The sequence below is a fragment of the Amblyomma mixtum genome, chromosome 2, assembly GCF_055824585.1.
Source record: "Amblyomma mixtum isolate Tamu chromosome 2, ASM5582458v1, whole genome shotgun sequence".
In the NCBI taxonomy this organism is placed as follows: domain Eukaryota; kingdom Metazoa; phylum Arthropoda; class Arachnida; order Ixodida; family Ixodidae; genus Amblyomma; species Amblyomma mixtum.
This window is the reverse complement of record NC_143013.1, coordinates 295,849,291-295,918,287: the sequence shown is the minus strand read 5'-3', so window position 1 is coordinate 295,918,287 and position 68,997 is coordinate 295,849,291. Positions and strand designations below refer to the sequence as shown.

Below are 68,997 nucleotides of genomic sequence, written 5' to 3'. Positions count from 1 at the left end.
TTGTTATGTGATCGAGGAATATAGATGGCAGCAAGTTGTCGGGGAAGGTCGTTACAGTCACTAGGAGGGCGGTGGTGGTGCGCAAACGTTAGGTTCCTGTCGGAGCTCAGCATAAACTTACGAAAGAAATATAAACTAGAAATTCGGCGATGGTGTGCAAGAACTGGCCGGTTGAAGTGCGATTTTGAAGAGGATAACCAGGTATCAAAAAAGCACGAGGACTGAATGAAAAATGCCTGTGGTTTACCTTAGTTATACCTAATGAGACGAACGAAAGACCGGCCTCCATCACTCCGCTGAGTCGAACTCCCAACGGCTCGTACTGATGCGATCGTGCAAGGCACACACTATGTACGGCTAATCACCATGGAGGAAAAAAAAAAACAGGAGCGTGATGTCATGCGGCCAGCGTTCGCAAGCCGACTGTTTATGAAGCCGTTTTCTCCCTCAGTTTTTCGCTCTTCCGTTAACTCCTTTATGTTGGTTGGTTTATTGGTGTGTACAGTACCAAAGGAACTCAGGCTATGAGGGACGCCGTAGTGAATGGCTCCGGAAATTTCAACCACATGGGGTTCATTAACGTGCACTGACATCGCACAGCACAGGGGATCTAGAATTTCGCCTTCATCGAAATTCAGCCGCCGCGGCCGGGTTCGAACCCGCGTCTTTCGTTCTGGTATGTTTTATTGCGCGCGTATGCGTGGCTTGTGGCGCGGAGTGTCTACAGCAAGGAGGCTGATCTACAGTCAGTCTGCCGCGCTAATTCGCGCATGCGCGCGTACAGCGGGACTAGATTTTACCGCACGCTATCACGTGGCGTGATCACGGGGGGACAAACTCTTTTTTTTACTATATCTTTACTTGCTAAGACTAGGCTCCAAGGTTGTCGCCGGACGCTCCCTCCTCAGTTTTTTTTCCCTCCTTGCTAATCACCTGGTCATGTCACATGGTACGTCACGTGGTCATGTCACGTGGCAGCGGCGAGGTGAGCGGCGCGCCGGTGGCGGAGCTCGGCTCTGACCAGTCACGGGGTACGACGTCAGGCGTGTAAAGCCTATGGTGGAAAAAAAACAGCGCAAACTAAGACAGAAAACATAGAACAAGAGGGGAGACACTACATGCGCTGTGTTTTCTGTCTTAGTTTGCGCTGTTTTTTTCCACCATGAATTCACACCAACTAGCACAAATGTCTGCTTTGCTACTGTAAAGCCTAGCTCAAGGTCAAACCTTGTTGACCTTTAAAGTTGCAGCTCCGAGAGTGGAGCTTTCGCTACGATATAGTCATACTATTTTGAACTGCTGCAAATGTGTATGCTTGTTTCGAAAACGAGATGAGAGATGAGTGGCTAAGCAATGAAATATTTGACAGTGAATTTGTACCTAAAGATTATAAGGTTTTTCGTAGTGACCGTGACAGAAGAGGTGGAGGAGTGGCAATTTTAATGAAATCATCATTGCAACTTTTCAGGATGCCTGATGCTCAAGGCATTGAAGCCATATTTTGCAAAACATACATCAACAGGGTTCGCTTTGTTCTTGGTGTTTTTTACAGGCCTCCCAACTCTTCTGTTGCGGTCTTGGAAAACTTAAGAGCATATTTACAATGCCATGTAAAAAGAGATGATAGACTAATACTGGCTGGTGATTTCAACTTGCCTAATATTGACTGGCACACCTTTTCATCATTCTCTGCCCATAATGCTGATACTGTAATGCTCGACATTGTGTTCACATTTGACCTGCTGCAAGTAGTAAATAATTTTACGAGAATGCAAGGAGCCGCGGGATCAATTCTAGATCTATTTTTTGTCAGTGGTGCCATCCGCAATTTGGTAGCCTGTGAAGTCACAAACGGAATATCCGATCACAAAGCTGTGCTGCTGAGCTTGTCAAATGTGTACCCAGATCGTCAAACTAGCGTGCAATTTTTTCCCAATTTTTCGCGTGCGGAAGACGAATCTATTCTGGACATGCTTGATTCATGTTATGAGAATTTTAGGAATAGCACTGATAGTGTGAATGACCTATGGCTTACTTTTAAAATGATCGTCTCCCATTGTATTGCCCGTTTCGTTCCCAAAATTGCAAAAAAGTCTGTGTACCGCAATCCTTGGATTTCTCGGGAGACGTTACGCTTGCAGCGAAGGCTTAAAAGGTTAAAAAAGAAATCAAGCAGGAATTCATCATTAAAACCAATTGTGGAAGCAATTTCAGAAGAACTTAAGCAGAAAATAATTTGCGACAAAGAAAAGTATTACGGAACGCTCCTGCCCTCGTTCATTAAAACGTCTCCCGAGAGATTCTGGCGCCAAATCACGCCCAAATCTTCTTCCACGAACGAATTCATAGTAGACGGCAAATGTGTGCGTGATGAGGCTGTTGTTTGTTCTGCTTTCAACAAATTTTTTCAGTCAGTATTCACAGAGGATAATGGATGCCTGCCCAACTTTTCTGCAGCACTCCCTGCCATATCTGATGTTGTAATTTCAGAGACTGGTGTTTGTAACTTGCTTTTGAACCTTGATGTCAAAAAATCAGCAGGTCCCGATAACATACCAAACACTTTTTTGAAGCGCTATGCGGAGTGGTGCGCAAAGTACTTGACAGTAATATTCAACAGATCTTTACATGACGGATCTTTACCGGATGACTGGAGGACAGCCGCGATTAAACCTCTGCACAAAACCGGAAAAAAAGCACACATCGAGAATTACCGACCCATATCTCTAACTTCCACATCATGTAAAATTTTAGAACATATAATTCATAAACATATATTAGGTTTCTTGGAACAGCACAAAGTACTTACCGATTTTCAGCATGGTTTCAGGCGTGGGTTTTCCACAAGTACACAGTTAGTTGAAACTGTGCATGACTTTGCTCAGTCGATTAACCAGGGAAAACAAACAGACGCAATATTCATGGATTTCCGTAAAGCATTCGATAAGGTGTCACATAACAAACTAATTCATAAATTAAGTTATTACATTAAAAATGACAGGATACTTGCATGGATTAAAGCTTATCTCTCGAACAGATGTCAGTTCGTCACTCTGAACAATATTTCTTCTAGCAGTGTCCGGGTTATGTCTGGCGTCCCCCAGGGATCTGTTTTGGGACCACTCTTATTTCTTTTGTTTATTAATGACATTGTGGCAGATCTTTCAGTTCGCGTGAGGCTGTACGCGGATGACTGTATCCTTTATCAAGTGGTGTCTTCAGTTGACGACCAGGTGCGTCTAAATAATGACCTAGCGAAAGTGGTTGCGTGGTGCAACAAATGGCAGATGTGCATTAATTTTGAGAAAACCGTGTTCATGAAAATTACAAACAAGAAAATGCCTCTTCATTATGTGTACGGTACTAACAGCATATCATTATTAGAAGTGACAGAGTATAAATATTTGGGCCTATGGATTACTAACAACCTTTCGTGGTCAAAACACATAGACGCTGTAGTAGCAAACTCAATGCGGAAGCTATTTTTCTTGAGGCGCTCCCTAAAGTCATCCCCATCTAGTGTTCGTCTATTGGCCTACAATTCTCTCATCCGTCCATTACTAGAATATGCCGTAATCATTTGGGACCCTTTCACGTTAACAAACATTCAGAAATTAGAGCGAATACAGCATAAAGTGGTTAGATTTGTTTTTAACTCATATGGCCGTGCATCTGTAAGTGAGCTCGTGAGGCGAAGTGGGTTACCCCCCGTCACTGAGCGCAATCGTGTTTGTCGACTAAAGTTTTTTTTCCAGCTTATAAAAGGACATTATAAAGTTGATACCTCTAATTATTTTTCTTACTCCTCAGGTTATAACACGAGACAAAGGCATGCACTAACAATCACCCCTTTGAACGCGCGAAATAACTGCTTTAAATATTCTTTTTTTCCGAGGACAATTACTGATTGGAACAAACTTAATAGCGAGACTGTTAGTCAAAATTCTTTACTTCTGTTTGAAAAGTGCCTGTAAATGTTGTGAATTTGTGTGTGTTTATATGCTTGTATTTTGTTTTGTCCCACCCTGCTATGATCTGTACAAGATCGCAGTATCTATAAATAAATAAAAAAAGTATTCTAATTTTGACATGTCTTGTCATTTGTGCGGGACAAACTTGATATGCTGAGGGCCAGAACAGGCATGGCGCTTTAAAAAGACGAGTGTTTAATTGGTGCATTATACCACGTTGTAAATATGCGCAATACAAGTATCATTACAGAGATGAACATCAAGATATTTATATGATTGGGGCAACTTGATACGAACGTCAGAGATTGCGTAGTGGAACAGGAGCGAATCACGGCGACGGTGGAAACACATACATTTGATTTTATTTATAATAGGTGTCATTAGCCAGTCGCTGGTCCAATTTTCGATGGGATATAGTTCACCTTGTACATATGGTTTGGTAAAAGGTGTTAGCGGCTATTAGCGACAAATCCGTCAGCAAACATCCCAATACGGTAATATAAATTCTGCGGTTGGTTGTTAATGTAAATTAAAAGTAAATCTAGAACAAGGAGGCTATTGGGCATGAGGCCATTGGTCATGACAGATGTGCGAATGTCTGCACATAATGAAAAACTGCCTTCGATGTAACAGGGATTTGAACAGGAATGCAATTGGTGCAAATATCGGCGCTCTTCCTGTGAACGTCCCGTTGACATTCTGCAGTCAGACAGGTTAACCCACAGGACGTCGTGGGGACGTCCGCGTAAAAGATCTGGCTCTCCGCGTCCAGCGCACGTTCCTCGTCTCAGTAGTTTGCTCCGCGAGATGTTTCGTGGCCGCCTAAAAAAAAAAGTACGTCCGAATGTCCGATATCGACGTCTGTGGAAGTTTTTCTGGACCGCCACTTTTTTTACGCCGGACGTTCCTCAAACTGCCGATGAACATCCGTTGGACTTTGAGAACCTCTAAAGATGTTTTAAGGACGTGCGAATTCAGACCCGTCGCCAGGCATCCGCTGGATCTTCGACGGATTTTTTTAGTCCAACGAAATGGAGTACTTTTAAACTTTCACAAACAATTCCTCAATTCATAGGGTTAAAAACATGGGTGGCAAAGACGCGTCCTTATGATGGACTGCATCTGAATAGCCAGGCCTGGTTGCCTGTGCGAAAATGCTGTCATTGGAAGCATTGCACTAGCATAGTCCTTCGCACTGCAGCAATTGCGGGTATGCTTCGCAGCTGCGTTTGGCGTCGCCCCTTTTGCGGTTGACCGGCCTAGGGTCACTAACTTCATGGAGTAGTCGCGCGCGTCCTGTGGGCGATCAACGCGTCTTGTGCCAATTGCAATGGAGCGCATATTGCAACCGCGCAAAACGACGAGGGACGAATTAAGAGAGGAAACCACAGGACAAGACAATTTCTGGCTTTTTTCCCTCAGTCCCCGCCATGTGTACATGGGAAATCAATTGAAATTGAGAGACGGCTCTTCGTGCCTCGTCGTTTAGCGCGGTTGCAATATGCACTCTAATTTCAACCACCAACTAGCCCGCCTTCACGTGTTACCTGTGTCAAATTGCAATTCAGCACAAGACCAAGTTTTCCTTGCTGCCGAGCTGGAAGAGGATCGGCGGCGTAGCCGAACCGAGGAACGGCGGCGACGTAACCTTTGCAGCAGGGAGAGCGGCGCCAGAGACAGTGCGGAGAGGGCGAACCTACAACTTCCTGAAAGGCCGTCTCGGACGAGGTTCGTGCTACAGGAAGGGTCGCACTGCGGCGAGAGCTTAGGAAGCATCAGCACAACTCAGCAACCGCAGGCTCACACCGACTGTTTAATGAGGCCGCTGCCTAGTTCGCCACTTTTGTTAATGTTTGATTGTATCATACAAGCCATAGGCATCGAAACTCTGGCGCTGATAATTTTGTATTCTGGTTAGCCTCTTGTTTACGTAACTAAGAAAGCTTTAACAACGGACTATATTCTCGCCAAGGAGGAATTCTACGTGTTTTCCTTGAATGTGGGCGGAGCTTCGCTGCATAATTGGTTTGTATCAGACTGTAGTTCGCGACCAGGACGATCGCTGGACGGCCCCGGGTTGTGTCACGGACTAGAAAGACGAAGAAGTGGGCAGTGGCATGAGCGCAGCGCTCACGCTAGACGTGCGGCCATTAAATTGTGCCATTTATATGTTCTTGCCGTCACGTAACTATATTAATGCCGAGCGTGACTGCCACTTTCTTCGCATCTCCTCCGCGCCTGGACGCATAAAGAATTATGGCTCCTGTGGCGCTCGGAGACTTTGCCTTTTCTGTTTACTGGTTCCACTGTAGGCTTGAACGGCGGCTCCTAATTTCGGTGTCCGATTAGAACGTCAGAGCATGGTGCAATTGGGGGAAACATACCCTGTCCATATTAAGGAGCGCCCTAGATGACGTGTTGCTCTTTTTATTCTCTTAAAGGGTAATTTGAGTTTAGAATGTATAGTTTTAAAAACAGCATCAGTCACGTAATAGGCAAACGCCGCAAATAGCAGAAAAATCTCCGCATTATAACCAACTCTGTAGACATCGCGTGTTAGATTATAAGCAGTGTAGAACCAATCTAGCAGATTTCTGATTTTCTGATTCTAAAAAAAAAAGCCCCAAAAGAACCTTTAACGGTGGTCTGTTGTATACATCCGATAATAAAAGAAAAATGTGAACAAGTACAATTGTTAATAGTCTACACCACTGCACTACCATCTACTAAGCGATAGCAATAACATGGTGCTACTATCAAGAACTGAAATTATTTTTTCTGCCAACTGTAGCAGAAAAATTTACTGCTACGCAGGCTGTGCACACAGTTTAACATAGCCGTTGTTAAATTCCCTTCGTGTAGTGCTATCTTTGCAACGCTACCAGTGTGTTTTGGAAAAATAATAATGACGAGTGACCGTCTCTCCAGAGTTCGAAGACGTTGTCGGCCTATTAAGCTTCTTATCTCGAATGTCCGCTCCCGTGTTCAAATTGAGAGCCAACGAGAGCGCCGACCATTCCATACTGTTCTCAACAAACACCGCGTAAAAATGGTCATTGCCGCCGCCAAGCTGTTCTATATTTGCGGGCGCAAGTCCGGCCAATGAAAAGTTTCCTTTGAAATCTGCTTGTTGTCTACCGGTATATCCAGATTTCGTCACCGCCTATAACAATATTTACAGGCAAATTGCGATAGGTACTTACAGAATATTTTAGGGCGTAAGCATTAATTTGGTAGGAACTAACCTCTAACAAAATCGTCCGTTATATGTTCGCCTATCGCGGGCACTCCTTTCCGCGACTTTATATTCATCGACGCGCGATGTCGCGTTCTGCGCATGCGCAACGGTGCAGGGCAGAAATTTCTGGTTTCGTCTTCCGGCTGGTGTGAAAGCTTTCCAAACGGCAAATTTTTATTCAGAACATTTCGAAATGCAACCTAAAAGGTAACGAAATTCCGTAGAGGATTTATTGGTTCACGCAAATAATTCTAGGGGCAGAAAAAAAAAAGGGGCGAAAAATTTATTTTGAGGGATTGGTTTAAAAAACGATTTCGGTTCAAAAGCGCCTCAGAATGCTACCTAAAAAGGAACTTATTGACAGGCGTAAATGGCAAATAATTTCCGTTCTGTCAACGCTTGGTCAAAAAAATCAATTAGAAGAAAAAAGGTATGACCACAAAACAACATTAGAACCACAGTCCTACTCACTCGTAAACGAAGTACTAATCCCTTGCGCCTCATGAGCAACGGGAACAGGGGTTCTTAATTATTATCTTGTGCGTTCTCAAAAGTATTGCCGTATATTCGCGCATGTGCAGAGCACCAGATCGCGTGTTGGCAAATGTTTGGTCGTCTGTTTGGCGAGTGTTTGGCGAATGTTTGGTCGTCATGCTTTCGCACTGATTTGAATGCAGTAAACATTCTCTGTAGGTTTCTTTTTTTGAAGCAAGGCAACATATTGCCACCACAGCACGCTTGGACAATGCGATCACGGTGTTACACAAGTAATACTATAGCACTCGTAGTACTACCAGCATGTAACATGGCGTAGTACTACCTGCCCCAGCAGTGTGGCACCAAGCGCGATTTTCAAGCAACATCAAAAGCTGGCACAGCCATCAAAACAGAACGCAAAAAAGCCTTCAAGAATATACACAGCAGGACAATGACACCTCCGGAAGTTAGGAGCAACAATGCACCAAATAATGTGGCGACAGAAACATGGTCTGGGTGAATAGACATTAATAGAGCCACAAAAACTTATTAGAGCTGATATTAAGCACTCTTTATTACAACAACCATTTCTTGTTGCCAATTCGCCAGAATTCAGTCTTCAGCTTACAGTTTTGACAAACATTGAAAAAGGCCCAGATAGATATTAAAGTGGACATATTGTTTGAAGTTTCAACATGAAATACTAACTCAAACTATAATTTGCGAACAATAATGTGAACTAAAAAACAAGTAAAGGGCAAACACACCGCTTAGTTTTCAACAAGTAGTATGCGTTGCCGGAAAATGTTTGAGTGTACTTTTTCGCTTGATAAATCGGCAACTACGAGATCCAGCAGCATAATTATTGTCCTTTAGCCCTCAGTGGCTGTACATCTAATACGCCTGTGCAGTTCGGTAGAAGGTTAATGTTGAAAGCAACGCTTACAATAATACCGTCAAAAATGTGCATGAATTGTGTCTCGGGCTGAAAAGCAACGTAAAATGTACGCCCAGAAGACAACCTGGGCGATGAAATACCTTCGCCGAGATTTCTACAGGCACAGGTTCACACCAAAGTCCTCCGTCGCCCCTTATGCTATTTGGCTAAGACCGAGTTCACAAGATATGTACCGTGATTTCAAACCTCGATCACAGAAAATAGGCTTGGTGAGACGCTTCACAACCAGCATTTCACGCAGGTACCAAAACGTGACTATACTATTACCCCAACTACAAGTGACCCATTATATTGAGTTCAGTGGTTAGAAGAGAACCAGTTAGCAGGTGGAGCGAGTTCACGCAAGCGCAACAACATAAGCGTGAAGAAAAAACAAACACAGCCATTTGCTAAAACAGTGTGCGACGGCTTGGAAGTAGTTGGGAAAAAGAGAGAAATGCAAGTTGAAGCGGGAGGTCAATTGCGACTTTGATTAGTCGAAAAATCTGCACCTGCGTACAGGGTTCATATTGGAGCCACTGGGACAGGAAAACGCCTTCGCAAACTCGGGAAAATTTTGCACAGCCTTATTGCAGTCCACAGTGTAGGGGCTCGGCACGTACCTGCGGCGGCATGTCATGAAGCAAAGTGTGATGAAAAACACCTTCTCTTCTGTCATGTGCCGCGCAATCCTGAAGCGGCGTCGGGCTTTCTTCAGCGCCTCTTGAAAAGCGGCGTAGGCGACCTCGACGGCCGGAATCTCGGGGAACACGCTGCTGTGTGTTCGCAGCTCGGGACAGGCGTCGCGGACCGCATATTGAAAAGTCGACTGCGCGGAGAGAATCGAATTCACGAAGCTGCCATTCGGGTGCCATCGTAAGCCGCTTCTGTCCAGCGATTTGATTATTTCCAGCGCCATCATGAAGCCGATGCCTCCGTACAGCATGCCGTTTGTGCCGTTCCTACTGTACAACGGACTGACGAGTGAACCTATGGCGATCAACACGTTGTTCAGAAAGGCATCGTAGGTCATATATGGTTCCAGGGCACCGAGCGGCTGAGCGTAGATCCTCTGGTACATCGTTTTTCGTTTAGCGCCGCCAATGGCCTTGTGGGATAGAATCCAGTAGGCTGCAAAGGACGTCTCGTTTTCCGGAAAGTCTTCGTAGATGTTTTCTAATGATTGTGTGCTTGGAATCACCTCGTCTGGCCACAGTAGCTTCCGGATGGCAAGGATCTTCGAAGCGGCCGAGAGCTTGCTTCCAGGGTCCAGCCACTCAGATGAAGTGACCATTGCAACAGCTGTTGCAACCAGGCTGTCGAAGCACGCGTCCACCAAAGCTCTGTCATAGGCGGAAACCGTTGACGTGTAGTGCAACGCCGAGACTAGCGACTTGTACGGCACTTCCACGTTCAAGCCACAGAAGAGAGGGCGTGCCACTTTGGCTGATTCAGCGTCACCGAAGAGGACAAGCAGCAGCTTGGGGCTCGCCGCTGGGCTGTACATAAGCACGAAGAGCCAGTAGAGGTGCCGCAGTAGCTGTTGGTTGTCGAGCTTCCGAAAAAGGCTTCCCACTACCCTCATGTAGTCTACATCCGTTACGAACACCTCGGTAGCCATTGTTGGACGGAACGGTAGGTGCTGCTTTAGGGCTTTGAGCCAAGCTGCGGGTGAAATGTACGGTACGTAGTTGCTGATCTCAGTGAGGGTAAATAAAGCTGACTCCTTTGAAGATTCTTCGAGGGCGCCATAAAGTCGCCGCACAATGTCGACGCCTTGTGTTACTGTCTCGTTAATGGCCCTCTCGAGCATGTCAAGCGAGGCCTCACCCGTGACTGAGTGCAAGAGTTTAGCCCAGTAGGAGCCATAGGCCGCAGTCTTGAATTTCCGATGGAACACCACAAGAAGTTGCAGGTAACGAGGAGGAGAAATGATCACTCTCCATGCGTGCTGCCCTAGCGAAGGTGCCATCGCGAGCGAGAACCAGATGGAGGCTTCGTAGTTGAAAGACAGCGATACGGAGACGTCAAGAGCGTCCACTTCTCGAGTACCCGTGAAGGGCGAGGCAAGGCCTATTTCATTCATAAACCGCAGGAAGTCGACCGTACCCCTTCCGTATTTAGAGTCGTCTCCCATGCACAACGTGTGCATATTGAGTGGTTTTCGGCCAATGGGCAGGGTGGAGGTGCCTTTGTGAAGCGTTTCTGCCAGGGTCTGGAACCAGGTGTAGATCGCAGCGTCCATAGCCGACGCGTACTGACCCTTCTCAATCCTAGGCGGTGAATATGCAGAGCAGACATGCTTTGCGAAATCTTCGCAGGCGTCCACGTCGTTGGCAGTGAGGTAAGCGAGGAGCGCGGCGTGGCGAACGCAGTCCGTGGTCTGGCAGATGGGGTCTTCTTCGGGCTGCTGCGTGGAACGGTGGAACAGAAGCGGCACCAGAACGATGCACACGACGCAGAAGACGCAGAACACGGCGATGATGACCACTGCATGGCCCCGCGGGGCTCCACGTCGGGAGGCTGTGACGGCGGAGTCGGGAACAGGCACCTGGAACGTTAGAGTACGAGCACAAGAGGTTGTAAACTGGCTTTTGGGGGAGATGGCGACTGCTTGTTTGTGTTGTTTACTTTATAGCGTTCTCTGTAATAAGAAAGTTTTGCCGCAGTCTTCGCTGCGCAGAATCTGCGGCATGAATCTATTTCTTATTACGTCATCATCATCATCATCGTCAGCCTGACTACGCCCACTGCAGGGCAAAGGTCTCTTCCATGTCTCTACAATTAACCCTGTCCTATGCAGCTGTGGCCAACGTATCCCCGCAAACGTCTGAATCTCATCCGCCCACATAACTTTCTGTCGTCTCCTGCTACGCTCGCCTTCTCTTCGAATCTAGTTCGTTACTCTTAAAGACCAGCGGTCATTTTGCCTTCGCATTACATGCTCGGCCCAAGAGCATTTTTCCCTCTTGATTTCGACTAGAATGCCATTTACTCGCGTTTGTTCCCTCACCCATTATGCCCTCTTGCGGTTCCTTAACGTCACGCCTATCATTTTTATTTCCATAGGTCGCTGCGTTGTCTTTAACTTAAGCTGAACCCTCTTCGTTAGCCTCCACGTTTCTGCCGAGTAGTCGAGTACCGGTAATACACAGAGCAGGGAGGTTCCGTAGGTGCTTTAGTGACGGCCGAAAACTTCCGTGCTCTAAGCGACCGGAAACCTACCGTCCCCACAGCAGCGTTGTCCCCCGCCGTAGCACAGCTTCCAGAGCAGCAGGTACCAATGGGGATATCATAAAGAGGACGTAAAAGGCAAGAAGTTAGCCGCAGCCATAGCCGACGCAGCACTAACCACCCACACGGACCCGCTGTACCCGACTAGAATAGAAAATAGCGTCACTCGAGACTCGTGTCCAGTCCTCTCGCTAGTCCGGAACGCTAAAAATTGCGAATGGAAATTAGAATTGCCCAGCTAACCAAACAAGCGGAAGAGTACGCATGGTCTCTAGCCAACACCAACTGGATATATAAATGCGATTCCATACAAGGAACCCTCAGCACGAAATGTACATGGAGCTTCCTCAGGTGTCTCATTGGGCCCAATAAAACCAAAGGCGAACAGAGTAGAAATTTAAGGAGGGCACTCCACGACTTTCAAGGAACAGACGAACAACTCGCCGACAAACTGAGAGCAAGGTACTTATGCACGACTGTAGACTATGATGTGGAGATAAGGACATACACCGGAGAGGAAAATTCAATGTTGGACGCAAAATTTACCGTCGAGGAAATCAAAACCTGCGCCGAAATCAAAACCTGCGAGGAAATCACGTCCTGCGCCGGTAAGCTGATGGAGGCGGCAGTGAGGCGAACGCTCTCCAATTATTTGGAACAGCACGAGCTGCTGCCGCCCTCAATGTTCGGCTTCCGGCCACATTTACCAGCGCAGGACGTGCTGCTCCAAATCAATAGGGAAGTCATCGACCCCCACCCCCCTTCGGGAATCCGGCGGACAGGGCTATTTTGGCCCTGGACCTGAAGGGGGCTTTTGACAACATTAAACACAGCAAAATTCTCGAGAATTTGAACGCCACCAGCTATGGCGAGAAAACATTCAGATATGTACAAAACTTTTTAAACAATAGGAAAGCTTATATACGACTTGGCAATTAAAAATTCGGGCTCATCGAGGTGGGAACCCGAGGGACGCCTCAAGGAGCAGTTATCTCTCCGCTGCTTTTTAACGTTGCCCTCATGGGCCTCCCCATGAGGCTCAATGCCGTGGATGACGTACGCCACGCCATCTACGGAGACGACATTACTATCTGGTCGACCCGGGCCAGCGTGGGGCAGATGGAGGGGGCCCTCCAAGAGGCCGCCTTGGTGGTGCAAGATTACGCTCGGGAGTGTGGTCTGCAATGCACTCCGAACAAATCAGAACTTCCACATATCAAAACGGATAAAAACTCAGGTGAGAACATGCAAATTTACGTTAACGACACCCATATACCAGTGATGGAGACGCTTCGGGTATTGGGATTACAAATTAATAACCGGGGTAACAATGCGACGGCCTTGCAAAAAATAAAAATAACCTGGCTTAGCTTATGGTTAAGCCTAGGATGCGAAGCATAGTTTTGCGGTCTGGCGAGCCGCCCTCTCCCTGGCCGACATCTCGCTGCTCAACTGACTCAACGAGTGCGTCGCCTTTTGCGTGACGTCGGTATCTCCTAGCGGTAGGAGCGGGTGTTAGGCCGCCGGCGGAGGCTGCGTCCGCAAGCGAGCGCACGAGGCCCCAGCTTTCACAGCTGTTGTGACGTCATATCACGTGGTGCGCCGATGAAGGTCAAGTGGTAGCTACGCGGCCGTGCGCGGCGCAGCAAGGAAGAGCTCGGTTGTGCGAGTAATATGCTTCGCGTAAAAGTCCACCTGCGAACAGATTAGTAGGATGATTGTCAGGATATCCGGCAAGCATGGTGGACTTCTCGAAAAAGAAACCATTCGCCTGGTTCAGGCGTTCATCATCAGTCGCGTGGTTTATGCGGCGCCCTATACCTCAAGCTGAGGCAGAGCAACGGCGAGAACCTCAACGCGATGATTCGGGTGGCGGTTAAAAAAGCTCTAGAACTCCCTGCCAAAGCGTCCACTGAGCGCCTGCTCTAACTTGGTGTCCACAACTCGGTGGAAGAGCTGACTGAGGCCCACAGAACAAGCCAAATTGCCAGGCTGTCGGCGTCCAGCGCCGACAGACAAGTCCTTCAAGAAAAAGCAGAGAAGTAAATTTCAGGGGGGCACTTTGTTGACCTAAAGCGCAGTGAGGCGAAAGCCTTAAGCGAGGTGTTGCTGCTTGTGTCACCGATGTGTGGTGTGGGCTTCTAAGTGGACACAGGCCACCAACCACCGCGGGTTCGAGCTTCGCGCGAGCCAAGGGCCCCGATCAGCCGTCACCGCACACACACTGGGACACCGATGCGGCGCACTCAACCTCCGCTGGGAGGAGAGCGGTTCGCCGCAAAGAAATAGGCCTCCAAGTTCACAAAGGAGACGTTTATTCACGTCGTCCTCCAGCTGATACACACACACTCAATAGTCACCCCGTCCCGGGGGCGCGCGAGGAGCAAGGCTCCGCTGCGCGCACGAAGCGACTCGAGCAATGCGCGCCGCTAGCACGCCGCTGCAGGAGAATGTCCCCGCGGCAGTGCTGTGATCTCTCTCTCGTGTCGACCGTTGGGCCGGTTGCGAGAGAGAGTGGGCAATCAACGCAAGGTACGCCTGTCGGAGGTCGCTGGACCCCGCTGGACAGGCTCGAGCCGCTGCAGGTCAGAGGACACGTGCGGGCGAGCTCGAGTAAGCACTGGTCCGAACGGCAAAGGCCGGCACGGACAAACAGTAGCGTACGCACCTTACGCTGTCTCGGAGGGATCTCTCTCTCGGCCCCTAGTATTGTTAGGGGAAAGGGCCAATAGGGCCTACCCCAATCACCTCTCTGTAAATATTTATTGCATTATAAATGTTTTTCACCGGCCCCGCTCGGACGGTCGCGCGGTGCGCGGCCGCCCCAAGCGGGTCCCGAATTCCCGCCAAAAGGCACCAATGGCAAAGGCCGTTGGGGAGCCGGGGCGGAGCTGTGGCCAAATGACAGGGATTAGTCACCTAGCCGCCTCTCCACCGCCTGAGGCTGGAGCAAGGGAAAGAGGAGAAACAACGCGGGAAGCCGGCAGAGCCGCGCAAAGGCAGCGGCTTTGGCAAAGGCAACGGCGGAAAGCCAGGATTCCCACAGTGGTTACTGTTAAGCTTCGCCTCTAAGAGTGGAACGCCACAGCGCCTTGCAACGCTGTCAGGGAGTCCCCAGAACGCCATCGCCCGTTCGGTTCTAGGCCTTGCTCGTCGGTAAATTGGTTTTTGAGGAAAGGAAATGTGTCTGTCTCGCATGCCTCGATGGATACCTGAACCTCGCTGTAACGGGAAGGGATGAAGCTGGGAGTGAACGAGAACACCGTATTCACTAGACACGCCTTTGTTCATTCCAAACCATCGAGCTGGCATGGCGGAGTTTTCTCACGCGAGTGAAACACATGTCCGTTCTTGTTGTTTGAGTGTGCAGCGCAGAACATCTGTTTATGATCTGTTGTAATCTGTCAAAACAGGCAATAAAGACAAAAAAAAAAAGCTGGCATGGCGGAGTGCTTAGCATGCTCGTCTCGCACTCCGGAGGCCGGGGTTCGATTCGCGAACTCAACCAATTTCCTATTCGGTTTTATTTATTTATCTGGCATGATTAGAAAGGTTAATTAGGTTAATATGGTTAATTGACTAAGTAAACTTAGTCCGACTTAGTAAAACACGTTGCGGGGCTAGTTGGTTATGCATTTTTTTCGTTCAAATTTAAGCAGCGCTAACTTTTAGGACGAATACACAGAGGACATGACAGGACGGGCGCTGACTTCAACTATGTTTATTTCTATAGAATCCCTTTCTCTACCCTTTCTCTAGAATCCCCAGAAACCCTTTCTCTAGAATCCGCACTTGCTAAGTCGTGCCCTCACAAGATGCAAGAGAGCTATCGGGGCGAGGCAGAAAGACTGCGAAAAGCAGGGTTCCCTGATCACGCGTTGACAGCTGTGACCGAGGCACTCCTACAGAAATTCAAGGGAAGGCAGAAAAAGACACGTAGAAAAGAAAGACCCGGGAACGCCAAACCAGTGGTTATGCCATACATCCACAAGGTGTCCCATAACCTAAAAAGGGTGGGCAACAAGTACGGCGTCCCGATGGTGTTCTCTGCGCCTTGTAAACTGGCTAAGATGTGCCCTAAAGTCAGCAGTAGTGGCCCTGCAACATCCGGCTGTGGAACAAAGCACGCTAAGCACTTTGTCCGGTGTGCCACGGGTGTGGTCTATGAGATCCCCCTTTCTTGTGGCAAAGTGTACGTTGGCCAGACGGCGTTGTGTTAACGAACGTGCCAGGGAACATGAACGAAGTTTGGGAAACGCATCAGACTCATGCCTGAATCTGCCCGCCCATTGCCGTTCTCTCAAGGACCAAAACGATGAGAACTGTGAGCCACGGCTTGACAGAATCAAAATTCTAACCAGGAGCAAAGACAGATTAGCTCGGGAATTTTTCATCAAGGCAAAAGGCGACATGTGTGTCGGCACCACTTCTGTCTCCCTGCATGCCAGCGAATTTAGATTGCTTAAAAATAAGGGACGAAATGCGTGCCGCCCTCATTAATCGACCTTTGCTGTCATCTTTGTCATCTTGGCCTTTCCTTTTGTGGTCTGTCGCAGATGCGCATGCGCTCACGGTCGTCTTTTCTTAGTCCCACTTACTTGAAGCATCACTATACCATTCTTTTAATTGGTTGCATGGTTACTAGCCAAAGTACAATTGGCCCCGTTTGAAATTCGCGCACTGTGACGTCACGACAGTTTCGACCAATCGAAAAGCGTGACATTTCTTTCGACAGCTCCTGCTTACAACGATGAGGCATTAAAGGCTTCCGCCTTAAAAAGCAGATAGTATGGGTGCCCGGTCACCAGGGGGTTGAGGGAAACGAGGCCGCTCACGCGGTTGCCCGAGCGTTCCTTCCCCCGGGTTCCACTCAAATCCCCGGTCCTGCCGCGGCAATCATACCGATTCCGCTAATCTCTTACGCGGATATCACAAACCATTTACGCCTCTGCAGGAGGGCTCTCCCGGGAACCGCCAAGGGTCTCAACAGAACCGAGGAGTGCCACCTCAGACAGCTCCAAACCGGGTCTTTCTTAAATCCCGCCGTACTAAAACACGTGGACCCGACTTCCACGGGCAAGTGCAAATTCTGCGGGCAGTATGCTGACCTATACCACATGGTGTGGGCCTGCCAGTTAATTATAAATATAGCAGTTATGAATCAGCCAACTAGGGAGGGCTGGGAGGCGGCCCTGTCCAGCTCGGACCTGGAGGCCCAGCGGGCCCTGGTCCAGAGAGCACGGGCATGCGGCGGCATCCAATGGCGTCCCGGAATAGGGACTGCCACCCAGGTCAACGTCCATCCACAGCTTCCCTTCCCAATTCAATACAGTGGTACCATAAATGTTTTCTCCTCCTCCTCCTACAGTTCTGCCGGTTCGTCGTGCTCTTCGCTTTTGTATTGTTCTGACAGTTACGATGACGACGACACGCAAGCCTGGAACGGGCGTATAAAATATTCTTCGCCCTTACCCGCCATGCCTTGACCGCCCTGTTGGCGGCCGCTGAATCCTCTAACTGCGAGGGGTGATTGACATGGTAGTTCGATTGTACTGTTAAACACAAGATCAGGGTCCATCCTTTCGTGTTAACTTGTTGACCTTGTCTCCACCGTTTTCAGGACTATATTCTCCCCCGGAATGACTCTTGCACTTCGATGCTCTAGCCTTCGGGTGCCAAAGGCCCGTCCTTCCCTTTAATGCCTATCTGACTGTAGAGCGAAAGAAAGTTAACTGCGAGCGTGGACATTTATGAAAAAAAAAAAGAGGTCGAAAGGCGCCGGGGTACACCACGTAGTGCCCGTAGAACAGGAAATAGTTCAGGATTCAACTGCCCTACGCTCTCCCCACAGCCCAGAAAATCCGATTCCTCTTTCACTCCCACCTTCCTCTCTTCCCTTACCGCTGGGTTCAGGTGTCCACCGAGATATGTGAGACAGATACTTTGCGATTCCCTTTCCTCAAAAAGAATTTACCAATTTACTGAGGGTTGCGAAACGGTCTATACGTGTTGAAAGAAAGGAGGAGCTAATATGCGCTTCCAATTCTTTAGATAATGCTCGGAATGTGACTCGCCAGTCTGTCACTAATATATGATGCTACGTTAGCAACATTGTTTCTATACATATTCAACTTCTTTGCGGCTTCACGTGAAAGTATTTCTGATATCTCTGCTTAGCGTACACCGTCATATTACGTGAATGAGGAGGGGGAGAGGTAAACTCCTATGGTCCACTTTCTTGGGGACACTCTCTCTCTGGAACACGGCTGCGCTGCCCGGCTAAAAAGAGGATCAATGGCGACGTAGTAAACTAGGCTTCAAGAATCCCACTATAGGATCACACATCCATTTATAATACTGCTATTTCAATGCTTCGGTTACCACGTTATTGAAGCCTACCGCTGCATCGTATATTCTTCCAGAACCGTTCGCACTGATGATATATGCCTCCGTGGCTCCAATTGCGTCATCTAATTTTGCGGCTAACACTCGTCTGTTTGGAATCTTCCAAGAGTGTTTCGAAGATCTCACTGCTCGGAAAGCACCATCACTGCTCTCAAGATAGGAATTAAGACTATGGCCTCATTTTGCCACAAGATGACAACGGTTTTCAGCATCCACCAAAGATTCCATTACTCACGATGTTTTTCAGGTCTTCTGAGAGGGGCAAGGCAGTCAAAAGCGTTCCCAATCGTGTGCTATCGCTGACACCGTAGTGCGGGATCGGCGCGGGACTCTTCGTCGGCACAGCAGGTGTGGAGTCCTGTTGCACATGCTGCGGGGCTGGGGCTCCCCGTTCAGTCTTAATTCCCGTTTCCGATGCTGCGGCCGCAGGCGTCGCCACTCCACGCCCGTGCAGTGGATGTGGCAGACTGGCGGTCTGTTTGAGAGGCGCGCGAAGAGGGGTACCGCAGAAGGAATCGGACATGTCCTTCGCCGTTATCGGGGTAGTGACCGCCTCGGTCACCTCCACAGCCGGCCCAGGACTTCGTGACTCCAGCGAAGGTGCAGCGGAGCACGCATCGAGGAGGTCGGACATCATGGCAAGGGAAGCATCAACGGCTGACGACGACTCCTTGACTTTAACCCGTGGAGCCATTGCCGGTGCGGGAACATCCCTGGACAGTCCATCGCTTTCACGAGCGGAGGCGTTCGGGAGAGGCGCGGGAACTGCGGTCACCTTCTGCTCCGGCCTCGAAATTGACCCTGAGTCTGGAACTTGCTGAGATGACGGGATTTTCTTGGCGGTGCCTTTCGTGTGGTCGCTGGAAGCAGCTTCTCTGCGCCGGGGCCACATGCTTCGGGGCAGTAAGCTGCGAACAAGGCTCTTTCTCGGCGCCGCCGACGTCTTCGGAGCCGCGCAGGGTGGCTCCGTGGTGGCGTTCCCACGAACCGCAGCTTGTGCTGCAGACGCGGGCGGCGGTCGTGAAGGCAGAGTGGACGCCCGGGAGGCGCTGCTCGAGGAACTGCTTACAGACTTGGAAGAGAGCTTTTCTCGGTGTCTCCTCCTCTTCTTTGTTCTTTTCGAGGCGGCGTCTTCCACGGCACCTTTCGTAATGACCGGAACATTGCTGCGAACAAAATGACGGTACTACGTCAGTCGCTGTGAAATTCATTGTCTGTACTGGTACTTTAGGAATGAAGCATTGGCTAAGGTCGGCCTCGTCTACTTTCGTGATGCCTCAGTCGCGGTCTCGAGCCGCTAACAAGACAAGAGTTCACAACGCAACAACCCGCTCATGCCTTAGAAATGGCTTGGGAGACCACACCGCAGCTATGTACTGCATGGGATACCTTGACGCAGCATTATTTTACAGCCACCTTATTCGTTTCGCAAGCAGATAAGCTCACCTGAAGTGCGGCAGCTCTTTCAGGTCTTCAGCCATTGCGAGATTTTTTTTCTTCTCGTGCTCACGTGCTTGTCCTCTTCTTCTGGTTCTACTTGCGCTGTCCCTTTTTCTTCTTCCTACCCCCGTCTCAATTTATATGACCAGGGCAACAGGATATATATAGCCATAAAGGTATACTAAACTGATCTGTGATCAGGTGAAGTAATCGGCGATTACAACATTTTTTAATACTGCGGACATTGCTCTGTGGGACAATGGAACCCTTGGTCGCCCTCTTGATATTCACCGTACGAAGTTTGCGACACTCAATCTGTTACTGACTAGACATCGCAGATGTCAGCAAAAGCAAGCCCGCTTCTTGTAGCAATCCATTCCCTCGTCCTAGATCACTTAATTCAGCACATCATGTGAGGGCTCCTGCAAGTGTGCAGAATGAAGTTTCTGTTAGCAGCACCCTGTATACAGGGTGTTTCACCTGTGCATTTACAGAATTAAAAAAAAGGCTTTATTAGTCAGAAGAGCCGTTTTTTCTGCATAGTATTGCCAGTGGTGTTGTACATCACAATACCGCTAAGGCGCGTTAGCTAGCAGGCTGATTAACTAATATTGAATAGTTAACTTTTTAACTACTGCTTTTAAGCTCCATAATCACTGACAGGCGTGTGTCCGCGGTAAATAATACCTTTATCTGTCGGCTATGTGGCCCAACAAATTTTGGCTATTTCGATGAGTTACGTGCACTGGAGAGGTTGCTTTGCCTGCAATCTTCTCTAAAGCACATGATTTTGGCGCTATGGAGCCAAAATTTGTTGGGTAACCGCCGAGGGTAACCGCGTTGTCGAAAATGTAAAAACTGATATCGATGTTACTTACGGCGGTCTACACGCCTCTCAAAAATTAAGGAGCTGAACAGGAATAGTTAAGAAGTTAACTATTCAATATTAGTCAACCAGCCTGCTAGTTAGTTCGTCTTAGCTCTATTCTGATAAACTACATCGCTGAGAATTCTATGCCGAAAAATAACGGAAGACAAAAAAAAAGACGAGCTATTAAGAAATTTTGACTCCAGATTCACGTATTCAAGCGCGGCACTTGAGACAGTCGGGGGGGGGGGGGGGGGGGGGGGTAAACCGCTTCGCAAATCAACACCCCTGAGGAATCTTAGCACCTCGCAACGTCGTCTACTTCTATTTTGCTCAAGACTAAAAGCGTAATAAGAGCATGGCCAATCATTCGCGGGCTATGCCACTACGCTACAAATGTAATAAAAAGGGACATGAAGCTGAGTATCATAACAGGATCTCTACAGATGCTCAGAACAGTATCATATCGTGAGCAGAGAAGAAACATCATGGTCATCATCAGTCTGACAACACCCACTGCAGGACAAAGGCCTCTCCCATATCTCTCCAATTCACCCTGTCCTGTGTCAGCTATGGCCACGCTAACCCCGAGAGCAGAACCAATACTGCACATTTCCCATTACCCGCTGTAAAAAAACAAAATGCACTTGAGAGCAGGCCTAAGCGGCACGCAGCACGACATATGCGTTACATTTTGGCTACCTTTAGCGAAGAAGTTAAAAATGCACTACCACTTCGATACTAAGAAAGTGTGTTGTAACCACTAGGCGCAGCATAAATATATTCTACAAAATGTGGCACATCTCTTTACTTCTACGCAGGAACATTTCAGTCAGCTGTTTTTCAAAGCTATCTACAACTTTCCATTGACACTTTGCTCCTTGAGTTAGCGATTTCGGCCGAACTAATTAACCTTGAGGAACACAACCTAGTGCAAACTAGGTCACGCGACTCTAAACAACCCTCAGTTGGCTTCATGCGGCTAGGAGATTACGGGTTTTTTAAAAGCTTGGTTACAGTTAGCTGGGCAGTTGGTATATTTCATCCAGTCATCGTGAAATGGCCGTGACGCAATGCATCTAAAAAACATATGAAAAAAAGGTTTCTTGAAAAGTTCGAAAAGAAAAAGCAGCACCTTAGTGAACGCATCTTTTTTTATTATTATTATTCTGAAGTACCGGTCAGTGCAATTGTCTCTCAATTGTCTTATTAAGAGGTGCATTCCGCACACTACTGATAATGCTCGGTGGCTGTTTTGGTTTAACCAAAACAGCGCATGCCGGAAATGAGATTTCCGTGTTGTTTACTGATGCTGTAATATGACGCAAGTAGTAAATACAAAACTGTTGCTTATTATATTATTCGTAGTAATAAACGGCAGTAGGTTTGTTTCAAAAAGCAATTTGAAAACATCACTAAAAGCTTACCCAGGAATCAGAATTCATTAATGGAAGGAAAGACGGTATAACATGCTTCAGACCATCACAAAGAAAGAACCGAAATCTAGCAGCCACAATGATTCTTGGGATAAGGAAACAAACATTATTTTTTCTTTTCAAGCAAAGTCACCATCAAGCGCTTTTCCACGTTAGGCAATACTGCTATGTAAACATTCTTTACAACCCATAATTCATCGCAATTTATTCAGCACAAATACCAACGTAGATGTATTGTTGAAAGTCGAAAGCGAAACACCAACACGACATTCTTAGTGTTTGTCCGATTCTGGCTTCAAAATCAACTACAACGTTTCTTCCCAAGGTGAATGGAGAATGCAAGGTAAAGATTAATGTACGGAATGCATATAAAAATTTAACAGGTTTCAAGTATATTAAGTTTGTTCAACCCATGCCTGGCAGACAACCTTCTGCCATAAAAACATCCCCCCCCGCCTCTTATTGCAGCACAGGTTTTCACCATAGCCTCGCACTCGCAGCATGTGTAGGTTGTGTAGGATTGTATGCGACATATTCACCAAGCATTAGTCCAGAGCTCGCCCTCTGGGAGCGACCTTGGTGAAATCAATCAGCGAAAGCGATTAGGAAGCATGCTGGGAGGCTATGGCACCAATTCTGTATAACTGTCAAAGTCTGACGTGTGAAAAATGAGTGAAAAATGAGAATCAAATACTAGCCGCAAAAGATTTCCACCAGAGTAGAGATACAAAAAAGACGATGGAGAAATGCACGGTGGAACAAGAAACACTGTTGAATTAAGTCTGTCGTGGTTACACAAAAAATCTGCACTTCTCAGGAGGGTTCATCTTGGAGCCGCTGGGGCAAGAAAATACCTTGGCAAACTCGGGATGATTTCTCACAGCCTTGTTACAATCCACATTGTAGGGACCGGGCACATACCTTCGGCGGCAGGTCATAAAACAGAGTGTGATGAAGAACACCTTCTCCTCTGTCAGGTGCTCCGCGATCCTGTAGCGGCGTCGGGCTTTCGTCAGCGCCTCCCGAAACGCATCGTAAGCAATTTCTAGGGCAGGAATCTCGGGAAAGATGCTGCCGTGGTTGCTTTGAGCGGCACACGAGTCGCGAACCGCAAACTGCATAGCCGATTGCGCTGACAGAATCGAATGCACGAAGGTACCATTCGGGTGCCATCTTAAGCCCGTTTTGTCCAAAGATTTCACAATTTCTAGCGCCATCAAGAAACCTATGCCTCCGTACAGCATGCCATTCGTACCGTTCCTGCTGTACAGAGGACTGACCAGCGACCCTATGGAAATTAGCACGCTGTTCAGAATGGCATCATAGGTCATGTATGGCTCTTTGGAACTGAGAGGCTGAGCATAGATCCTATGGTAAAGCGCTTTTTCTTTTGCTCTGCGAATGGCCTTACGAGACTGAATCCAGTAGGCTCCAAAGGAAGATTCCTCTTCCGGAAAGTCCTCATATACGCTTTCCAGCGAGTGCATATTCGGGATCATTTCCTCCGGCCACAGACGCTTTCGGATGGCAAGGATCTTTGACGCAGCCAGAAGTCTACTAGCAGCGTCCAGCCACTGGGACCTGTTGATGATTGTCGCCGCTGTGGAAATTAGACTGTCGAAGACGGCATCCACCAAACGTCTGTCGTAGCTGGTGATTCTTGAGGCGACGTACATTGCCGCAACAAGTGACGCGTACGGTACCTCAACGTTCGAGCCGCAGAATATAGGGCGAACGAGTTTCGCTATTTCAACGTCTCCGTGCACGGCGAGGGAAAATTCAGGGCTCGCCGCTGAGCTGTACAATTGCATGAACAGCCAGTACAAGTGCCGGAGCAGTTCGTGTTTGTCCTTATTGGCAAATAGGCTGCCAACGGCTCTCATGTAGGCAAGGTCAGTTATGAACACTTCAGTGGACATCGTTGGAAGCAATGGTAGATTTTTCTGGAGTGCTTTCAGCCAGACGACAGCCGGAACTGATGGTATATAGTTCTCAATTTCGCCAAGGGTGAACAGAGCAGACTCCTTTGGAGACCATCCCAAGATTGTGTAAAGTTGTTGCAAAATGTCGCCCGCCATCGCAGCTGTCTCGTTGACGACTTTCTCGAGCACATCAGGCGTGGCTGTACCCCCGAAAGAGTGGAAGATTGCTGCCCAGGTTGAGATAAAGCCGCCAATTTGCTTGGAGTTGTGATGCAACTTAGTAAGAATGTGCAAGTAAGGACTAGGGGAAATGATCAGCCGCCATGCTTTCTGTCCAGGCAACGGAGCGATTGCGAGCGAGAACCAGAAGGACGCTTCGTAGTTGAAAGCCAGTGATACGATGATGTCCAAGGGGTTCACGTCTTGCGTCGCCGTGAAGGGTGTGGTCAGCCCAGACTCATTCATGAAACGCAGGAAGTCGCCCGTACTCTTGCCATACTGAGGGGCGGTGCCTATGCACGATGTGTACATGTTGAGAGGCTTTCGGCCGACGCGCAGAGTGGAAGCGCCGCTTTGGAGCGTCTGCCCCAGGGTATCGAACCAGTTGTAGATCGCTGCGTCCATGGCTGATGCGTACTGGTCCACTCGAATCCTCGGCGGTGACCAGGCAGAGCAGACGTGTTTTGTGAAGTCTTCGCAGGGGTCCACGTCGTTGGCAGTGAGGTAAGCGAGGTGCGAAGCGTGCTGAACACAGTCCGGGGTCAGGCACAGCGGGTCGCCGTGCTCCTGCGGGCGCCGCTTGGATAAAAGCGGCAAAAGCGCGATGCCTACGACGCAGAACACGCAGATCAGGGCAATGACGACCACGGCTCGGGCCCACAGGGCGGGGTGTCTGGGGGCTGCGGCGGCGGAGTCGGGAACAGGCACCTGGAACGACGGTAAGGGAACAGATTGTGCCCTGTTAAAAAAGTACGCCTTGGAAGGGTTCACAACCATATATCCTCGTTTTTTCTTAATTTTATTTTTTTTTACGAAAAAAGAGCAAAATGCTGAGGCAGCATATGAGCATCGAGCGTTTGCAAAATCGAAAGAATATTGGGTCGTTAGCCACCTTCGCTACATCCGGTAGAAATTTTTCGTTATATTCGGATATCTACTTTTTTAATGTCAACGTATACAGCGCAAGAAGACAAATCGTTTCACACCACTTCTAATGTCCTATGTCCTTCGCCAATTAGTCTGGCCGCAATGCACGTTTGTAGTTTCAAAAAGTCAGGGGTGAGGAACCAAAGGTCGTCAGTGGGAATCCCTGTGATGGGCTACACTTATGTTCGACCAGTAATCTTATGTTCCGTAACACGTTGAATCGTTTGATACCACTCCGTACATTCTACGTCCCTTAGGTGGAGCCTATTATCATCGGCGGTGCACCTCTTCCTGGTCTTTGGTTTGGTTTTGAGCTGCTGTGTACCATCTTAGCACGTTCTGGTTGCAGGAGCAATGTCTCAAGCAACAGCGGCGCTGCTTCCCGGCTTCCTGCTTAGCAGCAGTTAGGAGAGGCGCCGCCCCTGGAGGATCGCCGTCCCGGCACCGCGCTGACCGCCGGCTGCCCGGCAGCCTCCCTGGATTGGTCCTGCTGGTTCCAGGCCCCCGCCTTGCTGCCACCATGTCGTCTTCCGCTCCTGCTGGTCCGGAGTTCCGGGCGCCTCCACCCAAGGCGCACTGCTTCTCGTTCGCATTGAACGCGGACGCCACGGCCGACGTCATTGTCGACGGCATTGAAAGCATCTTCGGCCCGAAAGGGCCCGAAAGCCTCCAGCATCAAGGAGGGCTAAAGTTTTCTATCGCCGTGTCCTCGGCTGCGGCGGTGCAAAAGCTCCTAGCGGAGGGATCGTTCCCTGTGAACGGGACCTCTATCCCAGTGTCCTGCGTGGGCCCCTCCGTGGTCCACGTAACGGCATTCCGGGTGCCGCTGTTCGTCGGGGACGCGGCGCTGGTCTCGGCACTGAGCCCCTACGGCAAGGTGCTCGAGATCTGTCATCCGACGCTGAAGGGGCGACGCCACGTGAGCAACGGTCAGCGTCTCGTCAGGATGGAGATGAAGCAGGCGGTACCTAACTTCATGTCTGTGCAGGGTCACCGCGTTATGTTCGACTACAGGGGCGTCCGAAAAGTGTGCTCTCGCTGCGGCCAAGACGGACATGTCGGCGCGGCCTGCCGCACGCCGCGGTGCGCCCGCTGCGACGAGTTCGGGCACGAGACCGCCAGATGCGACGCGGCGTGCCGACGCTGCTCCGGAGCCCATGCGATGGCTGATTGCCTGCGGCCGCGGTCCTACGCGGCAGCGGCTGCTTCCAGTGGCCCTCAAAAAAAGCCGGCATCGCCAGCGGCGCAACCGCCGCAGGATACCGTTCCTGCCCCGGCGAAGGTGCCCCCTGCGGAGACCGCGCCACGCCAGGACGACGACACGCCCGCCACTCACGTGTAGGAAACCCCGGCCGGTTCCGAGCCTGCAGCTTCATCGCAGGAGCAGCCGGAGAGCGCCGCGGAAACAGCATCTATACCGACTCGCTGACCTTCCTGCACCTCGGCGATATCCCGCCGATCTCCCTGACGAACTTGTCCGACTCGTCCACCTCCGGCGAGGACGACTCCTCCACAACAGCGGACGAGAGCGACGGAGCGCACTCACGTGGCGCGACGCTCCGCCTCACCGGAGACGTCCCCTGCGAACAGCCCGGGGCGACCGACCAGCTGAGCGCCGCCGGTCCGTCTCGAGGTCCACGGCGCCGGCCACCACCAGAGGACGAGGACTCGAAGGCTCAGGACTCCGCCGACCGCAACCTGTCCACGACACCTGCCGACCACGCCTCGCGGGGTGCGGTAAGAGACGCCACCGACTCGCTGCCCTCCGTAGAACCCATGGACTTGGGCAGAGTTTCGGGGAAGCACGCCTTATCGCAGTCCGCGGACTCGGACGGCTCGGCCGATCCGTCCCTCCCCAAAAATCTGGCGCGCGCGTGTGACTCCGCTACTGGCGGGCCCCCTCACACTTGTCGGTAGTATGTCGGCGTCCTGCTTCTTCATCATGGCGACGGTGCACCTCCTCTCCCTGAACGTTCAGGGATTTCGTTCACTCGATACGCAGAGGGAGGTGATGCACTTCGCTCGCGCGCAGGGGGTCGACATTCTCTTCCTTCAGGAATGTAAGTTCCGGACCGCACGCGATGTCACGAACTTTAAGAATCGCTTCCTCGCGCCCGCACTCTTTTCACTCACCGACACAATGTCATGCGGTGTCGGTGTGGTGTTCATTAACAGTTCCCTCCGTTCAGGCGCACATTGTACGTATGGCGTTGACGGTCGCACGTTGGCCGTCGACTTCTCCCTTAACGGCAGATGGGTGAGGGCATTGGTAGTGTACGCGCCGGCACGACGAAGCGATTCTTCATTTTTCGAGTCGCTGGATTGTTTCATGCTGGAGTCGTAACCCACTTTCATAGTGGGCGACTTTATTTATTTATTTATTTATTTATTTATTTATTTATTTATTTATTTATTTATTTATTTATTTATTGTACCCTCAGGGCCCGAAGGCATTACAGAGGGGAGTGGGAATACATAAAAATTCAGCCTAAACAGTAACAACAAGGAGAGAAAACAGAAATAAACCAGGAATACATACAAAGTGAAAACACAGGAAGGCAATGAGATTAAAATGCAGTGGGGATCTATTGAAACAGTGTGTAGACAGTGAAAGGCAATTTTTATACAGTAATAAACGACGCATACTCAGAAAGAAACATTAAGGACTTTACGAAATGCATTGTTATCAGAAATACCTGCGATGTCGTGGGGAAGGTGATTCCAGCTGACACAAGTTCGGGGTATGAATGAGTCATGAAAACATTTGGTGTGACAAGATGGGATTCCAACTTTATGACGGTGGTCAAAGCGTGCTGATATGTAACATGGTCTTGACAGTAACTTAGGATTGAGAAGGCTGTTGTGGTAAATTTTATGAAAAAGACACAATGAGGCTATTGATCTGCGGTGGGAAAGAAGTGGTAGGGACAAACTTGATTTCATGGCGGTTACACTGCTTGTTCGGTGATAATTAGAAAGAATGAAACGGCATGCGCGGTTCTGCACAGCTTCCAAATCTGAAACGAGTGAATCGATGCCAGGGCTCCAGACAGATGCAGCATATTCTAACTTGGACCGTACCAATGTTTTATAAAGTAATAATTTTAGTGAAGTAGATGAACGTGAGAAATTTCTGCGAAGGTACCCAAGCATGCGATCAGCGTTATTTATTATGTATTCAACGTGAGTTTTCCAGGACAGGTTACAAGAAACGTAAACACCCAGATATTTATAACATGACACGGTTTCGAGAGACACGTTGTTAATGAGATAAGAAGAAGGGGCATTAGAGAGACGAGAAATGCGTACATGTTTACACTTATTAATGTTTAGTTGCATGTTCCAAGTAAAACACCAGTCAAGAACCTTGTTAATATCGGATTGAAGACAAGAGACATCATTACCACCTTTAATTTAGCGGTAAATAACACAATCATCGGCAAAAAGATTAATTGAAGAAGAAATGTTAGCCGGTAAGTCATTTATATAGATGAGAAAAAGGAGGGGCCCAAGAACTGACCCCTGAGGCACGCCGGAACGGACAGGCAAAGAATTAGAGTTTATATTGTTCGCTGTTACGAATTGTGAACGGTTAGAAAGAAAGCATTGTAGCCATGCAAGGACATTAGGGTCTATGTTAAGATTGCTTAATTTAAGAAAGAGAAGCTCATGTGAAACAGTGTGAAACGCTTTCGAGAAGTCCAAAAATATGCAATCTGCCTGAGACCCGTGGTCAAGGATGCAATGAAAGTCATGTGTGAAACATATTAGCTGAGTTTCGCATGAAAAAGACTTACGAAAACCATGCTGGGCAATGCTGGAAAAGGAGTTAGATTCTCAAAAAGAGATGAGATGAGAATATATGACGTGTTCCATGATCTTGCACGGAATACTAGTGAGCGATATAGGTCTAACGTTATCAGGAGAATATTTACTTCCGGACTTATGCAGTGGAATCACGTTCCCAATTTTCCAATCATTGGGAATACAACCTGTAGCAAGAGACTGTTCAAACAATTTAGTAAGAATTATGGAACAATAGTACTTTGTATTAATTAAAAACTTCGAATTAATGTTGTCAACACCGCAGGAAGAGGAAACCTTAAGATTTTCTATGATGCACTGGATGCCTGACGCGTCGAATATAACTGGATCCATAGTAAGAGCATCAAAAACACGGCACACGCGATGAACAAGAGAAACATTGGTAGAAAATGCCGCAGCAAATATATTGTTTAGAACAGAAGCACATTTAATTATGTCCTCGACCCCTCACGCGATGTAAGCGGCCCAGGTCAGGGTCGGGCTTACGCCAGCGCACGCTCCCTACGGGACCTATGCACGCAGTTCCGACTGTCCGACGCATGGGTCTCCTTGCATGGCGACAACTTCGGGGCCACGTGGGAGAGAGGGAGGTCGGTCAGTAGGCTCGATAAGTTTTTGTTCCCGCCCGTCCTCGCGCGATATGTGGCTTCGTGCGAAGTACTCGAGTGTCCTCGGGGCACTCCGCGCATATCCATCGACCGCTGTCGATAGTGCTGGACTTAGGCGGGTGCGCCCCACGAGTAGACTTCTGGCGAATGGACGCCAGCCTACTGACAGATTGGTCGAGTGTCACATCATTGCAGCGTGCGCTGGGTGCTCCGGGCGTGCACGCTAACGCATCAGTGCCGTGGGACGAGCGGAAGGGCGAGTGGCGTACGCTCCTTATCGCGGAGGGCCGCCGGCGAAGAGCGCGCATCACTCGCGAACTCAATGAGACGCTGGCTCGGATCCGCATAGTTAAGAGAGGCGCGCCGCTAACGTTTACTATGCGCGATTACTACAACTTATTGAAGGCTCGCTACGAGACGCTGTTGCGGCAGTCGTCGCGCGCTGCCAGCCGGGCCCTCGTTCAGGGCAGGCCTGTAGCCGACCCATCGGTCTTGCGGCAGGTTCGCGCTGGCGCCCTCGAGGAGGATGCGTCCGCATTCATTGCGGCAATCGCGCTGCCCAACGGGGCCACGAGTAGCAGCGCCACGGACATCCGCGACGTCCTCACACGCCACGTGTCCGAGCTGTTCGCCTCTAGTGTTGACCGGGCGGGCGACCTCGCGTTCCACGACGCACTCCGCGGTTTCTGCCAGGGTCTCCCCGTAGTTGAGGACGCGCTCTCGCAGCAGCTCTGCTCACCGTTGACGCGAGATGAGCTCCGCGCCACAGTAGAAAAAATGAATGCTGCCTCCTCCCCCGGACCTGACGGTATCCCCGTCAGTTTTTACGCAAAGCTTTACGACGTCTTAGAGGGTTCTCTGCTCGATGTGATCAACAGCTTTCTGACGGACGGAGCCCGACCAGCGTCTTTCAGTGAGAGCAGAGTCGCGCTCATTCTGAAGCCCGGCGGGTGCCCATCTGACCTGCAGGCGTGGCGCCCGATCACTCTGCTCAATGCAGACTACAAGATCGTAGCGTCACTGCTGGCGAACAGGTTAAGCGCGATTCTGCCCTCGGTGGCCAGCCCTGCGCAAACGTGTAGCGTGCCGGGCCGTTTGGTGTTTTCCGCTCTCGCACTTACTCGTGACTTGTTCACGTTCACCTCGAGAGCGGGGATCTCGGGCTGCTTTGTCTCGCTTGACCAGTCCAAAGCTTTTGACCGTATCGAGCACCGGTACCTGCTAGGTGTTCTCGGGGCTTTCGGCTTTCCATCGGCCTTCATAGCGAAAGTCGGGCTCCTTTACTCGGGGCTTACGGCCCGCCTGACAGTCAACGGAGCGATCAGCGCTCCTTTTTGTGTCTCTAGAGGGATTAGGCAGGGCTGCCCCTTGTCGCCCATGTTTTTTGTTTTGTGCCTAGACCCACTGCTGCGTCGCATCGCCGGGAGCCCGTCTGTGCGCGGTTTCCCATTGCCAGTCCACGGCCAGGTTAAGGTCTCGGCATACGCCGACGATCTGTCCCTGTTCCTGCGGGACGAGGACAGTTACGTAGCGTTTTTACGGCTGTTTGAAGTGTACAGCGAGCTGTCCGGCGCCCTACTAATCAGGGACAAGAGTAGAGCGTTGCGCTTTGGCGCGTTCTCCGCAGACCTGTTGGGCGACGTATACAGTGAGTTTCGGCCGTGAAAGTTCTGGGGGTTTATTTCCTCGCGTCTGGTGAGCCGGCTCGCAAGACGTGGACTCGCCTTAGAGAGATCGCCGAGAAACGGTTGAGAGTGGCGGCGCGATTCCGATTCTCCCTCGCGGAGCGCGCATTTATCATCCGCGCGTCGGTGTGCGCCCCACTGTACTATATCGCTCGCGTTGCCCACCCACCCCGCACCTTAACGCGCGGTTTGGCCACGTTATGTGGCTCGTTCTTCATGGCAGTAAAGACGGAGTCTGTAGCGCGCGCGCTCCTCCGGCTTCCCACTAACATGGAGGGATTCAGCTTTCCCCACTTGCCCACGATATGCAATGTGCTCGCTTTGCGGGCCACCAATGACCTGAATAACCAGGCCGGCTACCCGGGTAGGGGGCTACTGGCTTTCCTACTCGGTACGTCGCGCTCCCTTTTTTTCTCTGAGCAGAGTGTTGGCCCGACAGCCTTGCAGCAGCCTCGGTTTTACCAGAGAGCCTGCCATACGCTCAGGTCCCTCACCACAGCACTGCCAGAGGTAGAGTTATTTTCAACTCCCGCCTCTCGGATATGCGAACTCCTGGCCATCGAAGAAGCCCCACAGGAGAAATTGGCGATAAGCAGAGAGGTACGATGGCGGGACCTGACGTCTTCATCTCTTCCCGCAGACGTGCGAGACTTCGGCTGGTTGCGGGGCTGGCGGGCCCTGCCTACGGCAGATCGCCTGGCGGCTTGAGGCGTGACCCCCTCCTCCCGATGTCCACAGTGCGGACTTGTAGAGACCTTGCCACACGCGATCTTTGAGTGTTCGGTAGCTAGGACATTTTGGGTCCTTATGTCGCGAATGTTCGGGGCGACCCGTGGCCCCAATTCAAGGTTCCGCGATCCTTTTGTGCGTATGCTTCTTTGTGCCGGGGCGTTCGTACTGTGGCGCCAGAGAGGTGCAGCGGCTCTACAAGGACGGCCGCAGAGGGCCATGTACCCCATGCTGCGGCGGGTGCGTGCGCGCATGTTCGCCCAGGCGTGCGTGGACCTCGTGTCGCTGGAGGAGCACCAGTTCCTTCGGCGCTGGTCTACCCGCTTCATCGTCGTAGGCAGGGGCCGTGCTACGGTGCAGCCCCTGCCATATTAAGTGTGGCGCGTGTGGTTCGCGTGTGTGGTTCGTGCGCGTTGTTCGTGCGGGGGTTTTTGTGCGCGGGTTTTTGTGCGCGGGTTTTTGTGCGCGGTTTTCAACCCGGCGTGCTTCCTCCGCGTATGGACACACTAGAACTTTCTTGGACACTTTTTGTTTTTTGGACACTTACGTTCGCTGTGAGTGTGTGTGCATAGGGCGACATCAGTTGCCGCAACGTATATTTGTTTTTGTAGAGGGACGGATGTCCCTTTTTGATCGTGAGTCCAAATAAACTTCTCTTATGTGTGGAGCCTATTAGCCACTGCTGCTACGCAAAGCTTTCCTGGCACGCCACTGTAGGTTTCTGGCAGGGAAATACAATGTCTATTAAGAACGCCGTCGAGAAATCCGCATTTTTTTTTTATAAAAGGAATTGGCGCAGTATCTGTCTCACATATCTCGGTGGACACCCGAGCCGTGCCATGAGTGAAGGGATAACGGAGGGAGTGAGAGATGAAATGAATAATTAGGCACCACAGGGAATGCTCCGGAATAATTTCGACCACCTGGGAATCATTAACGTGCACTGACATCGTACAGCACGCGGGCGCCTTTTTGCGTTTCGTCCATATTAAAACGCAACCTCCATGGTCGGCTTCGAACCGGAGTACTCCGGATCAGTAGCTGAGCGCCCTAACCACTGAACCACTGCGGCGGGCATGCCCTAAGCCGGAAAGCTTAGAGCCACAAAAGTTTTTTTTTTTGTTATAGGTGTCACAAGTGCCCTCTACAGGGGCTATCTCGAAAACCATGTAGGCTGGAGCTTTTTCCTGGACTACTTTCATTCCCACTGATCTGATTCTCACAGTAGGTGAAGGCCGAAAGGGAACATTAGGGTGGCATCCGATAATTTGGTGAAGGATTGTATCTCGCTGGTCATACAGTTAGTTTAGCTTCGTTGCACCTCGACTAGCGTAATCTCACGCGGGATTTTTTTTCTTTTAGCTTTTCTTCTACACTGGACCCAATTGAGCCATCGATTTGGTTTTTCAGAAATATGTAGAGTGCAACCAATGCCTACATGTGGCCGTCCACGAGTACAGAAGATGATTATAGTTTACTAGAGCTTTAGAAAATCCGGAAGCACGACGTTCCGAAAGGATACTGCATTCGAAGCGCGGTCCACACGTACAGCCCGATGTGGATTCAGATCCGCGGCCCACCTTGCTGCTGACCGTGCATCTGCGGAGGCGCACAGCCTTGCGCTAAAACGTTTCCGGTATCCAGAGAGCACTGGTGCCGCACAAGCATCGTCGTCCTTACACGTATACAGCTGCTTTACGCTGCCTCCGATGCGCGTGAAAAGGAAGTGCTCGTCGTGAGCGGCAGACTCTCTCAGTTATTGTGCTGTGCGACAAGTAAGAGAACTGTATATTAGGCTCTTGTAAATTTCAGGTGGTACAAGCTACACATATTCTTCCGCCCTAGAGCAATTAAGCTCTGGAATGATATTCCTGACAACATAATCTCTTTCAATGATCCTGGAGAGTTTAAAAAACCTATATGCACGCATTAATCGCCCTAGCATTGTTCGAAATGCACCACAGTTTCATTTGCTTTTAAGTTTGTTTTTTTGATGTACCACTACTTTGATTGCCCCTGGCTACCTCTTTTTCGCATATTCGCGTTTCGCTCTATTTTCATCGTTTGTTTTTGGGTTTAATGTAATTTTGGTTTGGTTTATTACGGTTTAACGTTCCAACGCGACTCAGGCTATTAGGGACGCCGTAGTGATGGGCTCCGGATATTTCGACTACCTGGAGTTCTTTAACGTGCACTGACATCGCACAGTACACGGGCCTCTAGAATTTCGCCGCCATCGAAATTCAGCCGCCACGGTTGGGATCGAACTCGCGTGTTTCGGACCAGCAGCCGAGCGTCGTAACCACTGAGCCACCACGGCGGGGGTCTTTTAATGAAACCTTAACTTTGTTTTGTGTCAGCTTCGTGTTGCCTTGTACCGCGTTTGTTGTGCTGGTATTATAGTTTATTATTTCTGCATATTCCTTTATTTGATATGCCCGGCCCCCCTCCTCACCCAAGCTCTTCTTCGGAGCTTATGAGGTATAAATAAATAAATAAATAAATAAATAAATAAATAAATAAATAAATAAATAAATAAATAAATAAATAAATAAATAAATAAATTGTAGTGAATTACAATGAACGCGCCTGAACTATTATGAATGCGCCTCAGGTAGCCTCGATGCCAGACGAAGAAGTTGACGACGAAGTGTGCCGGCGCGCGGCTCCAGATCTCTGGCTGTGTAGACTGACTGATTTTGCTGCCGTCCGCTCAGCTGTTTGGTTGAACTGTATCGCTGAGTTCACTAGTACGCGAACCCCCTTTCAAAATAAATAAATATTGCGAAAAAATTGAAGGGGACGCTTAAGCTCCGCCTTGAGGGAGTGTCGCGATAGTGTAATGGGTTAACTCACATTGATGCAGAAGGTCATCCTCTGCTTTAGGTTCACAAATTCCCGGGAGTCCTCACACTCCTCCTGGCGTAGCGGTGCGCCACTGCCCTGCGATGGCAGGTGGTTGCTCCCAGCGGTGCGGTTTGTGCGGTCCCGGTTGCTCTTCCCGATGCGACCAATGATTAATTTAACGGCCACCTGCCACGGTGGGCAGTTTGCCGACTATCCTGCGGCCAGGTTCTGATGACGCAGCAAGGTCACGTGACCTGACTGGCCCTCTTGCCACCCATAGGTTCCTCTCTGGGGACCATCTACAGAGGTTTGCTCGTGATTTTTGGCTCACAGCGCCGACAACGGCGACGCCAACTACTTCGACACCGGATTTTCCGGAGAACGAGGCGTATAGCGCTATCATGTTAAAAAAACAAAAACATTATTTTATATTACGCTAATGGTCTGCCACAGTTGCCACGCCAGTCACGAGCAGCCACAACCGTATATTCTAGGACTCGCGTTCGTCGTGTTCATGAATGTTCCGGTGGCATCCAGCGCGTCATATAAGTCTACTGCAAACACTCGACACCACGGAAGCGTTGGATATGCTTTAAGCCCTGAACGCTCTTGTGAAGCCCCCATAACCCTTAAAGCGGCGTCATGTATCACGATTAAGGTCTAAGAGTGACTGTGTTCCGCCCCGTGAGGAAGAATGACTCCCCGAATCGGCAAAGCTTTCGTCACTCACGATGTTTTTCAGGCCTTCTGCGAGGGGTAAGGCACTTAAAGGCTCCTCCGGTCGCGTGATGCCACTGATGACGTGGCGTTGGCTCCCCGCGGCAGTCTCTGTCGTCACGGTAGTCGTAGGCGCACCCATCTGCGGCAGGTTCTCGGTAGGGGCTTCCGATTTCACCTTAGCCCCCGCTTTCGGAGCTGCGGTCGCAGGCTCAGCCACGGCTTGCTCGTCCTGTGGCTGTGGTGCACTGGCGGACTGTTGGACAGACGCGAGTAGCGGGGTACCACCGATAGAATCGGACGCTCGTTGCTGATCTCGTGACGCCATGCCGTGAGACCCATCGTTGGTCTTGATCGGCGCATTGACAACCTCAGTAGCGTCTACGGCCGTCCCAGGGTTTCTAGGGTTTAGAGACTGCGTAGGAGTGCACGCCGCTAAGAGGTCGGACATCATGGCGAGGGAAGCGTCGACGACTGACGAGGCGCTCACTCTTTCCCCTTGAACTATCGGCTGAGCGCCGCCACCCCAGAGGATACTACGGCGTCCATCAGGAGGAGCCGCAACAACTTCAGCTCCCGGTCTCGAAACCGAACCTGAGGCAGGTACGTCCAGAGATAACGGGTATTTCTCCGGTGCGCCTGTTCCGCTGTGTGGTGCCATGTGGCCTCTGCCGTCTTTTTTCTTGCGCCCGGGCCACATGCTCCGGGACATCAAACTGCGGACAAGGCTGGTTCTCGGTGCCGGCGGCATCTTTGTGGCCGACTTCGATGGCCCGGCAGTGGCGTTTTCACCTACGGGATATTGTGCCGTAAACCTGGGGAGCACCGACGAAGGCTTAGTAGATGCCCGTGAGGTGGAGCTCGAAGCGCTGCTGTCGGACTTGGACGAGTGTTTGCCTCGGTCTCTCCTTCTCCTCTTCGCCTTTTTCGATTCCTCCCTCTCATCCGCGGTGTCTTTCACAACGGGCGGTACGTTGCTGTAAACAAAACCCAGATAGAATAAGCGTTCTCGAATATTATCGTTAGCGTTAAGTGTTTATAATTTATGTAGCAGTAGTGCTGCGTTTTTGTCTTTGCGGAAGATGCGTTCTTTTAAGAAACCGCAGCCCGGGTCCCAAAGCGTTAACAAGAGAGCGCTGACATGAATGCAAGAGTCTGGAACTTCGTTAATAAGTGCTGTAAGGGATGGAGGGGCGCCTTCACACGATGGTACGCCTCAGGTCTCCAGAACCACAGTTCAAGGAATGCGTTGCTCAGGATACTTTCCCACAAAAATATTTCCAAGACATCTTTCTCACGTGGCAAACAAATATCCTCACCTGTATTCGGGCAGCTTGTTTTGGTCTTCAGCCATCGCCAGATTTTTTTTTTCTTTTTGGGCTCACGTGCAGGAGATTCTTCTTCTTCTTGTTCGTCGTCCATCTTGTTCGCTTCTTTTTCTGCTTCGCCGCTGGGCGTGATTTTAAATCACCAAGACAAGTGAGTTCAACCATGGACCTAAATTAAATTATCCTATACTCTGGATCCGTTTTCGGGAGTTACCGTGCTCTATAATCGAACGCACGCTATTCAGGGAGAAGATCCAACAGTTGTTGAGAGACGCGCCTCAGCAGTCGGGAAGAGCGGACGTGTCTCACGTCGGCTCCGCCGAATTTTATGATCCTTTCCCGAAGCATTTGCCGAAGCGCTGCGACACCTTCTGGCTACACTTCCAGAACAACGAGGAGACCACCCACCCTTGTTCAGGTGGGACCGTTTTCTCAAATCCTTCGAGAATTTGAAGACCAAGCGGATCGCGCGAGTTGCTAAGCCTAACAGTTAGGCCACGACTCAGCTGCCCGCCGCGGCTCCGCGGGCAAATTCTGCCGCAAACCATGACGACCCTGATGGGATACGACCCGGAGGGGATGCAGATTGTCACCATGCCGCAGGCGAAAACCCCAGTTTTCGACAAGGTTACGGAGGCGATTATCCAACGCAAGATAGAAGAGTGGGAACGCGCATCAGCCCGTGACGACCACTCGGCACGGCAAAAAGGTCGAACGCCAGATGGACGCGTCACCGCGGCAGGGGATACGCCGCTGCAGCAGACGCCCCGCACGCAAGTCAAGCGTTGGAAGCCTCCTCCGCAGCCGCGTCTGGACAAGCAAGATGCAGTGATCATAATCAAACCTAAAGGAACGCTGGATCTCAGCAAATTCAGGGGAAGCAACGCGGTCGGAAACGCCTTGCACATTGCTGCTGGCGTCGACAAGGGCTCAGCCGAGCTCAGCGTTTGGCCCATATGGGAGCAGAACATCATCGTCGTCGGGGTGCGAGACGCCCAAATAATCAGAAAGATCCTGGCAATTCACGAAATTCAGCTTGGGGACAAGGCACAGGCAGTGTACTCCTACCTCCGCCCCTCCGACGACACTTGCAAAGGAGTAATACAAGTGGACCCGAGGGTTTCCAACGAAGACATCACGAACGCGCTTCGCTCCCCGGACGCACCAGTGGTGAGCGTGAGAAAATTAGGTTCCTCCAACGTGGCGGCCATCACGTTTGAAGGAAGAAAGGTTCCGTTTCACGTCTTCTACTACGGTGAAGCGGTTCCAGTACGCCTATACAAGAAAACAACGCCAGCCTGCGCACTGTGCGGGAAACTTGGACACCGGGCGGATGTTTGCCCTTGCCCTTCGAAGTCAAGATGTCCGCAGTGCGGTCAGCAAGATGTTCCAGAATCCCACGACTGCCAACCCAAGTGCACGGTCTGCGAAGGTCCACATCCCATGGGGTCGAATCAGTGCAAGTACAAGTACCGAACATCACAAAAAACCAAGCCCAAGACAGGAGAAGTCAACCATCGGTCAAGATCCAGGCTTCGGAACCGGTCCGGCAGCAGAGGTCCATCGAGCAGCGGGGACCGACTGACCCACCAGGACCAGTCCAGCAACAACTCAGCACCACCCGGCTCACGCTCTTCAAGCAATGGACCTGGGACTACCGATAATGTGTCGCACAACAACGGCAGTCGTCCAGCCGAGAAGACAACAGGACCCCATAACAAGGAGCAGCGCAACGGCAGCAAGGTGAGCTGGGCAGATGCAGCTGCCTCTTCCCCCGAAGCGTTGGCTTTCAAACGACTTAAAGCAGAGATTGAACAACTAAAATCAGAAAATAGCACATTGAAACAGCAGTTAGTCATCGCAGTCAATCCAAACAACACATTACCTCCATCGACGCAACAGGCATGTCCGATGGAAGAATATAGGGCAGAGCTACACCCTCCGTCTCCACACCAGTTAGATGCTAGCACCCCCGAGAGGCAAGCAACTACACCAGACGCACCCCACCAGGCACCAACTCCGCAGGCACCACCATCGCAGGCACTAAAGCAGCAATGTACAGAGCACCCCCAAACCCAGGAACGCATCACTCGCTTGGAAAAAACAATTCAAGACCTCATTGCAAATAAATTACAAATTATGATCGAGACGACAATCAAAAGTATGTTCGAATCAGTTATTAAACCCATGATGGAAAACTTCGAACCAGTTTTAATAAGGATGCAATCGCAGGAGATCAGAATTGACCGCAAACTTCAGGAATTATCAGATGTTTCTCTCAACAGGGGCACAAAGCTGCAGGGTAAAATGGGAACTCGTCGTCTGCCAAGCACTCAGCCAGATCTACAACCTGAGGGCGCACCACATGATGAGGCACAAGTTTCTAGTGTTCAGCATGGCTCCACAACGTAGACATAAACTTACTATCCTACAGTGGAACTGCAGGGGACTAAAACGGAAGAGGGAAACATTACAGCAATACATAGACTCTCACCCCGATACGCCGCAAATAATAGCCCTGCAAGAAGTGAATATGGAGGCTAAGATCAGAGGATACTCAACGCATCAAACAAATCCCTCGACATGCATCTTGGTCCACAAATCATGCACGGCAATCACTGTAGACCTTAATCTAGACAGCGACATTGAATATACCTTCATAAAAATACTGCCACAGCACAGGAACAGCAAGAGCACCTATATACTCAATATATATAGTCGCCCCAAACAGCACCGCGTAGCCTTCGTGATCTTTCTTAAAGCCCTAAGAGAAGCCCAAAAAGCTCCCGTAGCTATAGTTGGCGACTTTAATGCTTCTAGCCCCCTATGGGGATACCCCAGGGAAGACACGAAGGGCAGAAAACTAGCATCCGCCATCGCTGACATGGCCCTGACCCTACTCACGGACCCGCAGCACCCGACGCGAGTCGGCACCAGCGTAACGCGGGATACTTCTCCCGACCTCACGCTCTGCCGCCATGCCCGCAACTATGAGTGGCTCAATACAGGAGAGACCCTAGGCAGCGATCACTACGTGCTGCAGACCATCTTCGAAAGCAACAAGCACAGCAAACCACGAGGGCAAGCCAGAATTACAGACTGGGAGACATTCAGAAAGGACACCAAACTAACCACATCCGAACAAATAACCAGCTACGAAGATTGGGCGGCTTCCATTCTCGACCTTAAAGAAAAGCTCACAAAGTGTCTTGCCACCACGGAGGACCACCCAGCTGTTGACAACCACCTCCTACACCGTTGGGAAGCAAGACGTAGTCTTATAAAACGGTGGAAAAAACAAAGACACAATCGGAAACTAAGACTTCGAATAGCCAAGCTTACTATTCAAGCAGACCAATACGCATGGGACCTCGCTCGCACCAATTGGCTAACGAAGTGCGAATCCCTCAAAGGCCGCCTAGACACCAAGGCTACATGGAACCTTCTGCGATGCCTAATTGACCCTCCGAAAGCGAAGAGTGAACAACACAGAAATTTGCATCGAGCCCTACACAGCTTTCAAGGCACACATCAAGAACTCGTGGATGAACTGACGCGTCGCTATATCTGCACCGCGCGAGACCCACAACCCTACAATAAGGAGTACCGTGGGGAACCGAACGAAGACCTAGACAGAGATTTCACTTCAGAGGAAATTATTGCAGCACTAGCAGATATGCGCCGAGGCACAGCCCCGGGACAAGACAAAATTACTGTCGGACTTCTGGCCAACCTCGGCACGGAGGCTCTGCAGCAACTCACGGATTACATAAACGAATGTTGGCGTACCGGCACCATTCCACAAGCATGGAAAACAGCCAATGTACACTTTATTCCCAAACCCGGCAAGAAAATCAGCATCGAAAACCTGCGCCCCATATCCCTCACGTCGTGCGCAGGCAAACTCATGGAAAAGGCAGTCCACACCCGTCTCTCCAATTATCCTGAGGACAATGAGCTACTTCCACACACGATGTTTGGATTCCGGGCACACTTGTCTACCCATGATGTGCTTCTGCAAATAAAACGTGAAGTCATTGATCCCGCACGCACCAACAGTAACCGAGCGCTTCTAACACTTGACCTCAAGGGAACGTTTGACAATGTCAAACACTCCACAATCCTCAACAACCTCCACAGCATGAACTGCGGACAGCGAGCCTACTCGTACATCTGCGATTTCCTTACGGACAGAACCGTCAACATCAGCACCGGCTCAAAACACACAACGCAAGTGAAGATGGGCACGAGAGGCACTCCGCAAGGGGCAGTACTATCCCCACTTCTCTACAACATTGCACTCCTAAATCTCCCACCTCTTCTCAATCAGGTACAGGGCATACGCCACGCCCTGTACGCTGATGATATAACCATCTGGACAACCACGGGAAGTATGGGAATGATTGAAGAACAACTACAAACCGCGGCGACAACAGTTCAAAATTATGCCCGGGCGTGTGGACTAACGTGCTCACCCGAAAAATCCGAACTGATAGTCTTCCGTCAACGCAAGAATCAAGACACCATCAATATCCGCGTAGACAACTCACCCATCAAGGAAGTTCAGACCATGAAGATACTGGGCCTGTGCATAAATAACAACGGCAACAACCTTCTTGCCCTCCAGAAACTACGGCTCGTGAGCGAGCAAGTCGCCAGGATGATCGCCAGGATAACGACGCGCAAATCGGGGATGCGAGAAGACGATACTCTGCGACTGGTGCAGGCTTTCGTTGTAAGCCGCGTCGTCTACGTAGCGCCCTACCTCCGCCTTAAGAAGCGTGACATCAAAAACCTCGACATCATAATCAGAACTGCCTACAAGAAGGCCCTGGGACTCCCTCTTGCGACATCCACGGACCGGCTCTTGCGACTGGGTGTGCACAACACGATCGATGAGCTGATAGAGGCACACCTTACGGCGCAGGTGGTACGGCTCTCCACAACTCGAACTGGCCGACAAGTCCTGAGTGATTTAAACATCAATTGCCCCCAACAGCTAGACACCAAAACCGACATCCCAGCCTCATGGAGAGGACAACTCAAGGCAGCTCCACTACCCAGGAATATGCACCCTGATTTTCACCAGTCAAGACGACAAGCACGAGCCGAAGCCATGAAAAGACACTACGGCGGGCGCGAGGGCGTGTTCTATGTCGATGCTGCGGGTCCCGAGCAGGGAATGACGGCCGTCGCGGTAGTGCACCAAAATACAACAGTCGACGGACTAGTACTGGCTAGCCAGGACATACTGGCTGCGGAAGAAGTGGCGATTGCTCTAGCTGCAACACACACTAGCTCAATATACATTCTCACAGATTCAGACAGCGTATCGCAATTACCTCAGGGGCAGGGTCGCACCGCTAGCAGCTAAAATCCTGCAAGATAGCTACATCCGTGGCTACCAACCCACACACAAACACTTAATATGGGTACCAGGTCACCAGGGCATCCCAGGGAACGAGAGCGCACATGCCTCAGCCCGAGCATTTCTCCCCCGGGCACCCAGTGCGGATGCCGTGGAACCTCCTACCCCACTACTAACTTACAATGACATACTTCAGCACTTAAGATTATCCCGTCGGGTCTACCCTCCGCCGGCTTAAAGACACTAGATAAAGGGGAGGAACAACACCTCCGAAAGCTACAGACCAACACTTACAACAACCCACGAAGACTACATGCCATAGACCCGGAGTCATTTGACTCACACTGCAAATTCTGCGGGGAGAAGGCGGACCTGTACCATATGGTATGGGCCTGCCAACGAAATCAGGCGATCACTGTTAATAACCAGCCAACGCAGGAGGGGTGGGAGGCAGCTCTGTCCAGCTCGGACGAAAAGAGTCAAAAGCAACTCATCGAAAGAGCCCGGACAGCAGCCTACGCCAATGGGGTTCCGGACTGAGAGCTCCAACCACGGCTACAACCTCCTAAACCATTTCATTAAAATATTTTCACCACCACCACCAACAGTTGTTCACCTAAGCGTTTCCGAATCTTCAGTATGATTTTCGTGAACGCGTATCTGCATTATGGACAGTACAAGTATTAAACCAAGAAAATCAATGTTGCCTCATGCAACAATTCGTTTAATCTCAATAGGTCATTAAACACGCCGTATGACGGCTTCTACTTCTCTTAGCGCCCACGGCACAACCACTCATTCTTAATTTATTACAAAATCAACGTTTGCTTAGCCTGCGTCTAAAACATCAACGCTTCATCTACAACCCCGGAGGTTTGCGAGATCTGGATGGCCTTCAACGTTCTCGTCGCTATAACATTACTAGAATCGACCGTCTGTGATTCACAAGCTCCATTATGGAAAGTAAAAAGGAATGTGATCGTATTTTCGTTTTGGTCGTACTTTTATCCGTACACAGTATGCAAGATATTTTAGGATCCAGTAGGGGCTTAAAACTCGGGCCGTCTTTTTCAGACAAGCCATACAAATCCAATAGGCGTAGTTGGTTGTGGACAGAACACAACCTGAACAAAGACGAAGGACAAAGAAGCAACTCAAGCGTGTGCAGCTAATAAGGAGCGCCAGTCCATACATAGTCGCGGGTCGCTGCAGGTGGTTTTGTTGAAGCGTTAACACAGTCCTCTGGAAACCTTCGACGAACTGCCACGATGACTTTCCGAGAGATGATTCTTGAGAGAGCCAATCTTTCCACCGCACGAAAGCAGGTTCTTCAGAATGTCTCGACCTAAGCTCAAGCGATATCCTAAGCTGCACTGGTAGTTAAACATTGCCCAACAGCTGCACTTTCTCAACAGGTGCCGTCTTTACCAAAAGTAACCGGGAAGCGGTGGTCTGTTTCTTAGCCGCGTAGCGAAGCACTTACGGCAGCCCTTCAGCTCTGAATATGTGTAGAGTAAGGTGAACCCCTCTCCTCACGTTATGACACCTTTCGGTCTTTAGGGGTACCATAAAGACTCATTTATATTGTTGAGAATCAAAAACCTGCTTCTTGGTTACTTTTTGCAAATGGGGTGCCTCTGTTTTCTCCTTTGATCTCCTTTGAAAGCCTTTGATCTCATTAATCATGAAGTTCTCCTTGAAAAACTCGATCACTATGGCATAAGAGGCATTTCGCATCAATTAATTACGTCTTACTTACAATACTGTATTCAATTTGTCGTCATTGAAGGAAAACACTCCACAATAAAGTCAATTAAAACAGGTTTCCCGCAGGGAACCATCCTGGGACCATTTCTTTTCATACTTTATATTAACGAGATAGTTCGCGTTGATGAAACGGCACATTCCATAATCTATGCTGACGACACAAGTTTATTCTTTTCAGGCAAATCGTGTGTTGATCTAGGTATCCGAGCGAATAGAGCGTTGTCCGAGATTAATACCTGGGCTCAAATTAACTGCCTAAAGCTAAACATTAATGAAACGAAGGCTATTTTATTTCACCCCCGACACACACATGTCCAGCGACTTTCTATTTTTTTAAATAACACTGAAATTGAAGTGGTAAAGTGCTTTAAATCACTGGGTGTGTATTTCTCAGAAAACATGACATGGGATGATCATGTAAACTATATCGTTGGGAAGCTGTCTAGGACAGCTGGCATTATGCGCCGTTACTGCTACAATTTTCCTATACCTGTTAACATGCTCATATATAACTCTTTATTTTCCTCTTCATTAAATTATGTGTTTTCTGTAGGGGCAACAACAACAGCTGGAAACATTAGCAAACTTACTGTCTTGCAAAAAAGGGCTTTACGCCTCGTCTGTAAAGTTCCATATATCTCTAGTTGTTGGAGGCGCTCTGCCATGTTGGTGTACTGTTATTTGTATTTAGGGTTTCTGTGCTGAACCTGCGTTCGTTAAACAGGCGGTCTCTAGCGTCGTTAGTCATTCTCTGCGTGTTCTGGTTCTTAATGTGTGTTCTAACATTTTGCTCCAGAAGTGCGAATTTTTGTTGCATAAATTGCATCTGTTCTTGTGTCTGTTTCTGCATGTTCATTATGAGGGCCTTAAGCTCACCATCCTGTTGCTGTTGTGTTTCCACCGTTGGGGGCGGTGGGACCTGAGTTCTGGGCTGCGTCTGCCCCGTCCTGATTTCGCGTAGTTCTTTAAGGACCTCGCTCAGCTGCTTCCTGAGCTGGCCGAGTTCCTGCCTGAGGGCCTTATTCTCTTCCGCTAACTGCTTCTCGCGAGCGGTTTGTGTGTTTGTGTTTGAGTGCGGAGCAAAGAGCGATTTGGGAGGGCCGTCTCCCCAGCTCACCTTGACACCGCCGGTTTTCTGTTTCTTCTGTTCCTGTCCTTGCTTCTGCTTCTGTTGCTGCTGCCTGCCTCCCAGGGGCGGGAAGGACTCGTCCCGTTCGGATCCCCGGCTCTGGCTCCGGTTGCGGCTGCCTCCGCGGCTGCCGCCACGCCCGGACTCCTGGCTCTCGTCCCGGAACCACCGCGGCTTTCCCTTGCGGCTGCGGTCCCGGCTCTTGCGTTGCTGCTGCAGGGGTCCCCACCGCAGTTCGCTTGCCGACTTGAGTCGTTGTTTGCACTCTCTCGTGCCCGTGACGTGGTCCCCGTCACACACCAGACATTTTGGCGTGCACTGATGTTCCTCTGCGGGGTTCTGGAGCCCGCATTGCCTGCAGGCTCTAATGTCTGGATTTGGACATACATCCATACGATGCCCCTGTTGGCCACAGGTATAGCATACCTGCCTCGTGGGCCGGTACGGGTGGCACCGATATTCGCTGCTGTGGTAGATAACGAATTTCGGGAGTGCGGGTCCGTCAAACGTGATGAGGGCTGTGCTTGACTTCCCAAGCATTCTCGCCGTTATGACCTTGACGCCTTGCGTGCGAAGTCGTATGTGTGTCTTGAGTTCTGGCTACTCGCGTGCGAGGGAGGCTACGCAGAGACCCTACAACTTTATAGGGGAACTAGATTGAGGTATCCACCACCACACAGAGCACTGACTAGGGAAGAGGCTGTAGGATGGCGTAGGCTACAGACGAACACTTTTCCTAACCTGTACATATACAGCAAAATGTCACCAACGCAATTCAGATCAGACTGTCCCTGGTGCGGCGGTACACCTACACTCTATCACATTACCTGGGAGTGCGAAAGAAACATAGCATTCCACAATTATCAAACACCGAGTGAGGAGCAATGGGAGAGCTGTCTCTCCAGCAGCGAGCTCGAGGTCCAGAGGGCCTTGGTACAGCACGCTGTTGAAGCGGCACGACTCAGTGGAGCCCTGGACTGAGGGCCCACCCTTGCTCGAAGACTCAAGTCGCCAGCGCCCAAGCAGGACGACCAAGAAGTCTTCATCTCCGCGAATCTCTTGAAAGAGCAATAAAAGTTTTCTCTCTCTCTCTCCATATATCGCTTCCACACAGCAGGCCTATTTAAGAAGTACAACATTATACAAGTTTCATCGATGAAAGATCGCAGACTATGCCGCTTATATAAACTCCGTTTAATAAAAAATAATGATGCCATCACTAGCCTAGCAAGGCTAGAGAAAAACATCTCTGCTTATAATGTGCGCCATCCTGAGGTGTGGTATGTTCCAAAATGTAAATCCAATTATGAAAATCAAATGATAAAATTTAAATTGCCTACACTTCTGAATCACATGATAAAGGATGCTAACATTGACATATCAGATATATCAGCAAAATAACTGCGTTTATTGTTTGTATAATGTTGTGATATGATTTTCTTGTTCTTCTTGCCTGTTTTACACTAACTTTTTCAACGATGTTGCCATATCCGACTGTGCTCTTTTGCCGCACGCTTCTGTCCTACCCCGTGTGTTGGGGGGTCAGGGCTTTTCAAGCTGTTGACACAGCTTTTCTCCTGTCCTCCTCGCAACATCTTTTTGTTGTGGAATAAATTTCAGTTTCAATTTCAATTAATTACAAGGGGGGGGGGGACTGCACTGATACCCACATGAATTTCGTCGCGTGTTGTGAGGTGACAGACCAATCCTTGTACATACTGCTTTAGCTCACGTTCACTGGCGCATTGTCCACGCGCTACCCTTATGTAAAGCACTGCTTGAAGTATTGCGCCTGTGGAGCTGCTGTGAATCCATCGGCGTTTACATTCTGCGCACCGGAGCTTTGTATTTAGCAAGGTCACAAAGCAAAGCCAGTGAAAATTTTCCCCAGGTTTTCATTCTAGATTACCACAAGGTATTAAACATTGTAAAGTGCGCATGTAAACATATGCACCACATAAAAAATGATTGCGCGACTAATTTCGCATCTTGGTCAACACGTGCGCCGTCAATTTTTTTATTGGTTTCAGTGATTGTTGACTCCCTTATAAAAGCGGTTTAAAGTGAAGCACGATGAAGAAGAGTGATGCAACGAGGACGACGAGAAACAGAGCGCAATAGAAACTAGGAATAGAATGACGTAAGCGTCCGCAAGCGACCGCAGTCTACCAATGGAAGCTTGTACCCATTATGTCAGCGGTGGGAAGCCGGCGACACTGGGGATCGAACTCTGCACCTCTCGCATGCGATGCGGATGCTCGGATTACTAGGCCACCGCTGCGGTGTGGGCTTGGGACCCTATACAGAAATTTCGACAGACAGGGCATAGACTGCGCATGAGCAGTCTGGACCTGCGTAAATAACTTCTCAAGGCACTGGTAATCATGTATCCACAAGAAAATTTGTGTGTCGCCTTTGAATGGAACATATCTGCATTGCAAGCAGCTGATTCTTTGAAACCTTTTCATATTGAACTTCGCATCACTTTTAGCAAAATTACGAAGAAAGGCATCGAGAAAAGGCGTTAATCGCAAACAATACTTCCGATGTCGAGATTAACACAGCTTTAATTCACGACGCCGATGATAACATGCCGAGTCCATCACAAAAAATAATACAGGCATCACAAAAAGCAAAAATCTCTTCTTCAAAGATGCTTCACTGTGCAACACATTTTATGCACCATACGACTCGAAACATGAAGTTACGGGGCTAACTTTTTTTACCATTCGTGTAATTGAACCATCTCGCATAAAATTAGAATCAATGGTTGATCGTTGAGAAACATATGGAAGGGACAAACATCTGGAAGGGACAAACGTGTAAGAAAAGTAAAAACAAGCACCGCACATTTCCCCATGAAGGCAAATACGTAAAGTGAATTAAAATTGACAGCAATGGAAACATTTGTAAGCTTCGCTTTTATAGCAAAAGCTATTCGCTTCGCCACAGCTGACGGCGCAGGTCACAAAAAATACGGCCAGTACTTCTGCATTCAAGTCGTTGGCACATGCTGGCACTGTCCTTTCGAAGACTCATTGTGTCGGCTGGTTATCACAACGACAAATTCGCACGCAGGAAAGTTTTCATATATAATACAAAGGTGCAGAAGGTGGCCACCAAAAGCACTAAAAAAAAAAACAAAGATTATTCCTTGCACTCGAGCACCGTAGCAGCACTTAGAAGAGATCGGAACGCTGACAAACCTATTTCACACCCGGCTTCATACAATTCACCACCAAAGCAGGAAACATTATTGGTTCGGGCAGCCACAGACATGCAAGCGCACTAATGAAAGCAGCCCCCCTACAAACAGTTCATTTCGAAACAAGATTTGAGTACTAAAATGATGGCGGTAATCCCTTCTAGCTGTCCAGTTTACTGGAAATAATTTTTTTTTTGCTGTCACGCACGTTATAGCTGAATAATACAGCTCCTACTGAACTTAGAATTAGCCATTTACAGAATACATGAGCATAATTAGTAACACAGAGGTTAGGTTACAGGTGAGCAAACGTAACATCCAACGTGCACGATTGTCATCACAAGGCTATGACAGGCCTCAATCTCATAGTCCGACAGCCGGACACCTATTGAGCACGCATGCTTGATGACGCTTCTGATATCGTATTTACATTGGCTAAACATAAAAATGCTAATGTACTGGAGGCATAGCATATCCGTGTTCCAGCGAAACAGCCTTCGACGTCATCGAGACTTTCACGAAATACTTTAGAGAAGTTTTGGATCCTGTAATGTCTGTAACCACGAGTAGCGACAAAGAAATTCAGTTGTGGCATAGAAAGATAAAAGGAACTTTGGCAACAAAGAATGCATCCATATAAGAAAAAAGGCGCCCTAAATGTCCTAAATACAAAACAATGAAAGTGGTACGGTGCTAATTAATGTCTCGAATACACCTAAGTGCTTAGCTCAAGGCTTTGAATCATCCATTAGGGAGATTATCTCGCGTTGCGTCGTCCTTCACGTTTCGGTCAGTTGAAGAACTCGCACTTGACATACGGGTTCATCCTGGAACCGGGATCGCAAGAGAACGCCTTGGCGAATTCCGGGAAGTTTCTCACCGCCTTGTTGCAGTTGACTCGAATTGGGCTCGTCACGTATCTTCGCGGACACGTCATGAAACAGAGGGTCAGAAAGAACACCTTTTCCTCTGTCAAGTCCTCCGCGATTCTGAACCGACGTCCGTCCTTCCTTAACGCCCGCTGAAAGGCCGCGTAGGCGACTTCCAGGGCCGGTATCTCGGGAAACACGCTCCGATTGTGGCCCCCTCTGGTGCAAGTGTCGCGAATCGCGTACTTCTGCGCCGACGCATCGGAGAGGAGCGAGTGTACGGCGCTGCCATTAGGGTGCCATCGAAGGCCGCTCCGGTCCAGCGACTTGACGATCTCCAGCGTCATGAGGAATCCGATTCCGCCGTAGAGCATGCCCATCGTGCCGTTCCTGTAATACAGCAGCCTGACGAGAGCGCCTATGGCGATGAGCACGCTGTTGAAAATGGCGTCGTAGCTCAGGTAAGGCTCTGCGGAGTTGATCGGTTGATCGAACAGTCTAAGGTGCAACGCTTCTTCTTTGACCTTACGGATGTTCCTGCGAGACTTGACCCAATAGGCAGCAAATGAAGTCTCGTTCTCCGGAAAGTCCTTGTACATCTTTTCCAAGTGCTCCATCTTCAGGCCGATCTCGTCGGGCCATAGACGCTTATGGACGGCGCGAACCTTGGCAGCGGCCAGCTGTTTGCTATCGGAGTCAAGCCATTTACAATTCGTCACCTTCTTCACTGCCTCTGCCACTAAGCTGTCGAAGCTCTCATCAATTAATGCCTTGTCGTAGTTGGAAACGCTCGTGACAAAGTACAAGGCCGAGAGCAGGATCTTGTACGGGATCTCGACGTTGGAGCCGCAGTACAAAGGGCGTGCTACTCTGGCTGCATCGGCGTCTCCGAAGTGGTCAACGAGAGCAACAGGGTTAGCAACCGGTCCGTACATCTGTGCGATAAGCCACGATAGATGCCTGACGAGCTTCTGGTCGCCGTACTTGCCGAACAAGTTACCGACGGCTCTCATGTAGGTGATGTCAGTTAGCAACACCTCAGTAGCCATAGTAAGAGGCAGCGGCAAGTTCTTCTGCAATGCCTTGAGCCAGACTGCGGAAGAAATCGCGGGAGTATAGTTGCCAATTTCGCCGAGCGGAAACAATGCGGACTGTTTCAGCGGGTCGGCTAGTGCGGCATGAAGCGTCCGCAGGACATCGTCTTCCATAGCAGCTGTCTCGTTGATGAGCTTCTCGTCGTCTTCGTGAGGCAAGGCGCCGACCGTGACAGAGCTGCTCAGTTTCTTCCAGTACTGAACGTACGCGCCGATCTTCAGGATTTCATCGTGATGGAACAAGAGATGGGGCAAGTAATGATCTGGGGAGACGACCAGTCGCCAACCAGTCTCGCCAGGCAATTCGGCGATCGTCAAGGAGAACCAGGAAGGGACGTCGTAGTTAAAGCCCACCGATACGAACAGATCTAGGGCGTGTACATCCGGTGGTGGACTGTGCGGCCAGCTGAGCCCGGTTTCGTTCAGGAAGGACAGGAAGGCGCGCGGGTTTGTGCCGTATTTCGAGTCGTCTCCCGTGCAGGACTCGTACATGTTGAGCGGTTTCCGAGCGATAGGCAGCTCGGATAGGCCGTCGCGAAGTTTGCCGCCCAAGCCCTTGAACCAGCCGTAGATAGCTGCGTCCATAGCCGAAACGGGGTGGCTGAGTGTGATCCTGGGTGGGGACCACGCCGAGCAGACGTACTCGTTGAAGTCGAAGCACGGGTCCCCCTTCTTGGCGGTGATGTTGAAGAAGAAAGCGGCGTGTTGAATGCAGTCGTCTGTTCGGCACAGAGGATCACCGGGCTCTTCTGGAGGGTGGTGCTTCCAGAGTAGCGTCAGGATGATGACGAAAGCCACCCAGAATAAGCAGAAGCCGGCGCTCACGACCGCAGCCTTGCCCCATGCGACCTCACCTCGCGGAGCAGTGACAGCAGCATCAGGAAGCCGAATCTGCAAAGATGTCATCGATGGCGGTTAGACATCCTGACCTTTGCGAAAATGCTTTTTTGTTTTAGATGATCCTGCACTGCTACTTTGCAGCGAAAAGGGAAGCAGTCGTAGTCTGCTTTATTTACTGCTGTCAAAAAAACCAAAAATATATATGTGTGTGTGGAGGAGACAGCAGGAAATAAAAAAAAATTGGCTGTATTTTCACCGATGGCCATCCCGAGTGCCTCTCCCGTAACCGACAGTAGAGTAAGCATGAAATGTTTGCGGGCATAACACATTGGTTGTAGATGATACTAGTCAAAATCTTGAAATGGCTCTAATGTTCAACACACCACGCCACACAAACTGTGTACTGGTCTATTTGGACGCAATCGTTTCCTGTGGGTGTCTAGGCAATCTCTTTCGTCCTGACTCGTCACCTGTGTCCGGTTTCTGTTTGCCTTTCATCTTTGTAATCGTTGTTTTCATTCCTCGGTTATTTGTACCACTTTGCCTGTGTGACACTGGTGACGTCCCCACTGGATTACGTCCAACATAATTGATGACGAAGTAATGACAAATTACTAATAAGTGGCTAATTACTGATTAATGACAAAATACTAATTCACTGCTAATTATTGACGCTTAAGCTTCGCCTTTAGGAGTGGAACGCGACAGCGTGTTGTAGCGCTGCCAGGCAGTCCACGCAACACGACCACCCGTTCGGCGCGATGCCTTGCCCTTTGAACGCGACGATTTTTGAGGAAAGGAAATGGTGCAGCAATTCTCTGCCATCTCGGTGGACACCCGAACCGCACCGTAAAGGAAGGGAGGAACGCCACCATCCGTTCGGCGCGATGCCTTGGCCTTTGAACGCAACGCTTTCTGAGGAAAGGAAATGGCACAGTAATTCTCTGTCATCTCGGTGGACACCCGATCCGCACTGTACAGGAAGGGAGGAACGCCACCATCCGTTCGGCGCAAAGCTACCGGCGCTCTTATGCCGGTCCTGTAGGAGGGCTCATAGTGTCTCGTTAAATCTCGTTCGGCGCCAGGATACTCTCGTTTCAGTGCCCGGATGTTGGCTTTCGGTCTCGGCGTGACGTCACCACACTGCCGACAACGGGAGCTAAAAACATTTCCTGCTTAAAAGGAACCTTTAAAAGGTTTCTTAAAAAGAAAACGAAGAAGAAACAGTTGGTCTTCTGCCAACACCGGCTGTAGGGTCGGACTTTGGTAGGATTATTGCAGCGGTGGCAGAAAAGAAAATGATTAACGAGCACCGCAACATGATAGGATGCAGACCATAGTATGAAAAGCAATGCGACAAAAATTTCCGCGTAATATCAAATACTACAATGTAATGTCACGCGACATATGCTATCGAGAAGCTGCAATTCCAGATAGAAATGAATTCAATGTCAGCAAGCAAATTATACAAGGTATTAAGTTGCTGTGTTCGGTAGTCCAAGGATAGCATCTTTAGAAGGTTCACTACATGCGGAGTATAGTATAATGTTAGTATTATGACGACTTCCAGCTGTGCACAGTTTTTCAAAAGTAAGATAGTCATGTTCTGAAACACGATAAGGTGCATAAAAAAATCAGGGGGCATTTTGGCTCTCTAAAGCTCTGCAAGGCGGAAGCCTTTCCTGGCGCACTGTTTGGCATTGACTGCGAGACTGCTTGTGCTGCACTAGTGCTTTATTTGACTACACACTTTAACTACACATTACAACTACACACTTTGACTGCCGACTTTGACTGCTTCTTTAGCATGACTCTCTCTCTGCTTCGATGAGTTCGGTTGTATCCATAGCTGTGTTCGCAGTAATGAGATATGTAATGTGGTCACCCACGGATGCCTTCCGCCCCCTGTCGGAGCTGACAACTATTTTATTAGTTGTCGTCTGCTCCAAAAGGGGGCGTCAGGCATCCGTGGGTGACCTCATTACTTCGAATTCGAGCACTCTGACGTCATAACCATTTCGACCAACCGAAAAGCATGACACTTCTGCTGACAACCTTCTGTCGACAACGATGAGGCATTAAGAGCTTTCGCCTTAATAAATTAAATTCCACGTTCCGTGGCGGCTCGGTGGCTTAGCACTGGCGAAATTGAATACAGCCGCGGAGGCCGCATATCGATGGAAGCTGAAGGCTAACGACGCCAGTGTGTTGTGGGATGTCAGTTCACGACATTAATCAGGAGCCCGCCATTAGCAGTGTACCTCCGAGCCCACGTATAGATACAGGATGTTACATCCAGCCTACAACACCAATTAAACTGTTACATGTGCAGCGCGAAATCATTCTGGAAGCAGTTGTCATAGGAAATGAGAACCACTGTGCCATCCATGTGCGCTTTTTGTAATGTCATTACGCGAAGTGGGCCGCGAGAAACTATTCCGTCTCGAAACTTGTTTACAGTGGATCGGAAGCTACCAATGAGTGGATGACGTCTTGCGGACTTCATGCAAAGGCTCTACTCCCTTCTTCAATAATGTCACAATCATCGGCCGCCGAAGAAACACTCATAAATCCTGTAAACATTTAAAATCAAGAAGTCAGGCACTGATTGCGTCAGCGACAGCTCGGTTTGGTTTACTATAAGATAATATAATTTCAAGAACGGGACTTTGTCATGTGCATGACTTTGGCACGTGCGCTATCAAATGTTTTTTCGTTCTTTTTTGTCGGCGTTTACATTCGCCCCTGGCTCTGCTGTGACGATTTTCGCCGAGGAAAATTCAGTTCTGCTTCCAGCGCCGTCCTGTCTACCCCCCTGTGAACGTATCCTTTCCCGATCTTTTTTTGTAATACTGCACCAACTAGCCCAACAAGCTACGCCTCTTAAATACTCTGTCGCCGGTTTGTTTGTGCGTGAGAACAGCACACTTCTCAGAATTATCGCCTCGCACTCGAAACCGACTCGACAGCGAACAAGCAAGAGTAGAAGCTAGCATCATCATCATCATCGTCATTTTATTGCAACATTAACATTACCGGTGCTGAGGACCGTGAACAAAAAGCCTCTAACTGGGCTTGACGGGGTTCACGGCCCCTAAGAACATGGCATTGCTAAAGCGAGAGGCAGCAGAGCTAAACCGTAAGGCAGCAGGGTGTATTTTTACACTACCTACTATTGCTATCAAAACTTTATGGGACGCGAGTCTGCGGAGTGAAATCAGGGGGCACTTAAGGCTGCTTTCGTGCTTTGAAGGAGAAAGCATGAGTGTGTCATCGTAAGAGTTCGACCTCAACGCATGTTGTGAACTGAGAAATGAGAAGAGAAGAAAGAGTATTTTCTTTTATTTCAGACACCTCAAGGGCCCTCGCGTGAGGGCTTTACATGAGGGCTGGGCTAACAATATGTTGCTAATAAAACAATGATTCGAAGGCTTTCTTAAAATCACCCGGGCTTGTATCCGGGTTTAAATGATCCGGACTCGAGGCAATGCTAACAGTCATGCTAAAGTTCTCAAACGATATACTTGAGCAAGCTTGTAATGTTCGATTTTTGGCGTTGAAGGAGTTTTTCGGAAGTATTATAAGCTGTAGGATTTTTATTGGTGCGCATTGTATCTTACATTGCACTCTAGGATAACCCTCTTTATGGCTGCCGTATAGATAAAAAGTTGCGCTGGAGAGCGCTGAAAAACTGAAAACGTCTTAGGATCGCCAGGTCAGCACATGGTCGCACATATAAACGTAAAAAAACATGGAACCTGGGAACGTAAGCTCTTCTCACTCACGATGTTTTGCAGGCTTTCCAAGCGAACCAAGCTCAACGAGGGCTTGCTTTTCCTCCCGGCAGTGCTGTCACTGCGGCCAGCAAGCGTTGTGCTGGACGTTGAAGTCTGACTGCCTGTTGTGACTCCCAGGTCCATCGCCGCTATGCCTTGTCCATCCGAAGGCTGCATTGAGCCGACCGTACGCTCAGCAGGCACAGCTGCCGGCCCGCCACTCGCGTTCCCTGGGGCCGCTCGTTTCACCAAAAACCGCGAAGACGCACTTCGACCCGTATTAAGCGCGAGCTCCTATAGTCGACCGATCTTCGCGTCGCACCCGGCATGGCGGCCGCCATGGGATCCTTCCCAGCCGGATGACCAGAATACTTTGCGTTCCACGGTGCGAATGCTTCGGGTATGCTTGGACGCGAAGCGTCCGCCTGCGACATCGAGTCGATCCATATGTATCAGCAGCGCGAACACCGCACAGGAAGAAGGAAACACAGGAAGAAGGATCGCAACTAGCCCGACAGATGGTGTTATCGAGTCGAGTCGGCTACTCGGGTAGAAGTCAAATAGGCTGCCGCCCCAGAACAGCTTCAAGGATTGCCTGGAGGAGGTCGGCCCGCTTGGAACTAACGTGCCCGGCGAAGTGAGGCAAAAGGCTTCCGATGGGTGGCGCTCCCCTACAGGAGCCGGCCGTGCATCCGGAAGTTCCTGGTGTGACGTTTCGCCATCGGCAGCGCTCTTCGGTTCTGGCAGCGGCGCATTGCTACTGTTGTTGGTCTCTTTGGTCCCGGGCAGGGACTTCAGGTTCGATGCCTCTGAAGGTATCCGCTCTTGCTCCGCAGCCAACCCTGTGTCTGGAAATTGTTGACTTCGTGTTTCGCTGTCAGCAGCTGGGCTCGGTAGTTTTGGCTGCTGCGTGTCACTGCCTTTGTCGGTCACCTGTCTTGCGCTCCTTGAACCCTTGGTGCCCGAGACTTCTGAAGGCTGGTCTTTCTGCAGTGGAGTCGACCGTGAATCTGTAAGTTCTTCGCCTGAGGCCTTGCCTTTGGCAGCGCCAGCGACTTCTGGCGGCGGGGCGTCTGCATCCCTCCCCTTGCGCTGTGCCCGATCGGTCAGGATGGAAGCGCTCTGAAGTGAGCCGACGCTGGAGACAGACTTCAACCCTTCGCTCGTCTTGGACGCTATGGTGATGGTCTCTTCGTCGACAGGAGTACAGGTGCAAGTCGACGGCACCAACGCTTGCTCAGGCATCGACTCCGGGGCCGAAGCGGCGTCGCGTTTCTGAGCGTGAGGGTGGTGACGTTGTTTCTTCTTCTTCTGCTTGTTCTTGTCCTTTTTCTTCGAGGTGTCCTGTTCTGGTCCCACCGCGGTCGTGTTGAGACTCCTGCGAAGAGAACCATTGCCGAGTGTCGGTTAGTCGTACGGAAGCGGCATGCAAAGAACCTCCAGCAAAAATAAGAGATGACGATGAGTGTAATGACTGCACCCACTCCTACGTCCGCCTAGACCAATAGCTACATAGGGCATATTCTCTCTACGCCCTTTGTGCTCTTTTTGGTTCCAGCACACCTAGACAAAACACGCCTTAAGCACCGGGGGAACGGAAAAGTTTAGGTTTAACGATATGGTTTGACAGGACATGACATGATATAGTATGGTGTGGTATGATACGTTATCAGGGGCTTCAAGTTCCTTAATAGCGATCGAGGAGCAGTGGGAGACTGTGCTGCCCAGCTCAGAGCCGTGACTCCCGGTTCGGTTCGTCCAACAGGCAGACTTGGTCTCCCAGGCGCAAAACCTCTTGTACATCCAGCGAGGCTGACCTGCTGTGTTATCAGGGGCTCAGCTTCACCCACTTTATTGTCTGTCCCAATGCTTCAGGCAGGTTGTGAAGAAAGCCGTAGTAGAGGGCTCTATATTAATTTCTGCCTCGCTGGCGGCTCAAAGCATAACAAAATTCTCATGAAATTAAAGGTATAAAAAAGGGTTGATATGTGAGACACAACATTGCGCAGTGGCGTTGTGGTGTCGGTGTTGCTCGAAGCCTTCCCACTGCGCGCTACGAGGGCGCTCAGTGCGGAGATCCTCGTACCGGACGCCGGCAACCGAACGCTCTCGTACAGCCGGTATGAAACTATCTGTGCAAGCAGACTGTCTCCAGTATGCTCTGCATTTGCGTCTTGTTACGCTGAAAAAGGACTCACCTGCAGTCGGGAAGCTTGTTCTGCTCGGCGGCCATGGCGACAATTCCAACCGAGCACGAACGATTGATGATGATGATGATGATGTCCTCGGGCTGAATGGCACTTCTTCTCTGCCCACTGCTGGCACGTGAGCTGTTCCTTTTCTTTTGTCAAGTCGAGTTCCAACGTGTATCGCGAAGAACTCGCAATAAAAAAAAAAGATAAATACGATTACCTTTCGCATCTACATAAAAATGGTTATAAATATAATCAGTTCGATAACAGTACTTTTACATTCACAATAATGGTAGAATTTGCTGTATTTTTTAATGAAAATATTTCTAATTGTATCATGTACACTTTTAATTCACGTAATTAAATGCTTATTAGTGGTAAATAAATAATGTTTATCCTCTTATTAGCCTATGTACTTGTTTATCCTTCAGAAAGTAAAAAGTTCAGGGCGGCACTTCGTTGACCTAAAGTGCAGTGAGGCGAAAGCCTTAAGCGCGGTGTTCCTGCTTGTGTCACTGATGTGGGGTTAAGATGTTAATTAAGTACACAATTGTTTGTGAATCTTAAGTGCTGGAGACACTGGAGGGCGTTTGGGAGGCATCCGTCTAATTCGATGCCTTTCTGCAAGCACTCTCCAGCGTCATAGACAAGGAGAACTGCATATGAGTTGGCAGGAAGTAGCGCAGCCGTTAGCACGGTCGGCTGCGGAACGGAAGGATGGTGGTTCGAATCCCATCATGCACAAAGATTCCTACTCTAGTCTGACTAGAAAAGCTTTAGACCTCTGCTCACAACCTTCTGTCGACAACGATGAGGCATTAAAGGCTTTCGCCTTAATATCAAATGCGCGCTTTCGGGCACCACACCGGCAGTCTTAAGGCAGTGACAGTATAGAGAGGCTTAACCACTGATCGACGGAGCAGGATTTTTCTCTGGAATACAGCGAAGCCGAACGTGTTTTCCGCGTTGGTTGCAGAGCGCCCAACGTTAAACACGCCTTGGCTACGCGCACATCGGACATGACTATTTGCCTAGAGGCATGTAGCACATATACGAAGCAAAGGGAACTGCTGTTTCTAGATGATGACGTGGCTCGGCCTAATGGATCCCAGCGTCTTCCGCAAACAAACCGGCTCAGCCCCGGAAACCGCCAGCTGCAGGGACGTGCACACACACCGAAGATTGCGTTCGGATCACAGAAAGAGCGAAGTATAGAAACCACAAGAAAACTGGCGGGTTTGCGAGGGACAGGTGATCGCGCAGTGGCCGGTTCTCTTCAAACACATACCCGCAGTTCGTCCTCTCGAGTTGCACGTCCTCCGCGTCCGGTGAAGATCAGTTTTCCCTTCTTCTTGATCGCACACGCCTCAGGATGGAGATCTGAGAATCTGAGGTACGCAGTGATACCCTGGCCTCGTGGCATGCAGTTGGTCGTCGATCAAGAAAAAAATTGACAGTGTTCTAGTTCTAGTCAAACCTGCAGGATTGCGAAAGCAACGAGGAGAGAGAGAGAGGGGATGGAGAGCTCGCGGCAGCGGCGGCGGCCCCGGCCCCGGCACGCTAGCAATGCGCTGATACTGCGCGTGTGCAACCGGCGGGCGCGGCGGCGGCACCTCTGACTCACCCGCGCTGCGACGGCGGCGGCGCGCCAGCTGTGCGCCGTGTGACGTCACTGCTCCTCGCGCATGCGTAGTAAGACCTTTCGTCAGCTCCACGAAATGGCTCGGCGACTCGCGTTGTGTTGCTTTCGCAACAAAAAACACGATAGAAAGAATGTTAGGAATGTCTGAGTTAGGACGATCTCTCATGAACTTACCATTATTATAAACTGTAGCTCGTCTTAGCGCGAACAACGAAAAAATCGATAGTTACCCCAAGCTGGTTGTCTGCCCTCCCCTATTATTAAATGCACTCTGTCTCAAGACCAATTGAAAGTTCTAAATAAGAGCGTTGGGGTTGCCTCCGATTCTCAGCGCGGGACTGGTGTTCAGTTCAAAGACGTTCTCTATCTCTCCCTCTTCATTTCACTTTATCATCTCAGAGCCCCTGGGAAGATGGTATTACATAAGATGTGTGGTATATAGAATAATTTTTATGCGAGTTATACGTACGAAATAGTTTCATTACGAAAGAGCATTTGTTATGTGATCGAGGAATATAGATGGCAGCAAGTTGTCGGGGAAGGTCGTTACAGTCACTAGGAGGGCGGTGGTGGTGCGCAAACGTTAGGTTCCTGTCGGAGCTCAGCATAAACTTACGAAAGAAATATTGCTACGGGTCGACGCAGAGACGATGAGGCAGACGAAGTGAGAGGGCGCTTGGCGCGTGCTCGGGCTCTGAATCCTGCGCGGTGGCTTGTGTCTTGGCGTCCGGTGCGCCCTGTGCTTGTGTTGTGTTCAGTGTGACTGCACCAGTGTTCTGCGGGGTGTGAACGTCTCCTGCCACGTAACATCTTGGTGGAGGTGAGGACTTTCCCCTTCCTCTCGTTCTGGCCTATTCCATCACGGAGCTTCGCAGCGGTCGCTACACCGGGACCGCTACAATGACGCAGCCCGGTGACTCGCCAAGTCCCACTGCCACTACATTCATGGTCATGGCTCATCCCCGTGACCCCGACATCTTCTCCGGTGCCTCAACTGAAAACGTCGACAGATGGATCTTGATGTATGAACGCGTCAGCGCCCATAACAGGTGGGACCCCACCGTCATGCTGGCCAACGTCATTTTCTATTTGTCTGGCACAGCGAGGCAATGGTACGAAACCCATGAAGACGAATTAACGAGTTGGGACACCTTTAAAGAAAAGCTTCGCGCTCTCTTCGGACCTCCGGATGCTTCGAAGCTCGCAGCCCAAAAACATCTCGACTCGCGTGCTCAGTCCACCTCTGAAAGTTACATCACGTATATTCAAGACGTCCTTGCCTTATGTCACCAGGTTGACAACTCCATGTCGGAATCGAAAAAGGTGGGCCACATCCTAAAAGGGATCGCGGACGACGCTTTTCATTTACTTCTCTGCAAAGGCAGTGATACCGTGGATGCCCTTATTAAGGAGTGCCGTCTCTTCGAGCAAGTCAAGAGCCGGCGCATATTTCAACAATTTCAAAGACTTCCCCATACGGCCGCCACATCTTCGTGTGTTTTGCAGCAGCCGCCAACTAGCCCACCTCCCGCTTCGCCTCTCAACATCAACGACACAGTCACCCGGATCGTTCGCCGCGAAATGGAGGCCTGTGCACCTGCGGCCCTCCAACCTACCATCCCCAGTCACCCCTTGCCCGATGTGTCCCTTATTCAAGCCGTCGTACGAGAGGAACTCGCAAATTTGAATCTCTCACCTGCCATCTGTTCCATCGGGAACTCTAGCGTCCGGCCACCAACCAGGAATGCTTACCGTCCCAGGGCTCCGAACTTTCGTCGCTACCGAAATCCAGCAGAGTGGCGCACGCCTGATGATCGCCCCATATGTTTCAACTGTTCCTGTGTCGGTCACATTTCCCGGCACTGCCGCAATAGATGGTTTCCGACTCCTCGCACCGAGCTCTCCTACGACAACCGTTCAGATATTCCCCGCCGTTTTCCGCCCCGACCACCTCATGACCAATCAGATTCGGCCAACGATCTCAACAGCTCCCGACCCCGTCGTTCTTCCCGCTCTCCATCTCCACGAGGCCGTCGCTTCCGATCCCCGCAGTCCCTTCGATCATCGGCTGCAGCCTCATACGACCGCTCTGACTTGGAAAACTAGCTGATGCAGCTCCCGGAGGTGACGCTGCATCCACGACCAGGCCCACAAATCCTCTACAGACCTCCCACTTGAACCAACTAGACGTTTGTGTTGATGGTGTTCCCGTGCGTGCGCTTGTCGACACTGGAGCGCATATCTCTGTCATGAGTGCACAACTTCGTCGTCGTTTACGTAAAGTTCTCACGCCAGCTCGGTCTCGAGTGCGTGTCGCGGACGGCGGAACAGTTAGTGTTGACGGACTCTGCACTGCACGCGTTAGTGTTGCTGGCCATGACCTTCCGGTGCAGTTCAATGTTTTGACCCCTTGTTCTCATGACCTCATCCTCGGCCTCGATTTCCTATCAGAACACTCCGCCCTGATAGACTGCTCGCACGGCATCCTCCACCTCGATCTCCCAGCCATCGATCCTGAACCCTTGCCTTCTCCCAGACTGTATTCGCCCGACCAAGTTTCTCTGCCCTCCCTAGCCGCCTTATTCGTTACCCTACGTCCTACCTCATCAGTCGCCGATGGTGACTACTTAGTCGCCCCTATTTCAGATGTCTTGCTGCACCGCAACGTTGCACTGCCCCATACTGTCGCTACAATCAGGGGAAACAGTGTGTCACTTCCGTTAATCAATTTCAGCTATTCAGCCCAAGTCCTTCCACCTGGCATATGCGTGGCAACGTTCTCACCTCTTGGCTCCTGCCAAGTTGCCCCATTGGACACTACCCATGCATCAGCTCCTGCAGCCCCTGCTCACGATCCTACTTCGACTGACGCGATCACGGCAATGATGCCCACCGATTTGCTCCCTGCCCAATCTTGTCAGCTGCGTGCGCTTCTCGAGTCCTATTCCGACATCTTCGACCTCCATAACAGCGCCCTCGGCCAAGCTCTTACCGTTACGCACCGCATCGACACCGGCGATGCTCCTCCTATCCGCCGCCGACCATACCGGGTCTCCCATGCAGAACGACAGGTCATCCAGGCGGAAGTGGCAAAAATGCTGGAGAAGAACATCATTGAGCCCTCTCACAGTCCTTGGGCTTCACCCGTCGTCTTGGTCAAGAAGAAAGATGGCTCGTGGCGCTTTTGTGTGGATTACCGTCACTTGAATAAGATCACTAAAAAAGATGTCTATCCGCTTCCTCGAATTGACGATGCCTTAGACTGCCTCTACGGAGCCAAATTCTTCTCCTCCATAGACCTCCGATCTGGCTATTGGCAAATTGCTGTGGATGACCAGGACCGGGAGAAGACTGCGTTTGTTACTCCTGACGGCTTATATCAGTTTAAGGTTATGCCTTTCGGCTTATGTAACGCCCCAGCTACTTTCGAGCGCATGATGGACTCCTTGCTGCAAGGATTTAAGTGGTCCACTTGCCTGTGCTATTTAGACGATGTAATTGTGTTTTCGCCCTCGTTTTCGTCCCACATGGGCCACCTTTCACAAGTTCTTTCCCTCTTTCGCCATGCCGGGCTGCAGCTCAACTCTTCAAAATGCCGTTTCGCGCGTCGCCAGCTCAATATATTAGGCCATGTCGTCGATGCTACGGGGGTTCGTCCCGATCCAGACAAGATCCGAGCAGTAAAAGACTTCCCAGTACCCCGTTCGAGCAATGACGTCCGAAGTTTTTTGGGCCTTTGTTCTTACTTTCGTAGATTCATTCAAGATTTTGCCGACATTGCTCAGCCGCTCACCGATCTTCTTAAAAAGGATGTTAGTTTTTCCTGGGGGTCCTCCCAAGACCAAGCCTTTGCCCACCTTATAAGAAAGCTTACCACTGCACCGGTCTTGGCACATTTCGATGTGTCCGCTCCTACGGAAGTCCGTACTGATGCTAGTGGCCATGGCATCGGTGCAATCCTTTCCCAGCGTCAATGCGGCACACATCGTGTAATTGCCTATGCTAGCCGTCTCCTATCCCCTTCCGAGAAGAACTACTCCATTACCGAAAGAGAGTGCTTGGCCCTCGTCTGGGCTGTTGGCAAATTTCGTCCCTACTTATATGGCAGGCCATTCACAGTTGTGACAGATCATCACGCACTGTGCTGGCTTTCTTCTCTGAAGGATCCTATCGGTCGCCTCGGTCGTTGGGCGCTACGACTCCAAGAATATGACTACGCTGTGATCTACAAGTCTGGCCGGTTGCACAAAGATGCCGACTGTCTCTCTCGTTACCCTGTTGCCCACTCTAATACTGTGACGAGCGCAAGCACCATTGACCTGTTCTCTGTAACTCCGTTTACAACTATCGGCGAAGAACAGCGTCGGGATGCGGAGCTTCTCTCCATCATCGATCGCCTAACGTCCGCCCCAACCGACCCTTCACTGAACCGCTTTGCTCTCGTTGATGGTATTTTATACCGCCGGAATCTTCAACCAACTGGTCCTGACCTTCTCCTCGTCGTCCCGAAGCACTTACGCACAGTCGTTCTCCACGAACTTCATGACCTCCCGACTGCTGGCCATCTAGGCGTTACTCGCACGTACGACCGCATCCGCCGTCGGTTCTTCTGGCCTGGCCTCTACCGCTCCGTGCGCCGTTACGTTGGTGCTTGCGATGAGTGTCAGCGTCGCAAGCGCCCTGCCTCTGCTCCCGCTGGCTTTCTTCAGCCCATTGACATCCCTCCGGAGCCGTTCTACCGTATCGGCTTGGACCTTCTCGGCCCATTTCCTGAGTCCACTTCTGGGAACAGATGGGTTGCAGTCGCCACAGATTATGCCACCCGGTACGCGATAACGCGTGCGCTCCCCACGAGTACTGCCGCTGATGTCGCCGACTTTCTTCTTCAGGACGTCATTCTTCATCATGGAGCACCCCACCAACTGCTCACTGACCGTGGCCGCACCTTCCTTTCCGCAGTGGTAAACGACATTCTTCGCGCGTGCTCAACTAAGCACAAGTTGACGACCGCTTACCACCCCCAAACTAATGGCCTCACTGAGCGCCTCAATCGGACGCTCACCGACATGCTCGCTATGTACGTCTCCTCTGATCACCGAGACTGGGACGTCGCACTCCCATACGTTACATTTGCATATAACTCCTCCCGCCACGACACTGCCGGATACTCTCCGTTTTACCTCTTGTACGGCCGTGAGCCTCAACTGCCGCTTGATACATTGTATCGACCGTCTCCTCCCGCACATTCTGAATACGCCCGTGAAGCCATTGCCCATGCTGACCATGCTCGCCAAGTCGCCCGTTCCCGCTTGCAAGCCTCCCAAGCTTCTCAGCAAGAGCACTATAACCGCCGCCACCTGGACAGTGCCTTCTTGCCTGGGTCCCTTGTATTGCTCTGGGTGCCTTCTCGCCGTGTAGGGCTCTCGGAAAAGCTTCTTTCTCGATATGTGGGCCCGTATCGCGTGCTGCGCCAAGTCACAGCCGTCACGTACGAGATTGAGCCTGCCTTCACCGAGTGCAATTCCCGTACTCCATCCTCCGATATTGTGCACGTGTCGCGCCTTAAGCCCTACCATCTACCCTCTTCTGACACTCGCTGAGCCGCACCGCGACGGTGCTTTCACGCCCGGGGGTCATGCTACGGGTCGACGCAGAGACGATGAGGCAGACGAAGTGAGAGGGCGCTTGGCGCGTGCTCGGGCTCTGAATCCTGCGCGGTGGCTTGTGTCTTGGCGTCCGGTGCGCCCTGTGCTTGTGTTGTGTTCAGTGTGACTGCACCAGTGTTCTGCGGGGTGTGAACGTCTCCTGCCACGTAACAATATAAACTAGCAATTTGGCGATGGTGTGCAAGAACTGGCCGGTTGAAGTGCGATTTTGAAGAGGATAACCAGGTATCAAAAAAGCACGAGGACTGAATGGAAAATGCGTGTGGTTTACCTCAGTTACACCTAATGAGACGAACGAAAGACCGGCCTCCATCACTCCGCTGAGTCGAGCTCCCAACGGCTCGTACTGGTGCGATCGTGCAAGGCGCACACTATGTACGGCTAATCACCATGGAGGAAAAAAAAAACTGAGGAGCGTGATGTCATGCGGCCAGCGTTCGCAAGCCGACTGTTTACGAAGCCGTTTTCTCCTTCAGTTTTTCGCTCTTCCGTTAACTCCTTTATGTTGGTTGGTTTATTGGTGTGTAAAGTACCAAAGGAACTCAGGCTATGAGGGACGCCGTAGTGAAGGGCTCCGGAAATTTCGACCACATGGGGTTCATTAACGTGCACTGACATCGCACAGCACAGGGGATCTAGAATTTCGCCTTCATCGAAATTCAGCCGCCGCGGCCGGGTTCGAACCCGCGTCTTTCGTTCTGGTATGTTTTATTGCGCGCGTATGCGTGGCTTGTGGCGCGGAGTGTCTACAGCAAGGAGGCTGATCTACAGTCAGTCTGCCGCGCTAATTCGCGCATGCACGCGTACAGCGGGACTAGATTTTACCGCACGCTATCACGTGGCGTGATCACGGGGGGACAAACTCTTTTTTTTTTACTATATCTTTACTTGCTAAGACTAGGCTCCAAGGTTGTCGCCGGACGCTCCCTCCTCAGTTTTTTTCCCTCCTTGCTAATCACCTGGTCATGTCACATGGTACGTCACGTGGTCATGTCACGTGGCAGCGGCGAGGCGAGCGGCGCGCCGGTGGCGGAGCTCGGCTCTGACCAGTCACGGGGTACGACGTCAGGCGTGTAAAGCCTATGGTGGAAAAAAACAGCGCAAACTAAGACAGAAAACATAGAACAAGAGGGGAGACACTACATGCGCTGTGTTTTCTGTCTTAGTTTGCGCTGTTTTTTTCCACCATGAATTCACACCAACTAGCACAAATGTCTGCTTTGCTACTGTAAAGCCTAGCTCAAGGTCAAACCTTGTTGACCTTTAAGGTTGCAGCTCCGAGAGTGGAGCTTTCGCTACGATATAGTCATACTATTTTGAACTGCTGAAAATGTGTCAGCGATGTATGCTTGTTTCGAAAACGAGATGAGAGATGAGTATTCGAATTTTGACATGTCTTGTCATTTGTGTGGGACAAACTTGATATGCTGAGGGCCAGAACAGGCATGGCGCTTTAAAAAGACGGGTGTTTAATTGGTGCATTATACCACGTTGTAAATATGCGCAATACAAGTATCATTACAGAGATGAAGATCAAGATATTTATATGATTGGGGCAAGTTGATACGAACGTCAGAGATTGCGTAGTGGAACAGGAGCGAATCACGGCGACGGTGGAAACACATACATTTGATTTTATTTATAATAGGTGTCATTAGCCAGTCGCTGGTCCAATTTTCGATGGGATATAGTTCACCTTGTACATATGGTTTGGTAAAAGGTGTTAGCGTCTGTTAGCGACAAATCCGTCAGCAAACATCCCAATACGGCAATATAAATTCTGCGGTTGGTTGTTAATGTAAATTAAAAGTAAATATAGAACAAGGAGGCTATTGGGCATGAGGCCATTGGTCATGACAGATGTGCGAATGTCTGCACATAATGAAAAACTGCCTTCGATGTAACAGGGATTTGAACAGGAATGCAATTGGTGCAATTATCGGCGCTCTTCCTGTGAACGTCCCGTTGACATTCTGCAGTCAGACAGGTTAACCCACAGGACGTCGTGGGGACGTCCGCGTAAAAGATCCGGCTCTCCGCGTCCAGCGCACGTTCCTCGTCTCAGTAGTTTGCTCCGCGAGATGTTCCGTGGCCGCCTAAAAAAAAAAAAGTACGTCCGAATGTCCGATATCGACGTCTGTGGAAGTTTTTCTGGACCGCCACTTTTTTTACCCCGGACGTTCCTCAAACTGCCGATGAACATCCGTTGGACTTTGAGAACCTCTAAAGATGTTTGAAGGACGTGCGAATTCAGACCCGTCGCCAGGCATCCGCTGTATCTTCGACGGATTTTTTTAGTCCAACGAAATGGAGTACTTTTAAACTTTCACAAACAATTCCTCAATTCATAGGGTTAAAAACATGGGTGGCAAAGACGCGTCCTTATGATGGACTGCATCTGAATAGCCAGGCCTGGTTGCCTGTGCGAAAATGCTGTCATTGGAAGCATTCCCTAAAGTACACACAGCGGCCGCACGAGGTGGTTCACTTTCGATAGGCGCTGATATGTCTCTCAAAAATTTCTTCCCGGCCTGGTGAACCTTGTCGACAACTGTCTAATGTACGACACAATATTTCGCCATGCAGGCGTTAATTTTAAGTTTAGCTCCTTTTAGTGCCACTCATTATCTGCACCGCAGGCTGCCCCTCAACGGGCTGGCCAAACCTCCTTGAGCTGGGACCACATGTCTCGTCGACGTAGAAACTGCACTAGCATAGTCCTTCGCACTGCAACAATTGCGGGTATGCTTCGCAGCTGCGTTTGGCGTCGCCCCTTTTGCGGTACTTCATGGAGTAGTCGCGCGCGTCCTGTGGGCGATCAACGCGTCTTGTGCCAATTGCAATGGAGCGCATATTGCAACCGCGCAAAACGACGAGGGACGAATTAAGAGAGGAAACCACAGGACAAGACAATTTCTGGCTTTTTTTCCCTCAGTCCCCGCCATGTGTACATGGGAAATCAATTGAAATTGAGAGACGCCCCTTCGTGCCTCGTCGTTTTGCGCGGTTGCAATATGCACTCTAATTTCAACCACCAACTAGCCCTCCCTCACGTGTTACCTGTGTCAAATTGCAATTCAGCACAAGACCAAGTTTTCCTTGCTGCCGAGCTGGAAGAGGATCGGCGGCGTAGCCGAACCGAGGAACGGCGGTCGACGTAACCTTCGTAGCAGGGAGAGCGGCGCCAGAGACAGTGCGGAGAGGGCGAACCTACAACTTCCTGAAAGGCCGTCTCGGACGAGGTTCGTGCTACAGGAAGGGTCGCACTGCGGCGAGAGCTTAGGAAGCATCAGCACAACTCAGCAACCGCAGGCTCACACCGACTGTTTAATGATGTCGCTGCCTAGTTCGCCACTTTTGTTAATGTTTGATTGCATCATACAAGCCATAGGCATCGAAACTCTGGCGCTGATAATTTTGTATTCTGGTTAGCCTCTTGTTTACGTAACTAAGAAAGCTTTTACAACGGACTATATTCTCGCCGAGGAGGAATTCTACGTGTTTTCCTTGAATGTGGGCGTAGCTTCGCTGCATAATTGGTTTGTATCAGACTGTAGTTCGCGACCAGGACGAACGCTGGGCGGCCCCGGGTTGTGTCACGGACTAGAAAGACGAAGAAGTGGGCAGTGGCATGAGCGCAGCGCTCACGCTAGACGTGCGGCCGTTAAATTGTGCCATTTATCTGTTCTTGCCGTCACGTAACTATATTAATGCCGAGCGTGACTGCCACTTTCTTCGCATCTCCTCTGGACGCATAAAGAATTATGGGTCCTGTGGCGCTCGGAGACTTTGCCTTTTCTGTTTACTGGTTCCACTGTAGGCTTGAACGGCGGCTCCTAATTTCGGTGTCCGATTAGAACGTCAGAGCATGGTGCAATTGGGGGAAACATACCCTGTCCATATTAAGGAGCGCCCTAGATGACGTGTTACTCTTTTTATTCTCTTAAAGGGTAATTTCAGTTTAGAATGTATAGTTTTAAAAACAGCATCAGTCACGTAATAGGCAAACGCCGCAAATAGCAGAAAAATCTCCGCATTATAACCAACTCTGTAGACATCGCGTGTTAGATTATAAGCAGTGTAGAACCAATCTAGCAGATTTCTGATTTTCTGATTCTAAAAAAAAAGCCCCAAAAGAACCTTTAACGGTAGTCTGTTGTATACATCCGATAATAAAAGAAAAATGTGAACAAGTACAATTGTTAATAGTCTACACCACTGCACTACCATCTACTAAGCGATAGCAATAACATGGTGCTACTACCAAGCACTGAAATTATTTTTTCCGCCAACTGTAGCAGAAAAATTTACTGCTACGCAGGCTGTGCACACAGTTTAACATAGCCGTTGTTAAATTCCCTTCGTGTAGTGCTATCTTTGCAACGCTACCAGTGTGTTTTGGAAAAATAATAATCACGAATGACCGTCTCTCCAGAGTTCGAAGACGTTGTCGGCCTATTAAGCTTCTTATCTCGAATGACCGCTCCCGTGTTCAAATTGAGAGCCATCGAGAGCGCCGACCATTCCATACTGTTCTCAACAAACACCGCGTAAAAATGGTCATTGCCGACGCCAAGCTGTTTTATATTTGCGGGCGCAAGTCCGGCCAATGAAAAGTTTCCTTTGAAATCTGCTT

At 50.0% G+C, this 68,997-nt stretch overlaps 3 protein-coding genes and 1 pseudogene across 3 annotated transcripts; all 4 read right to left on the bottom strand.

Moving 5' to 3' along the window:
• Nucleotides 1–9,116: 9,116 nt before the first annotated feature.
• Nucleotides 9,117–19,154, bottom strand: LOC149364580 (neprilysin-like). The gene is made up of 2 exons (XM_089568714.1): nt 18,498–19,154; nt 9,117–11,174 (listed from the first exon to the last, which is right to left on the bottom strand). Exons 1-2 carry the CDS (start codon nt 19,152–19,154, stop codon nt 9,117–9,119), a joined length of 2,715 nt encoding a protein of 904 aa, XP_089424840.1.
• A 3,638-nt stretch (nt 19,155–22,792) lies between these two features.
• Nucleotides 22,793–45,617, bottom strand: LOC149364579 (neprilysin-2-like). The gene is made up of 5 exons (XM_089568713.1): nt 45,504–45,617; nt 45,066–45,416; nt 44,825–44,954; nt 35,499–36,079; nt 22,793–24,855 (listed from the first exon to the last, which is right to left on the bottom strand). The coding sequence occupies exons 1-5, from the start codon at nt 45,615–45,617 to the stop codon at nt 22,798–22,800; spliced, it is 3,234 nt and encodes a 1,077-aa protein (XP_089424839.1). The 3' UTR covers nt 22,793–22,797.
• A 2,942-nt stretch (nt 45,618–48,559) lies between these two features.
• LOC149364578 (neprilysin-2-like) lies at nt 48,560–54,931 on the bottom strand. The gene is made up of 2 exons (XM_089570147.1): nt 54,871–54,931; nt 48,560–51,136 (listed from the first exon to the last, which is right to left on the bottom strand). Exon 2 carries the CDS (start codon nt 50,828–50,830, stop codon nt 49,073–49,075), a length of 1,758 nt encoding a protein of 585 aa, XP_089426273.1. The 5' UTR covers nt 50,831–51,136; nt 54,871–54,931; the 3' UTR covers nt 48,560–49,072.
• LOC149364577 (uncharacterized) lies at nt 54,752–57,094 on the bottom strand (annotated as a pseudogene).
• Nucleotides 57,095–68,997: the final 11,903 nt, after the last annotated feature.

Coding starts and splice junctions, on each gene's coding strand:
- LOC149364580 (XM_089568714.1), bottom strand. CDS start 19,154: ATGTGGCCCCGGCGCAGAGAAGCTGCTTCCAGCGACCACACGAAAGGC. Junction 11,175..18,497: donor CAGAAGACCTGAAAAACATC/GTGAGTAATGGA, acceptor CTAACGTTCCAG/GTGCCTGTTCCCGACTCCGC.
- LOC149364579 (XM_089568713.1), bottom strand. CDS start 45,617: ATGCTTGGGAAGTCAAGCACAGCCCTCATCACGTTTGACGGACCCGCA. Junction 36,080..44,824: donor AACACAACAGCAACAGGATG/GTGAGCTTAAGG, acceptor TACCTGCCTCAG/GTTCGGTTTCGAGACCGGGA. Junction 24,856..35,498: donor CAGAAGGCCTGAAAAACATC/GTGAGTGACGAA, acceptor CCGTCGTTCCAG/GTGCCTGTTCCCGACTCCGC.
- LOC149364578 (XM_089570147.1), bottom strand. CDS start 50,830: ATGGACGCAGCTATCTACGGCTGGTTCAAGGGCTTGGGCGGCAAACTT.